A 71626-nucleotide genomic window follows, 5' to 3' on the forward strand; every position below is an offset into this window, starting at 1 on the left:
GCCATTAGAGAAGAACAAAGACCCCGGGAGACGCGCACACAGCCCGGGCTGCCGGTAAGCTTGCAAGGAGAGCGGCGCGCTCGGGGAGCTTGAAAAGCAAGTGCAGACCTGGATCGCGGCTGCCCAGGTCCCCGCGCCTGCGACCTAGGCTTGCGGGGAGACGACCTAGGCTTGCGGGGAGACGCGCGGAGGTCCTCACTGAGGTGAAGGTCCCTCCCTGAGTGAGCAGGAACCAGGCACCCGGGCACGGGAGCGGTGCAAAAGGCGCCATTCCCGCGCCACTGAACTGGGCTACAGCCCGCGTCCTGGAACTGAGGGCTTTGAACTGAGACCCGGGGCACGAAAATTCGGGGCGTGGTTTCTCCACGACGGTGGGGCACAAGGCAGACACAGCACCCCAAAGCTGTTGAGGTGTACCCTACCATTCCCGCTCTGTTCTCTGTCCCACGGGGTGGGGGAGGCGAAAAACAGCCCCCAAGGACAATAGGAGAGATCTCTGGCGCCACCTAGCGACCAGGAAAAAAAAAAGTCACTAACACCCTATAAAACAGGACATTTCTTAAGACTGCTTGAAAAGGGCAGAAGGTTTCTGGAGGACCCAGTGGCCAGCCGGGAAGTTATTCCACGCCAGGCCCCTTCCGACCAGCAGTCTGAGCCCACAGAGGGAGCAGACACCCACGTCCGGGGCAGACCGGGGGCGCAGAAGAGTGTGCCTGAAACCGGAGGCGCAGGGACTGCATCCCGCTTCGCCATTTGAGAACAGGGACATTTCTTCAGTAAAAACTGCCTAAAACCAGCAGAAAGCTCCCCCAGAAGACAGAGATGGCTCCTGGAAGAGCCAGAGGGGAGCGGAGAAGTTCACCCAAGATGTCAGTCAGTCCGAGCAACACAGTGTCCCAACGCATACGACAAATTAGAAAACAGACAGTAGGGAGTAGAAGAACCACACGCAACCTAAAAACTCCTCAGGAAAGAAGCACACCACAAAAAGAAAACCACTCCCCAGATTGCAACGACAGCAACTTGGAAGAACTTCTGAGCCTTCCAGAAAGAGAATTTAAAATTGCCATGATTAAAAAAGTGATAGATCAGAAGAAGGAAATTGAGTCCCTAAAGAGGGAAGTAAGAGAAATGCAGGAGATCAAAGAATTAATGGAGGAACTAAAGAACTCTGGGAAAAGCAATGAAAGCAGAATAGATGAAATGGAAGAACGAATAAGTAATCTTGAAGACACAGAAATAAAAAGAACCAAAACAGAAAAGAAAAGAGAAGTACGAAGGAAAAAGAATGAAGAAAGACTTCGCGAACTATCTGACTCCATGAGGAAAGGAAATATAAGAGTTATAGGAATTCCAGAAGGAGAGGAGAGAGATGTAGGAACAGAGAAAATATTCATGGATATAATTGAAGAGAACTTCCCAAATGAGAAGAAGGAGCTGAAAATTGATATACAAGAAGCAAGAAGAACACCAAACTTCCACGACGAAAGGAAAAACACAGCAAGACACATAATAGTAAAGCTCCCAAGAATCCAGGACAAGGAAAAAATAATGAAGCTGACAAGAGGGAAGAAACAGATAACATTCAAAGGAAAACCAATCAGGCTGACATCAGACTTCTCTGAAGAAACACTACGGGTAAGGAGAGAGTGAGGGACATAGTCAACAGACTCCAAGAAAACAGATGCCAACCAAGAATACTCTATCCCGCAAAGCTCTCTTTCCTCCATGAAGAAAGAATATGGACCTTCCCAGACAAAGAGAAACTCCGGAATTTCATTGCGACTAAACCCCCACTCCAAAAAATACTACAAGGAATCCTAAAGCCAGAACCTCAGAGGGACGAATAACAACGAAAGAAGACCAAAAAAAAAAAAAAAGTTATTAAAAGAATAAATAAATAAAATCAAAGGAAAGACAAACATAATGGCAAATACAGATGCTAACATATCAATATTAACTCTAAATGTAAATGGACTAAACTCTTCAATAAAAGACACAGAGTTGCAGCCTGGATTAAGAAACAAAACCCAACCTTTTGCTGTCTCCAGGAAACACATTTAGCTACAAAAGATAAAAATAGGCTCAAAGTCAAAGGATGGAAAACAATCCTACAAGCAAATGGGCCAAAAAAGAAAGCAGGAACAGCTATACTTATATCAGATAAAACAGACTTCAAACTCAAAAAAATAAAAAGAGACCCCAATGGTCACTACATTATGATTAAGGGGACAATACTTCAAGAAGAAATAACACTCATTAACATATACTCACCAAACGAAAGAGCACCAAAATATATCAGACAACTGTTGTCCTCTCTGAAAACAGACATCAGAGAAAACACATATGTAGTGGGAGACTTCAACACACCACTATCAACAATGGATAGATCAACAAGACAAAAAATAAGTAAAGAAACTAAAGCTCTAAATAAGGACCTAGAGCATTTGGGCTTAACAGACATCTATAGAACATTAAACCCAAAAAAAACGGAGTACACATTTTTCTCAAGCGCACACGGATCATTCTCCAGGATCGATCACATACTGGGGCACAAGACAAACATCAACAGATACACCAAGATTGAAATCATACCAACCATCTTTTCTGACCACGAAGGCATCAAACTAGAAATAAATCATAAAAAGAAGGCAAGGAAAATGTTGGCGAGGATGTGGAGAAAAAGGAACTCTTCTGCACTGTTGGTGGGAGTGCAAACTGGTCCAACCACTATGGAGAGCTGTGTGGAGATTTCTGGACCTACTAAACATAGGGCTTCCATATGATCCAGCAATTCCACTCCTAGGTATTTACCCAAAGGACACAGAAACATCAATTCCAAAGAGCACCTGCACTCCTATGTTTATAGCAGCACTGTTTACAATAGCTAAGCTTTGGAAACAACCCAAATGCCCAAAAATAGATGACTGGATCAAGAAGATGTGGTACATATATACCATGGAATATTACTCAGCATTCAAAAAAGATAAACACATGCAATTTGCAGCAACATGGATGGCACTGGAAGGGATCATGCTCAGCGAAATAAGCCAAAAAGAAAAAGAAAAATGCCGGATGGTCTCACTCATAGCAGGAATCTAGAAAACTTAAATAAGGGACCAGGAAAATGAATATAAGAAAGTGAAAATCAAAATCAACAAAAAACTATGAACCAGAGACACTTTTTGGGGGTGGGGGGCGGGAGGGGAAGGATTGGGGTCAGAATGGGGCGTTTGCAATTGTATGGGGGAATATAAAAATAAAATTTAATATTTAAAAAAAAAAAAAAAAAAAAGAAGGCAAGGAACTATCCTACCTCATGGAGACTAAAAGCCACACTACTGGAAGACCACTGGACTAACGAGGAGATCAAAGAAGAAATTAAAAAATTCTTTGAATTGAATGACAAGGAGGACACCAATATCCTAAATGTATGGGATGCAGCAAAAGCAGTAATAAGAGGAAAATATATAGCAATAGAAGCTCACATCAAAAAACAAGAAAGAACTCAAAGAAACAACCTAATCTCGAAGCTCAAAGATCTAGAAAAACAACAAAAAACCCCAGAACCAGTAGAAGAAAAGAAATAATAAAAACCAAAGCAGAAATAAATGAAATTGAAACTAAAAAAACAATCCAAAAGATCAATGAAACAAGAGCTGGTTCTTTGAAAAAAATAAATAAAATAGACAAACCCCTAGCCAGGCTCACAAAGGAAAAAAGGGAGAAAGCACAAATACACAGAATCATAAATGAAAGAGGAGAAATCACAACGGACACAGCAGAAATCAAAAGAATAATCAGTAACTACTATGAACAGTTATATGGAAACAAGTTCAACAATCTAGAGGAGATGGACAAATTCCTACAACTCTACAATCACCCAAAGCTAGATAAAGAAGAAATAGAACACCTAAACAGACCAATTACAAGCAGCGAAATTGAAATGGTAATTAAAAACCTCCCCAAAAACAAAAGCCCAGGACCTGATGGATTTACAAATGAATTCTACCAAACATTCAGAGACGAATTAGTGCCTATCCTTCACAAACTCTTCCAAAAACTGAGAAGGAAGGGACAATACCAAACACGTTCTATGAAGCCAATATTACACTAATACAAAACCGAATAAGGACAACACAAAAAAGGAAAACTATAGGCCAATCTCCCTAATGAACACTGATGCAAAAATCCTCAATAAAATTCTAGCTATCAGAATCCAACAATGTATCCATAAGATAATTCACCACGACCAAGTTGGATTCATTCCAGGGACACAAGGATGGTTTAACATCCGAAAATCAATCAACGTTATCCAACACATCAACAAAAAGAAATATAAAAACCATATGATAATATCAATAGATGCTGAGAAAGCTTTCGACAAAGTGCAACACCCATTCATGATAAAAGCCCTTGAAATTCTTGGGATACAAGGAACATACCTCAACATCATAAAGGCCATCTATGACAAGCCAACAGCCAGTATCATTCTCAATGGTGAAAAGCTGAAAGCAATTCCATTAAGATCTGGAACAAGACAAGGATGTCCACTCTCACCACTGCTTTTCAATATAATACTGGAAGTCCTAGCCAGAGCAATAAGACAAGAGAAAGACATCCAAGGAATCCAAATAGGAAAAGAAGAAGTCAAACAATCACTATTTGCAGACGATATGATAATATACATAGAGAACCCCAAAATCTCCACAGAAAAACTAATTCAACTCATCAATCAATTCAGTAAAGTGGCAGGATACAAAATCAACACGCAAAAGTCAGTAGCCTTCCTATACACAAACAATAAATCTGAAGAAGAAGAAATCAAAAAAACCACCCCTTTTATTATCGAAACAAAAAAAATCAAATATTTGGGAATAAATCTAACAAAAGAGGTAAAGGACCTATACAAAGAAAACTATAAAACACTGTTAAAAGAAGTAGAAGAAGACACAAAGAAATGGAAAGACATCCCCTGCTCATGGATTGGAAGAATAAACATTATTAAAATGGCCATCCTTCCAAAAGCAATATACAGATTCAATGCTATTCCAATCAAAATCTCAATGGCATTCTTCAAAGAAATAGAACAATTATTGATGAAATTCATATGGAATCACCAAAACCCCGAATAGCCAAAGCTCTACTGAAAAAAAAAGAAGGAAATGGAGGCATCACACTCCCAGACTTCAAACTATACTACAAAGCCATAATCATCAAAACTGCATGGTATTGGAACAAGAACAGACATACAGACCAATGGAATCGAATAGAAAATCCAGAAATAAACCCACAGATTTATGGTCAACTAATCTTTGACAAAGGAGCGAAGACTATGCATTGGAGCAAAGAAAGTTTGTTCAATAAATGGTGCTGGGAAAACTGGGTCGCTACATGCAAAAGAATGAAGCTTGACCACTACCTCACACCATACACAAAAATCAACTCAAAATGGATTAAAGAACTAGACATAAGACCTGAAACCATAAAATACATAGAAGGAAATATAGGCGAAACACTACGGGATTTGCACATCAAAGACATCTTTAAAGACACATCACCCAAAGCAGTGATAGTGAAGAGAAAGATAAACAGCTGGGACTACATCAAATTAAAGAGCTTCTGCACAGCAAAAGAGACAATAACAAAAACAAAGAGAAACCCCACCAACTGGGAGAACATTTTTGTGCCCAACACTAATGATAAAGGACTGATCACAAAAATCTGCAAAGAGCTGATGAGACTCAGCAACAACAAAGAAAATAATCCAGTCAAAAAATGGGCAGAAGAGCTAAAAAGAAACTTCTCTGAAGAGGAAATGCAAATGGCCAACAGACATATGAAAAAATGTTCAACATCACTTGTCATCAGGGAAATGCAAATCAAAACTACCATGAGATACCATCTCACACCAGTGAGAATGGCACATATTAAAAAAACTAGCAACAACAAATGTTGGCGAGGATGTGGAGAAAAAGGAACTCTTGTGCACTGTTGGTGGGAGTGCAAACTGGTCCAACCACTATGGAGAGCTGTGTGGAGATTTCTGGACCTACTAAACATAGGGCTTCCATATGATCCAGCAATTCCACTCCTAGGTATTTACCCAAAGGACACAGAAACATCAATTCCAAAGAGCACCTGCACTCCTATGTTTATAGCAGCACTGTTTACAATAGCTAAGCTTTGGAAACAACCCAAATGCCCAAAAATAGATGAATGGATCAAGAAGATGTGGTATATATATACCATGGAATATTACTCAGCATTCAAAAAAGATAAACACATGCAATTTGCAGCAACATGGATGGCACTGGAAGGGATCATGCTCAGCGAAATAAGCCAAAAAGAAAAGAAAAATGCCGGATGGTCTCACTCATAGCAGGAATCTAGAAAACTTAAATAAGGGACCAGGAAAATGAATATAAGAAAGTGAAAATCAAAATCAACAAAAAACTATGAACCAGAGACACTTTTTGGGGGGTGGGGGGCGGGAGGGGAAGGATTGGGGTCAGAATGGGGCGTTTGCAATTGTATGGGGGAATATAAAAATAAAATTTAATATTTAAAAAAAAAAAAAAGAAAACATAAGAAGATTTTTCTATCTAAAAAAAAAAAAATTAGGTGAAGTTTACCTGCTTCTAAATATTACCAGACTTATTTTTTCCTTTTTGTTTGGGTTGATTCTGGGCAAATTAAATGTATCAATATCTGAAAAAAAAAAACAAAACTAGACTCACACACAAAAAAAAAAAAGAATGACAAAGCAATATCCCTACTGAATACAGACACAATAATCCTCAAGAAAACATTAGCAAGCCAAACTCTACAGCACATTAAAAATCCCCAGCCAGGGAAAACTGGGTCGCTACATGCAAAAGAATGAAGCTTGACCACTACCTCACACCATACACAAAAATCAACTCAAAATGGATTAAAGAACTAGACATAAGACCTGAAACCATAAAATACATAGAAGGAAATATAGGCGAAACACTACGGGATTTGCACATCAAAGACATCTTTACAGACACATCACCCAAAGCAGTGATAGTGAAGGCAAAGATAAACAGCTGGGACTACATCAAATTAAAGAGCTTCTGCACAGCAAAAGAGACAATAACAAAAACAAAGAGAAACCCCACCAACTGGGAGAACATTTTTGTGCCCAACACTAATGATAAAGGACTGATCACAAAAATCTGCAAAGAGCTGATGAGACTCAGCAACAACAAAGAAAATAATCCAGTCAAAAAAATGGGCAAAAGAGCTAAAAAGAAACTTCTCTGAAGAGGAAATGCAAATGGCCAACAGACATATGAAAAAATGTTCAACATCACTTGTCATCAGGGAAATGCAAATCAAAACTACCATGAGATACCATCTCACACCAGTGAGAATGGCACATATTAAAAAAACTAGCAACAACAAATGTTGGCGAGGGTGTGGAGAAAAAGGAACTCTTCTGCACTGTTGGTGGGAGTGCAAACTGGTCCAACCACTATGGAGAGCTGTGTGGAGATTTCTGGACCTACTAAACATAGAGCTTCCATATGATCCAGCAATTCCACTCCTAGGTATTTACCCAAAGGACACAGAAACATCAATTCCAAAGAGCACCTGCACCCCTATGTTTATAGCAGCACTGTTTACAATAGCTAAGCTTTGGAAACAACCCAAATGCCCAAAAATAGATGACTGGATCAAGAAGATGTGGTACATATATACCATGGAATATTACTCAGCATTCAAAAAAGATAAACACATGCAATTTGCAGCAACATGGATGGCGCTGGAACGGATCATGCTCAGTGAAATAAGCCAAAAAGAAAAAGAAAAATACCGGATGGTCTCACTCATAGCAGGAATCTAGAAAACTTAAATAAGGGACCAGGAAAATGAATATAAGAAAGTGAAAATCAAAATCAACAAAAAACTATGAACCAGAGACACTTTTTGGGGGTGGGGGGGCGGGAGGGGAAGGATTGGGGTCAGAATGGGGCGTTTGCAATTGTATGGGGGAATATAAAAATAAAATTTATTATTTAAAAAATAAATAAATAAATAAAATAATTTAATATAAAAAAAAAATCCCCAGCCAGGGAGATAACCCACATGGCAAAGCAGACCTCTCCTGTCTTACCCACTGCTCCCCTCAGCAGTACATTTCAGTAGATCCACCTGTTCTGCTCCCCACTCTGTCTCCGGTGAATCCTCTCACCCCATGCACCTCTAGACTACACCCTAGTTCTTGGTATGGTATGCATAAATAAATAATAATAAATCTTTTTTTAAAAAAATCATGTACCATGATAGGTGGGATTTATTCCTGGAAAGTAAGGATGGTTCAACATTTGCAAATCAATAGCTATATCACAAAAAATATGATCATCTCAATAGACAAGAAAAAACATTTCACAAAACGTTTTTGATTAAATATGTAACTTCTGATTAAAATTCTCAATAAACTGAGTATAGAAAAAATAACAAATAGCAAAGGGTATGTATGACAAAGCTATAGTAACATCATACTCAGTAGGAAAACATTAAAAAAAAAATGTGTGAAATCAAGAAAAAAAGCAAGGAGTCTCCTCTCACTACTCTTATTCAAAATGGTTCTGGAAATCCTAGTTAGTTTAATTTGGCAAGAAAGAAAAATTAAAGGTATCCACGTAGGAAAGAAAGTGGTAAAAGTGAATCTGTTTGTAGATGACATATTATTATATCTAGAAAACCCTAAAGACCAGCAAAATGCAGTATAATTAATAAACAAGTTCAGTAAAGTTGCAGGATACAAAATCAATGTACAAAGCAGTATATTTCAGTCCATCTGCCTGTTCTGTTCCCCACTCTGTCTCTGGTGAATTCTCTCACCTCCCACACCTCTGGCCTGTACTCCAGTTCTTGTATGCATAAATAAATAAATCTTTAAAAAAAATTAATTGCTTTCCTATACAAGTGAGCTCTCAGAATGCAAAATTAAGAAAATAATCCCATTTAAAGTAGTATCAAAAAGAATAAACTACTTAATAATAAATTTTACCAGGGAGATAAAAGATTAGTACCCTGAAAACTATAAAACACTGATGAAAGTTATTGAAGAAAACACAAATAAATGTAAATATGTGCCATATTAAAAGGTGGGAGAAACTAATATTTTTAAAATGTATATACTACCCAAGGTAACCTACATATTCAATGCAATCCCAATCAAAATTCCAAAGGCATTTTTTACAGAAATATATATTTAGAACTACAAAAGATTCCCAATAGCCAATAGCAATCTTGAAAAACAAGATTAAAACAGGCGGCATCACACTTCCTGGTTTAAAACTATATTACAAAGTAAAAGTAATCAAAACAGCATAAAAACAGACACAGATTAATGGAACAAAATAGAGATCATATAAATAACTTCATGCACGAATTGTCCATTAATCTGTGACAGAGGAGAATGTATAATGTGGAAAATGTAGTCTTTTCAATGAGCAATATTGGGAAAGCTGACTATTCCCATACACAAAAATCAATTTAAAACTCGGGCCTCCCCAGTGGCGCAGCATTGAGCGCTGGGTTGCGAAGCTGCCCGCAGCCTCTGCAGCGCTGGTTCGATCCCCGGCTGCTCCCCGGCCACAAGAGGAGGGTCCCACATGGCGCGCAGATCTCTCCTGCTGCCCGCTGCTCCTCTCAGCAGTGTACTTCGGTCCTTCTGCCTGCTCTGCTCCCCACTCTGGTTCTGGTGAATTCTCTCACCCTCCCACGCTTCTGACTGTACCTAGTGCTTGTATAAATAAATAAATAAACCTTTTAAAAATAAATAAATAAATAAATAAAACTTATTAAAAACTTGAACATACTACCTGAAACCATCAAACTCATAGAAGAAAACATAGTAGTTAATATCTATGACATTGAACTTGTCAATGATTCTTTGGACTTGACACCAAAAGCAAAATAAACAAGTAAGACTATATCAAGCTAAAAAGTTTCTGCACAGTAAAAGAGGGAAGAAGCCATCTGCAAAATGAAAAGCCATTCAATGATACACCAGCAATTATTTTCAAACCGTATACCTAGTAAGGGTTTAATATTCAAAATATGCAAAGAATGCCTATAACTCAAGAGCAAGAAAATAGATAACCCAACATAAAAATCATGGGCAAAGGACATTAATAAACATTTTTCTGAAGCAGATATACAAATGGCAACAGATACATGGAAAGATAAACAACATCACAAGTCACCAGGAAATACAATTCAAAATCACATTGATTTCATTCATGTGGACTATAAAGAAACAAAACAAAGGAACAGACAAAATAAATAAAAACAAATCCTAGAATTGAGGCTGCCAGATGGAAAAGGGGGTAGGTGGGCACAGAAAAAGTCAAATGTGTCCATAGAAAGCAATGCTAGGTGAATGCCCATAGTCAAAATTGACTCAGGGAAAAGCTGAAGCCAGAGCTAATTTGAAGTGGAGCACGCCGGACGGTGAGAAAGAACGCAGCTGGAGATTCAATGTGGTGAGAAATAGAGAATTCCAACCCAGGTCTCACTGACTCTGTGATTCATGTTCTTTCCACTGTCCAAATTCTTCCTTCTGAACTTGTTTAATTCAGCAGGTCAGTCCCAAGAGAAGAATGTGGGCATTCTGTGCCAGCTTAGGCTGGAACTTCAAGACCAGAGTCCTAATACCTGTCTCAGAATGAGAACTGAGGGTTTATTAGAGCTTTCAGAAGTTTGCTCCCTCTCTGCTTCCTCTAGGAAGTCTGTCCTGACTCCCTCAGGCTGGGTTAGGCCAACACTTCTAGATTCCCAGCACACTACTCCATATCCCACCCTTCTGCAGGATCCATCCCAGGACCTAGCAAGCGGAGTCTTCATGAACAAACTAAGATGTACTATTGAAGCTGACAGTCTCTAAATTTAACATTTAAAACTTGGTAGGATATTACAGGATCTATGACTCTGTCTCCCCTTTCTCTTTATTGTTTAGTTCCTCTAAATAGTTCCCTAAATTCCAAAGTAAGCCCCAACTTTCCCATTCCCCAGGCACCTGAGTGGCTCTGTTCCTCTGTGGCCTAAGCTGAGTCATCCCTAGAGATTGGCATTGTTGCCAAGGCCTCTCTGTGCAGTGAGATAAAACGCAGTCCCTCTGTCATAAAATACTCTGGGCTTCTGCAGGATGTGGGGCAACAGAACAACCTGGACCAACAGACAGAGTGAGTAACCTGGGGTTCCATACACCACTCTCCCCACTTCACAGATGGGTAGCTGCCAGCTCCTCAGCCCCAGATGGAGATATCAGTGGGAAACTTCTGGAAATAAGGGAGAAAAGTAATCATTCTTGTATAACAAGGGAGAGTAGTCACATCACCTGCTTGAAGAAGGTCAGGGGAGGGCCTCCCCGGTGGCGCAGCGGTTGAGCGCTGGGTTGCGAAGCTGCCTGCAGCCTCTGCAGCGCCGGTTCGATCCCCGGCTGCTCCCCGGCCACCGGCGGAGGGTCCCACATGGCGCGCAGACCTCTCCTGCCGCCCGCTGCTCCCCTCAGCAGTGTACCTCGGTCCTTCTGCCTGCTCTGCTCCCCGCTCTGGCTCTGGTGAATTCTCTCACCCTCCTGCGCTTCTGACTGTACCCAGTGCATGTATAAACGCAACAAACAAAACAAACAAATAAATACATAAATAAAAAGCATGCCTCTATAAAAAAAAAAAAAAAAAAAAAAAAAAAAAAAGAAGGTCAGGGGAGGTTGCCTTCTTGAGATTCAGGAAGTTTACATCTCAGAGATGAATTGGAATCTGAGACCCCAATTTCAGGGGGAAATGTCTCTAACACTCTTTCAAGAGATGAGCGGTGTGTCCAATTATCTTCCCACCTGCCATTCTGAGGTCATCTGAGCACTGAGCACAATCTGAGTTCTACAACTCAGCTGTCTTTGACGGGCATTTCTCCAGAAGGAATTCCTTGCCATGCTCATCTGAAATGCTCAACACACCAAGTTCCTCACAGTGGCCATCTTGAAGCATAGAACAAACCATATTGCTAGAACTCTGTGAGTAAAGTGGGGGAGAGAGCTGGACTTCCCTCCTCTCAATTCCCTTGTTTTAATACTATCCATCTTTCATTTCTTTCTGGCATTCTGAGTCCAGAAACTTGCTGGTAGGATTTTTCCAGAACTATCTTCTGCAATAGTGGAAGGTATGGGAGAAAGAATCTTATAGCTACTCCTTATAAAATCATCCTGTTTTCAATTCCAGTATCCACTCTTGCCCTTATCAGCGCTACCTAAATCCTTAGTCACGTTGAAATGGATTTGTGACGTAACTTCTCTACAAGCTTAATCTTCTGTTTCTGCCTGTTTCTTATAATTCTTCCTATTTTTATCCATCAATGATAATATCATTGACATCCTTTATATTTCAACCTGTTCTTCTGTCACTGAGAGGTAATATTTTTAATTATATTTAAAAGAGATTTTTGAGAAAGCAAGAAAAATGCTGTGTACAAGTCCTGTGTTTAACTGGAAAACATCCCATTAAATATTATCACATATTGATTATGAGGGAAAGCTATTGAATTACTCATCTTTAATCATGAAAAAAGTTCAAAAATACTCAAAACTAAAGATGGGACAAAGTTGATTTCTATATTTCCATATCTCACTGCCAGTATTCTCAGCTCAGAGCCATTCTCACTGCTAATATCCTCTCAATTCCTGCCACAAATATCCCCTATGCCCTGAATTATTTGGAAGTGAACTTAAGTTCTTAAAATAATTTCAGATCCTCTCTAGCTCCAACCGTGTTGCTGGAAAAAAAAAAACAATTTCAGATCCTAAAACAAAAATAATATTATAATCACATCAAAATATTATAATCACACCAGGGAGAATTCAACCAGTATTCATATTTTCCTAGTTATCTTGCAGCAGAATTTTTATTCACTAGTTTGTTTACCTTTACATTTGGTTTGCTGAAAACAAGGTTATAACAAAGTTCATCCATTGCACTTGATTGATATGAGTCAAACATCTTTAATCTATTTTTTCCACCTTTCTTCTTTTGTTTTCTTATTTATTTGTGGAAAAATAGGAATTTTGCTCTGTTAAGTTCTTTGTTTTAATTTGAATTTTACTCACTGTGTCCTTTGGTGTCTTTTAACGTATCTTTGTGTCTGTTAGTTCCAATATTTTCATAAATTGGTAGTCTGATAGGAGCCAGTTTTGTTACTTTGCTAAAATATCTAGTTTTTCCTCATTTGTGCAATTATCAGAACTTGTTGATTTTTTGCCTCTATTTCACTGAGTTTATTAAAAAATGATACTTTAATTCTGTATTATTAGCAAGAACACTTCTGTAAAGAAAAACTTTCTTTCAACATTTTTTTTCTTATTTATACCATGCAGCAATCTGTAGAAAAAAAGCAAGTTATTTGCTGGGTCTTAGAATACTGGATACCTACTTAGTCTTGCTGACCAGTGAGATCGCTCTCTCTTTCTCTCTCTCTCTCTCTCTCTCTCTCTCTCTCTCTCTCTCTCTCTCTCTCTCAATCTCTCTCTCTCACACAAAATATGTGCCAGTTCATGAAGTTACTATTCTTACTGATACACAGTTAATCCATATTTGGCTAGTGGGATCCTCTTTGAGTTGACTTCCTTGTTCTTCTCAAATAATTTCAGTTTTCTTTGGTCTCTGTTTTCTTACATCAAAAATTATCCAAGCTGGGGTCCTCCCTGGTGGCACAGGAGTTAAGTCTCCATGCTATCAAGCTATCACCAGCCACTGAGGCATGAGTTCTATCGCTGCCGGGGAGGTAACCCACATGGGCCCAACAGATCTCTCCTGTCTCACCTGCTGCTCCCCTCAGTGGAGCATCTCAGTGGAGGATCTCAGTGGATCCACCTGTTCTGCTCCCCACTTTGTCTCTGGTGAATCTTCTCATTCCCCACACCTCTGGCCTACACCCCAGTTCTTGAATGCATAAATAAATAAACCTCAAAAAAATTATCCAAGCTCATTTTATATGCCCAAAGTTAGAAATCAGCCATTTATCAAAAAGTACATGGTTACTTTCAAGGGACATTGGCATTTAGAGACTAAATCTAAGCATTCAAAGTGTTCTTTGTTGCTGAGTTATTCTTGCATAGTCATTCTCTGTGACCATTCATAAGCTGAGAAAGCTGCATTATGTAAGGAGAAATCTTTCTTGAGTTTATTTTGATATTCTTAACTCAGCTTTATAATTACAGCATTTTTATTCACTCATTTGATTTTAGCTACATCTCCTTTGGTCTTGGTTCCAAAAGTCATTAAAATAGTTAATAATTAAAATGATAACTATCCTATGATAATAGCCTACCATGAAGTAATTATTATTACTTATTAAATAATAGCTTACCAAAAAGTAATATGATTACCAATTTATGAGAATATTGGTGCTAACAGACACACAGACTGTTAAAAGACACCAAGGGATACAGTGAGCAAAATTCAAATTAAATCATAAGAACGAGACCACCTCATTGTGCTTTTTACTGGCATCTCTTATTAAAAATGGTGGTGAATATTTTTTCATGTACCTATTGACTTTCTATATATGCTCTTTGATGAATTTTATGTTTGGATCTGTGACCCATTTATGAATGGGGTTCTTTGTTTTTAATTGTTAAATGTATATATTTTAAAATATCTTGGATATTAACCTTCTGTCCATTGTGCAATGTGTAAATATTTTCTCTCATTCAGTAGAATGTCTTTATAATCTACTTATATTTTCTTTCACAGGATAAAACGTTTTAATATGAGGTGATCCTGATTGTTTGTTTTGCTTTTATTTCTCTTGTCATAAGGTATAGTCTCCAAAAACCTCTTTATGATTGAATAATGAATGAATCATCAGAGTTTTCTTCTCTTTGTTTTATTGTTGCAGTTCTTATATCCATGTCTTTGATCCACTTTGAGCCTATTTTTGTGGATGGAGTTAGGGAGTGAGTCAACTTAATTCTTTTAACTGTGACCATCCAATTTTCCCAAAACCATCTGTTATGTGTTCTTTCTATTGTACAGTCCTGGCTCGTTTATTATGAATTAAGTACTGATATATATGTGCATTTTTTCTGACCTTTTCATTCTGTTCCATTGATCCATGTGTCTATATTTTTGCCAATACTTCACTATTTTAAATACTATTGGTTTATAGTATACTTTAAAGGCAACTAACAAGACACCTCCTCTTTTCTCCCTTTTTCCTCAGTATTGCATTTTGCTATCCTTCAGAAAACATTGCTTTCTTCAATGTGTGAGGTTATCAGTGCTTCATATTACCAAGTGATATTTCTGCAGTCAATATGTTTAATTTTATGTATTCTACTTTACTTTCAGCTAGAATGTATTTTCAAATCTCATTCACATTTTACCTCTGCAATATTTTCTGAATAAAAGTCATATAACATCAGAGCTGATTTTTTTCTAAAAATTTTATTTTTCTTCTTAATTTTCTGCCCAGATTGAAGAGGTCACATCTTCCTGGACACCTCAACTGCTCTCTGAGGATGCTTCCCTCCCAGACCTATGTCAACATCTCCTTCTTCCAGCCACCTGCTTTCCTATTGATAGGCATCCCAGGACTGGAGGCAGTACATGGCTGGATCTCTATCCCCTTCTCCTCCATGTACACCGTGGCCCTCACTGGAAATTGCCTGATCATGCTGGCTGTAAAGAGAACTCCCAGCCTACACCAGCCCATGTACTACTTCCTGTCCATGCTGGCCCTCACCGATGTGGGCCTCACCTTGTCCACACTGCCCACCACTCTGGGTGTGCTCTGGTTCGACTATCGGCTCATTGGCTTCAATGCCTTCCTGGTTCAGATGTTCTTCCTCCACTCATTTTCTGTGGTCGAGTCCTCAGTACTATTAGCCATGTCATTTGACCGCTTTGTGGCCGTCTCCAACCCCCTGCGATATGCAACTATTCTCACAAATAGTGTCATCATCAGGATTGGATTGGCCATTGTGGCTCGAGCAACTGTGTCCCTCTTTCCAGGACCCTTCTTGCTGAAACGACTAAACTTTTGCCCTGGCAAGATCCTCCTGTCCCATTCATTCTGTTTCCATGCAGATATCATGAAGCGAGCCTGTGCTGACATTATTGTCAACATTCTTTATGGGCTCTATGTAGTCCTTTCCACAGTGGGTGTAGACTCTTTGCTTATTGTCTTGTCCTATACCCTTATTCTTCATACAGTGATGGGTCTGGCCTCTCCCAGGGAGCGTATCCGGGCCCTCAATACATGTGTGTCTCATATCTTAGCTGTTCTCGTTTTCTACATCCCAGTCATAGGTGTGTCCATGATCCACCGTTTTGGGAAGCACCTGCCCCCTATTGTGCATGCCCTAGTTGCCTATGTTTACCTGATGGTGCCCCCTGTGCTCAACCCCATCATCTACAGTGTGAAGTCCAAGCCCATCAGGGAGGCCATGTTCAGAGTACTGAGGGAGAAGAAACAAGAGTGATAAAGTGAAAATGTCTGTCATAGAACTTGAGGGCAAGTATGATCAAACTGTCATATCTTGTGTCCAGAAAGCCCAGATTCAGAACCCTGATGCAGACCATTAACAAGAGTATGACAATTAATTCGGTACCTTTAGACTGGATTCTTCTCTGCACTCATTAGCTTCCACTATTTTATTCAGTGTTTCCTTGTACCAGAATGTGTACCCATTACTGGAAATAGTAAAATGAACCATATGTGGTCTCTTAAATGTTCTGGAGTACATAGACCTCCAAAGACACAACTATAACAAAGTATAGTGGGGCTGTGATAGGTACAACAATTTACTATAGGAAGCTAGAAGAAGTTCGCTACCTTGACACTAGAAAAAGACAGAGGAGTCAGGTAAGAAGAAGACTGGAAGGAAAGTAGGAAAGTAAGACATTTCTTGCAATGGGCCTCCCTGGTGGCTCAGCGGTTGAGCGCTGGGTTGCAAAGCTGCCCGCAGCCTCTGCAGCGCCGGTTCCCCTGCTGCTCCCCGGCCACAAGAGGAGGGTCCCACATGGCGCTGGCGCGCAGACCTCTCCTGCCGCCCGCTGCTCCCCTCAGCAGTGTACTTCGGTCCTTCTGCCTGCTCTGCTCCCCGCTCTGGCTCTGATGAATTCTCTCACCCTCCGGCGCTTCTGACTGTACCCAGTGCTTGTATAAATAAATAAATAAATCTTTAAAAAAAAAAAAAAAAGACATTTATTGCAAAGGAAGAGCATAACATAACTTTTTTTTACAAGAATGTGAAAAAAACACACAAATATGAGGTTAGAATAAATCGCTGTCCCTCTGGAAAGGTGATTCATCAGATGGGACTTTGCATTCTGTGTGATGGTGTGAGAACTGCAGGACATTAGCAGGAACTGATGGGCAGTGGTGAGACTTCCTGGGCCCTTTCAGAAGAGATTAAAATATTTGATCTTCATCCTTTGTTTAAAACAAAATCAGCCATAGAAAGGCTACTCCACTGTAAGACTTGCCTAGAAATACACTCACACATATATGGCCAATTAAATTACAATAAATGAGACAAGAATATACAATGTGGAAAATCTCTTTAATACATAATATTGGGAAATCTGGACAGACACATGCAAAAAGAAGGAAATTGGACCACAATCTCACACCATTTGTAAAAGTTAACCAAAAATCATAAAAATTAGAATGTGAGAACTGAAACCACTAATTACACATGTATCAAAATGTTTTTGGGACACTCTACTCTGTTTCATTGAACTACATGTCTGTTTTTTAGCCAACACCGTAATGTTTGGACTACTATAGCCTTATAGGAATCATGAGCCCTCCAGCTTTTTCCTTTTTTCTCAGGAGTGTTTTGGCTATTCAGGATCTTATGTGGTTCCATACAAACTTATGGTTGTTTGTTCTATTTCTGTGAAAAATGACAGTAAAATTTTGATAGAGATTGCATTGAATTTATAGATTTCTTTAGGAAGTGTAGACATTTCCATTTTTACAACCAGTAATTTCACTTCTAGATATATATCTGAAGATCAAAAAAAAAACCTCAAAAAGATATATGCATCTCCAAATTCATTAAAACAATATTTACAACAAACAAGATACAGAAACCACCCAAATATCCATCAATGTATGGATGGATACTCATACAATGGAAAATAAGTGTTTAAAAAAATGAAAAGAAAATCCTTTAATTTGCTGAAGAAAACATTTGGCATTTAGGGATAAGTATATTACTTTGATTGTGATGATAGTTTCAATAGCATATTCATATGTCCAAGCTAAATATGTACGGTTATTTTGTATAGCAAATATAACTCAATATGTTGTTATTCATATTCATAGACACACAAACAAATATATATATATGCATCTGTGAGTCAATGCTCCCCTACATTTTCTAGTTTATTTTACTTTATCAAAAAGCAAAGAGCCCATGGCGAAGGAACAGAAAATCAAGGAAAATTTCCTAGGTCAAGGACATTCCCATCTCTCAGAATTTAAAAACAGAGATGGAGGAGTTGCTAGCCGACATGTCTCCCTCCTCTGCTCTCCCTGCTTTAGGGGACTTCATCCCCCATCTGTCACTTGATACATACTTGCTATGGAATAGAATGGTGTTTTCCAATGTCTTTTGAGGAAGTGGGGCTGAACAACTCCAGAGGCAAGAGGAAAAATATCAGTGAACCAGAGCCCATGAAAGGCTGGCGTGTAGTGGGGCCAGAAGTGGCAGATCTGATGACTGAAGTGCACTGCAAAGAAACAGCAGCGCCTGAGCAACCTCCTGCACATGTGGTAGAATAAACAAACCTGAAAGATGATGGTTCCAGCCTCTCCTCCCCAATTCAGTTGCTCAAATACCCCATTTTATTGTAACTCTGTTGGAACACATATGCCCTAGACACTTCCCATTGCCCAGGGAAAGCTCAGCAGAGACTCTTTTATGTAGACTGTGGTCTGTGACCTGCACATCCCCTGGGGAGCGCCAACTCAGTAAGCCATCCAGCCTGTGGTATAAAGACAGCAGTTTTCAGCTGCACAGCTTTCCTGGGTTCCCTCAGGATGTGCAGACATAGTGAAGACTATAACAGCAAGCCGGGTGAATAACGTGGGGCCCAGACACAATTCTAAGAAAAGCATTTAGAACAGAGGTGAAATTAAAAAAAAAAAAATGCTCACTTTAGCCTTTGGTTTACAAACAACTTGACTTTTTCTTTTTAAAAAAAAGTTGTTTAAAATATTTTGGCCCTTTATTGTCCTGGATATAATTACAGAAGACCAAACCTTGTCTTGTATCAGGCTTCAGTGATTTAAGCTACTGCTTTTGAACTGTGAAGGGGCCAGGAATCATGCCAAAAGAACTGGGCAACTAAGACATCTGAATGAAAGAACAGAAATACTGTCCTTTCCCCACAGAGATTCCCTTCCCAATGTCAGACCCTCTCAGACCTGAAATATTCACAAAACACAAAAAGGGATAGAAAGGCCATTGCCTGGGCTTCAAGATACACTTGAGAGTTGGTCCTTATTTTTGGCAATCGTCTTAAATGATACCAAATAATTTTACCCTTGTGAGTGCTAAGGTATGTTTAGCATACCTTGGCATTTGAATCCTTTTCCCAGAGACCAAAACAATACATCAGGAAACTGTCAGAGTTGTAAAGGACCTGTGTGTCAACTATGAGACAAAAGCAAATCTAAGGCAAGGATGGAAGGCTTATAAGTAACCCAATAATAGAGAAATCAATGCAGGATGAAAGAAATAAAGTGGTGACATTTATCCCAAGGAAAAGTAATCCTCAGGATTTCCAAGATAAATGGAGAGCGCAGAAATTTTCTTCATTTTTTTAAAATCATTTTTTGTCCTTTTTTTCTCCCATCAGCATCTCTCATCCCCCTTTTTGATCCTTTCTCCATCTCTCCAACCTTTTAAATTCACTTCCTTTCTTAGTGTCTGTTAATTTTTGTGGAGTTTTTTGTTTTTTGGTTTGTTTTTTTTTTTTTTTGCTATTGTTGAATTATCCACTATGTAAGTGTTCAATTTGTCTTAGTCAATCTGACTTGTTTTCTTGCATTCTGACACATAATTCTGTGGAACTACTTCTATTTTGCAGTAAATGGCAGCATTTCACCTTTCTGTTTGGCTGAATAATATTCTATTGTGTGGATATACTACGACTTCTTAAACCAGTCCTCTATCAGTAAGCACTTAAGTTGTTCCCACGTCTTGGCTATTGCAAATAATGCTGCAATAAACAATGAAGAGCATGTGTTTGAGTTGGTGGTTTCATGTATCTGGATAAATGCCCAAGAGTGAGAAGGCTGGGTCATACAGCATTTCCCTTTTTAGTTTTTTAAGGTAAATCTGATCACTTCCTGCTCAAGAATGACACTTCCTGCTCAAGAATGGCCTCCCTCTGGCCTTGTACCTGAGATAATAATATTAACTTCACTGTCTTCTGCCTCCCCTCTTAAAGGTCAGTGTCCCTAGGCCAGGGACATCTTCATTTCACAATCAGCCCAAAGAGACTACTCAGGCAGCTCCTTCCTCACTGGCAGGACAATGGTACATTCACTTAAGATGCTTCATCAGGGGCCTCTCTAGTGGCTCAAGGGGTTGAGCACTGCACTATGGGGCAATCCACAGCCTCTGCAGCACGAGTTTGATCCCCAGCCAGCCAGGGAGCAACCCACATGGTGCAGCAGACCTCTCCTGTCTCGCCCACTGCTCCCCTCAGCAGTGTATTTCAGTCAGTCTGCCTGTTCTGCTCCCCACTCTGTCTCTGATGAATCCTCTCACCCCCCGCATCTCTGGCCTGTACCCTAGCTCTTGTATGCATAAATAAATAAATCTTTAAAAATCAAATATCTCCTTGAGATCCTGATATCAATTCTTTGCTTACAATTTGGAAGAATTAATATTGTGAAAATGTCCACTTTATTCAAAGAAATCTACAGATTAAATGGGCTCTCTATCATGATTTCACTGTCTTTTTTCACAAAAAGAAAAGAAAATGTCCTAAAATTGATATGGATCTACAAAAGAGCCAGAATAGCTAAAGCAATCTTGAAAAGAAAAAGTTGAGGACATCAGGGCCTCTAATTTCAAACTATATTACAAATCTCTATGATCAAAGCAAATTTATTGGCAATAAAATCAGGTACATAGAGCAATGAAACAAAAGGGAAAGCCCAGTGATCGTATATTATTCTCCCCCTCTCTCTCTCTCTCTCTCTCTCTCTCTCTCTCTTTCTACCCCCCACCCCTAATGACAGGGCATTCCTGGGAAATGGGCTGATCTGCCACACAGTCCAAAGTGACCAAAAGCAGGACTGACTACTTTCTGCCCCTAGTTCTGCTGGCCTCCACTCACCCAGGCCTAGCAGACTTTGTACCTCTTGCAATTTTCATCTTCTGAATTCCAGTCAATATTAAATCTCAAAATTGATAAGAAAATTAAATAAGGAAAAGTATCAACAATGGCCTGTGAAAACTGTCAGAGCAGATCCCATTATCTTCCATTAATGTAGGTAAATGTAGAGTTTTCTTGGTTTTACTTCTAATCCTCCTTTTTCAAACTGGTGTTTCAGAAAAAAAGAGATGTTAAATTCTCTGTGGGAGTCATTCTGAAGAAGAAAATCCACATAGATCTCTTTTTCAGAGATCCAGTATGGATTCTGGAAAGTTTTAAGCCAAATTATTTGATTATATTGTAATCTTATGTTTGTTTTACTTATGCCATGTTTAAGCATTTGGTGAATGTTCTTTAGATGAACCCTCACAACACCCCCCACCCCATATCTCCAATTGCTGTGACTGTTAGTACAAGCAATTTAGAGATTTGGGGATGAAGAGTTAAATGGGAAGAATCCCTCCAACTCAGCCACCTCAGGGCTTTAATAATTATATATGGTGTGAAGAACTACAGAGAAAAATAATATTGAAAAATGGGAATTGAGAATAGGCCATTTCTGCTACCCCTACCCACATGAAGACTTTGCTCACAGTTTCATCTTTGAAGGATCAGTTGCGCATTTGTTAAAGATATTTTTCCTATTATTGTCTTCCAAAATGTTGATATTAAGGTCTGAATTGAAGCACTTTGAAGGAAAAGGGAGTTTAATCACTGACACCTATGGATCTGAAGTGTGGGTGGTCACGTGGAAAAGACGAAGGATGCGCTGCCGGATCTGCTTTGTCTTCACTCCATAGACAATAGGGTTGAGCACAGGAGGGACGAGCAGATAGACATTGGCCATGATGACGGGCAAGAGGGAATCGTGCCGTTTACCAAAGCGGTGCACCATAGACAACCCAATGAAAGGAACGTAGAATATGAAAACAGCACACACATGAGAGACACATGTGCCAAATGCCTTTGCCTGGGCTTCACGGGTCAAACCCAGCACAGTCTTGAGGATAAGCAGGTATGACACAGAGATGAGCAGTGAGTCCAGGCCGATGGCAGAGATGATGACAATGAGGCCATAGATGATATTGACACGGATGTCAGCACAAGCCAACTTCATGACATCTTGATGAAGGCAATAAGAATGGGAAAGGACATTGGAGCGGCAGAAAGGAAGTCGTTTGATGAATACAGGCAGGGGTGCCATAAGTGCAGCACCCCGGAGCACAGCAGCCATGCCAATCTTGGTAACACGAGGCAACGTTAGCACAGTGGCATGGTGTAGTGGGTGGCAGATGGCCACATAGCGGTCAAAGGCCATGGCCAGCAGTACCGTGGACTCCATGCCAGATAAGGAGTGGATGGCAAACATCTGCAGCAGACATGCATCAAACTGGATGGTAGTGGAGTTGAACCAGAAGATAGCCATCATTTTGGGCATGGATGAGGTGGAGATGAGGACATCAAGGCCAGAAAGCATGCAAAGGAAGATATACATGGGCTCATGTAGGCTGTGCTCAGTCCGCACAATGTAGATGATTGTCAAGTTACCAAGCACAGCAATAAGGTAGAGGGAGCACAGTGGGAATGCCAACCAGAACTGAGCCTCTTCCAAGCCTGGGAGGCCTATTAGAATGAAATATGTGGCACTGGATCCATTGTCATTGGGGCCCACCATGGTGAAGAAGCTGAGCACAACTAGTGACAGGCAGGTAGAGGCTGGAATGCAAACAAAAGCCATTGTCAGGTCCTCCAGAATCCCCATACCATGTTTTCCCCTTTACCCTGATGTCCTATTTTCTGACCCAAATTCTTTTTTCTATTATTTATTTATTTATTTATTTATTACATCTTTGTTCGTTTTTAAATAATATTTGCTTCCCCCGCCCCCTCCGATGTAGTACCCATAGAATTTCCTCCACCAATGCACCCATGCACCATCACTCAGTCCTGTGTACAACTCCCTCCCGCTGATCCTTCACCCTCCCCTTCCCCTGCAGGATGTCTCTAGTTTATAATTATTTGTTTGTTTTTGTTTTGTTTTGTTGTGTTGTGTTTTGTATTGTTATTATTTTTCCCCTGATACCTTATTTGGTTCCCCTATATTCCTCCTATAAGTGAAACCGTGTGATATTTTTCTTTTTCTTCTGACTTATTTCACTGAACATAGTTCCTTCTAGGTCCATCCATATTGCTGCGAATGGCATGAGTTTATCTTTTTGATTGACCCAAATTCTAATGTGAGTGCTTATCTAAACTCTGATTCTATTCTAAAGTCAGATTCTATTTTAAACTCGGATTCTATCCTAAATTCAAGCTAACCATTCTTCATAACTCAAATGAGCATTCACCCAGTTCTACTTATTAACCCAACCTCTAAAGAAAATCCTGAAAACAAGTAAAATACTAAAGTAAAAATTCTAATTGTATTTTAAATCATTAATTTCATCAAAGATAAGTTACTGAGTACACATTAGATTTAGATAATAAAAACTTCCGTCACTTCTATCCTGTCCTTCACCTCTACAGTCCACATATCTTCTAATTAAATAAACTCAGGTCACTCTCTATTATTTTTTAAAATGCCTTGAAAGCTCCAAATTAATTCTAGAATAAAGACTAAATTATTACAAAATGGCAAAATGTCTTTCTTTTTCTGCATCTGGCCCTCATTTCTCTCTGGCCTCTCCCCACCGTGACCTCTATGCTCTAGTCACATTGGAAATCCTGCCAAGGTTAAAGGCTTAAATTATTCTCAGACCCTAGCACACAAAAGAAAATAAAATTTAAAACTTACCTAAATTTCTTTTTGAGGCTTGCTTTTGTAGACAATAGAGCCTGGAAGGTCACAGCATACGACTTAGCCTGAGCAGGCACAGAATAAAATAACTTTGTTTTCAGCCAAAACAGAGGAAGGGAGCTACCCAGAGGCAGGAGACCCACCAACAGAAGTTTAAAGTTCCATTGATCTGGGGGGGAAAAAAAAAGCCTCTTCATAGTTCCCTGTGTATCGTCCACCCTATGATAGCCCATGAATTTCAGCCAAACCTACATTTCTACAAACCTACCTGCCACTCACCCACTCCTCAGTCAAAACTTAAGTCCACTGTTCTCAACCCCACTCCCCAAACCAAGATAAACCCCTTCCCCTACCCAGATGAGGAGGCAAACTTGAGTTTGCAACTTCCCACCGTGCAAAATCTTATCTTTCACGTCCTGATTCACTGTTTCGGCCCTGAACTATTTTCCTAGGCCTCTTTCCCCAGGGTATAATTAAATGTTTCCTGCTCTGAATTGTCAAAGAACTTTGCTTAGGTCTCTTTTATGCTTTTATAGTCATGAATTATAATTATTGCTATATTTATACCTGAATTATGAATTCCTTAATGGCAGGAAATGTAAAATATTTATTAATTAGTTTTGAGCAAATGTTTATTGAAAACGAAAATGAGTTTTGTGAAAAGAAGAATCTCTCAATAGGTCTCGAATGAAAATAGCACAGCAAGGAAGGACTGTCAGTTGTCTGAACTATAAAGACTTTTGAGAAGAATGAAAGAATGTTTTGAAAGGCCAGTGCAGGGTGGTCTTCATTTCAGAACAAGAATCTTTGAGTCAAACAGAAAAGGCCTTTCTTAGCCAGGTTGCCCGCAGGCACGCAAGGAGTGCCTGGCAGGTGGCTCTAAATGAATACAAAGCGAAACTGCAGCAGAGTTTATGCCCACAAGGGGGAAACACCTAGGATTCCTAACCAGCAAACATCACCAAGAAGGTGCTGATAATCCAGAGGATCAATGATAAAATTACCCAGAGATTTCATATCAGCAGGCATGGTAGAATACAACAATTCCCAGATTAAAATGTGCTCCCTTTGGAAACACCTTGGGAAAAATGATAAATCAACATATTCAACCCTATATCTCTGAGGGTATAGTGTGGTGGTCAGCTGAGATAGGAAGGCAAGCCCTGGAGTTAGGAAGGCAAGCCCTGGTTCTAAATAAAGTAGAGGATAATAACAAGAGCATAGTGCTGTTGTGAAAGTAAATGAGCTAAGGATTATCAAAAGACATTGTAAAAACTGCATCATAGCATTTTCTTCATGTTTCCATAAAAATGAGGAACAGTTTTCTGAAGGTGTCCGAAGTTTTCAAACACTTTTCACCACCAGCCCCCATTTGTCAGCTTAATTGTCACTTCGCTTCATGCACACACTCACACACCTACCGATTGGCAGTCAGTTTCAAATAATAGCACAGAGTAAGCACCGTATGGAGAAACTAGAAATCAAAGAGAGGAAGAGTCAACCAACTTGGAAGGGAAGTGGCTCAGCAGCAGAAAGGAATTTGAGTGGCCCAGCCGTTAGTAATTAGAACCTTAGGAACCCTAGAAGAAATTGGAGCTAAATTGCTCTTTTGAAAATAAAATACAGTTGAGGAAAAGTGAAAAAAGTTTGTTCTTTTTTGCTTTCTTAAAGAGCCCACTCTATTACTCAGAAAATAGCCCCATGCTTTCAATTTTCTCTGAAAAAATGTTACACTAACTTTGCAAGTCTCAGGGAAGTTTCTTAGGGAACAGGGAAGAACAACTTAGCTTTTCTTGAAGATGGGGGAGCATGATGCCCATGGGCACAGAATGGAAATCCATTCTGAGGCTCTCAAGGCTCATTCCATCCCCGGCCTCCTGGACTCTACATCCAGTGCCGCCTTATTCCCCCCACTAGCCCATCCTCACCCCTTTCATGGAACTCCCTGGTAAAGCAGAAATTCAACCTGGGCTGTCTAAGTCAAAATCTTGTACCATTGTCCCGATTTTATGGCACCTTTCATTATATTGCACCTTCTGAAGCTAGTAAGACCTGCTCATGAGGCAGGAGAGAAGAAGGGCTTGGTGAGCAGAATACCTGGCCCAGGTAGACCCTTGAAGAGGAAAACAAAGGGCAGTCAGAGGTCCTCCCTGGACTGGGCCTGTACATGCTCCTCTCAGCCCAAAATCCCCTGGCTATGACTTGGGCAGACCCCCAATGGAGATTTCAAAGCTTCATCCTCTACCGACTATTCATTTCTTACATGTTTAGAGACTCATCCAACTGTCAGGCAAGCATGATAGAAGGGTGTTGAGGATTTGAATTCTCAGTGTCAAATCTATGCACTTTCCAATATGCCAACCAACTGCCCTGTCCCTCTTCCCAAAGACTATTTCAAAGTTAATCTCTAAGGAATCCAAAATTTGAGGACCCAGGAATCCAGAGGGCCTCTCCAGGACACACCTGACCAGCTCTCCCTATTTAGGTTCTGTGGGGAAGGGAAACAAAAAGAGAATGAGTGGAAATGGGTAGCCACTGCCATTACCTGACATACAGACTACTATGGAACATACACATACGCTCTGCCTAGAGCTGTAGAGAGGGGCCTCTGGTGCTGGCGCCAGCCTCTGTGGGAACATCTGGAAGAGAATGTCCTTGGAGGGAAGCCCAGAAATACCTGGGAGTCTCTGGCTCTTACTCCCAGACACAGAGAGGGAAGGCAGGCCTTGGGGACAAGGCTGTGGTTGGCAAGGACAGTCGGAGCTCATCACTGATTCCTAGAGAGGGATTTCCCTAACACTCTATGGAGGAGGTACCCCCAGAATCACATTCACACCAACTCATCTACATCCTCTGTCCGCCTAACTTGCTTGGATTTCCTAAGGCACATAAAGCCTTACAGAGCTTTAATCTTATTTTTTAGAACATCTAAGATAAAAATTGAAAACTAGAAAAAGTAATTTCTAACTCAATAAAGCAAAATGATGCTCCAAGTCCCACTCTACTCACCTAAGTTAGCCCTCCAAAATCATTTCCATGCAGAATTCCAGAGGTTCGGGTCCCTTTCCCTCTACTTCCCAAGTGGGGCCAGAGCTACTCAAAGTCCTACAGAGGTCTAGGTCAAAGCTTGAACTAGTTACCCTCCAGATCCCAGGTCCCTTCAGAGCTGCTCTGCATGTAGCTGCAGCACGGAGATGTGCTGGGGTAGAGGCAGGATCTGGGGATTTGATCAACACACTGATTTTTTTAACAACTGACTGACTTCTGTGTGCTCAGCACTGGAGACACTGAGATACAGAGTCACAAGTCACCCTCAAATGGTGGGAAGAAATTGAGACAAATAGGCAGCAGTCACAGTGTCCTGTGAAAAATGCTAGGACTAGGGGCAGCGCAAGGACCTCAGAGAGCAAAACAGACAGTGGTTCAGCAAGTTGTCACACACAGTAGAGTTCCCTGAGGAGGTAACTAAGCAGACACAGCAGCATTCAACTAGACAACAAAAACATATTAAGTGCCTACTATGTGTCTAAATCTGGAGATTAAAAAGGAAAAGATCACTGCTCTCATAGAACCCATGAACCAGGAGAGTATTACCAAAAAGTAAAGAAATAAATGCACCCAAAAATTTTCAAAGAAAGATTAGGGCACTGAAGACAAGGTAGAGGGTAGGATAGAAAAGGGCAGGGGTAGGACACCCATAGTTGAGATAGGGGATCAGTGACAGCCACTCTAAGGAGGTGATATGTGAGATGAGAACTGTGTGATAGAAAATGCCAGCAGTTAATTCCAAGGTCTAGAGAAAGAACATCCCAGGCAGAGCATACAAGAGCTAAAAGTCTTGAGGTGTGATGTGTTTGAGGGTTCAGCATAGAAAGAAGGTGACTGTGCTGGAGTATTGAGAGAACAGGAGTGGCTTAGAGGAAAAGGTCAGAGGGGAGGGCAGGGACCAGACCATGCAGTGCCTTGCAGGACATTACAAGGAGCTTTGATCTAATTCCGAGTGACTTGGAGGAATTTAAACAATAGAACTGATCTAATTTTTGTAAGTGTAAACACAAGAAGAGAGACAGCACTTGAAAAGCTACAGGGGATTCAATGTGACTGGGATTAAGTGTGCAAGGCAAGGGAGCAGCCATGTGGACATGACTCAGCTTTTTAAGTGGGTTGAAACTGAGCCCTGAGCCTAGTCACAGATTGGATCAGGGTCAGAACCCCAGGAAGACTGCTGAGACCCATTCTCCACCAAGCCTCTCTCCCTTTGCAGAATATCAAATGAGCCGCACTGCCTTCAAAGCCTGCGCCCCAAAGAAAGCAATAGTCTAACCCCTTGATCACAGACTGAGCTTTGACCACACTAACACGCTAACCACATTCAGTAATTGGTCCTGAGAAGGACCAGGACCCTAGTCAAACAAGGCCCCCAGTTCCCAGTCCCAACTACATCGTCTGCCACAGTTCCCTTTCTTTTAGGCCAATTCCTGCCAGGTCCCCGATGGGCACGCCAGTACACTGATCACTGGAATATTGCTCGAAACCTACCCATAGGCAGCCACTAACACCTCCCATGCTTTCATTCACCGGACAAACAGAGAACTTGCAAAGGCTGTCTATCTTCTGAGGCCAGACCTTCCTTCATAGCCCCCGGCTCCACCCCTGCATGGCTGGCTCTTCACCACCTGGCTTCTCACTCCTTTTGCAGGTTCGAGAAGAGTCTCCTAGCTGCAAGAAACCCACACCTGGACACAGCTGTCTCCTGCACTCACCTCAGTTTCCCTGAAGGAACCGGTGCCTTTCCTTCCAGGAAGCTTCCTGAAGAGCTCCAGCAAACTGCACCAAAGTGCAGCCTGCTCTGTCTCCGCCTCCTGCCCTGGACCTCCCTGGTCAGTTATTTATTCTGTCTTCCTTCTTCCCTCCTACTTCTCCCGGCTGGGGGAGAGGACTGCCCGGGGGTCTATTCAGCAGGTACCCCTCAATAGCCAATGGTGGGTCTGGCCTCTGTGTCCTGGGAAGGTGTGTGGGGGCAGTGGGAGGAGGGAGTGGATAGAGGGGTCTCTAGAGTCTCCCACAGATGGGCCCTGTGCCAGCTGGGATCCTCTTACCAGCTCCTAGTGTGAAGTTCGCCAGGGAAACAAGTGGAGATAAGCTGGAAGAAACTCATTTCTGTGGCCCTGGTTCCTGTGAGGGGAATTTTCTAAGTTTTTTCACCAGAATTAACAATCTCAGCCAAAGGAAAAGTAAAAGAAGCTTTCAGGGAGACGCCATGATTAAGTTTATCTCCTTCCTGAAACTCTCTATTCTGTGCCTTCTTTCTATTGGTGGCCCTCTCTTAGGGCCTTGCTGAAACTGGTTCCCAATGGGCTCAGCTACCTTTCCCCATAGCTCTCGGGCTTCATCTTTGTCTCCCAGCCTCTGGGGCTGTGTCTAGCTAACAGGGGTCCCCAGGGCCTTTGCCTCTATCTTCCACTCCCTGGCCTTGGGTTTCTGAACATCTGGTTGAGGAAAAAGGATGTGGTTTCCTGATCCATCCCCTCCCCCCAACCCAGCCATATAAGACCAATGGCATCTGGTTTGTCTCTTAAAAGCAAAAATAGTGATAGAACATTTTGAAGGATTGTAGAGCAATTTGAATAATGTGAAACTAAATGTTTCACATATTTAACTAAAAGGAAGTCTATAAATAAAACAAAGAGAATATTAGTTGATTTTCCCTTATTTTTCACTCATCACTTTCATAACTGTGAGCTTTAAATTTACAACCCAGGGCATGTGAACTCAAGCTGGGAAAAATTAGACTTCAAATTATTTGGCTTATTTGAGGGGAATTTGAGGGGAATCAGGGCCAGTGATAAGAGCTTCAGGAGCCTGTCAACTGGCAGATTGACACTCACTGCCATCATCCTTGAGTCATTTCTGCTCCTGCCCTCAATGTCCCCACATGTAGACCATGTGAAATGCTAATATATATATATATATATATATATATATACACACATATATACACACACACACATATATATATATATACACACACATATATACACACACACATACACACACACATACCCCCAGGAACTTCTGATCATGATGGAGTAATAGGAAGTAGCATCCACCTGAAGAAACTAAGAAATAAACCAGACAAGAAAATAATACACACTGTATGATTTTCATTATATAAAAATTTAAAAACTGTAAACTAACATAGGGTCACTTAAAGCATTTCAGTGGTTCTTGGGGAGTAGAGCAAGGGGTGACCAGGAGGGATAGGAGTGAGGATTTCAAAAGGGTACAAGGAAATTTTTTGGGTGATGAATATGCTTCTTATCTTGATTGTAGTATGATTTTATGGGTGTGAACATGTCAAGGCTTATCAAATTATATACTTTAAAAGTATGCCATTTATTTTGCACCAATTATATGTCAGTAATGAATTAAAAATTAAATATATCCAAGGATTGGAGGCAAATAATACCTAAGTCTCCCCCCAAAAAAAATCTCATGGGCACCTAACCTCATCTCACCTTGGCAACTGCTTTTCAGAGAACCCAAGCCCACCCAGATGCCCATTGTCGAGGGGAACAGCAGAACTAGACTCACCTTCAGTTCTGCTGGGACTAAGGATCCTCATGACATTCTTTGTCCCAACAGGAGAGTTTTAGAATAAGAAGTGAGTGCAGGACGATAGTGACTGTTTTATGAACAAAAAGAGTTTATCTTTGGTATCAAAGAACCACCCAGTGAGTCTGCAACACCCAGCACCCTCTTGTTAAGTATTAGATGTATCCGTCCCCTTCCACAATTCCGTGTCATTCAGTAGTCACAGATGACTACTGAATGGGATGGCCGCAGAGCTGTGGAAGCCACGGTGGAGAAACAGCATCTCTCACTTGGTCTTTGAAACTTATCAGTGATTTTTCCCAAGGCTGAGAGCACCATGCACTCTGCTGAAAGATAGGGTTGGGAGGGGCAAACATGACAGGGAGGGAATATGGATCTCCTCCACTGAGGACGACAGAATATGTGGGTATTGCTCAAAGAATTGCCTACTTTAGAAATATGGCTGTGGTATATCCCTCAATCTATCTAATCACCTGGCTAAAAAAAATTTTTTTTAAAGCAAACATACTTAAGTAGCCTTTTCCTGGGCCAGACAAGGTAAGGGGTACTGAAGTGGGGGGCACCAATACAGGGATGCTCTGAGGTAGTTTGACTCATTCCAGCACTTAACGTTTTTCACAACTTCCACCACGTATTAACAGAATCTCATATCTGAGGCTTTCAAGTGGTGACACTGGGAAAAGAAACTTAGAATTGAGTCACTATCCTACTTTTAGCTGTATGACCTTGGGCTACTCACTTAACTTCTTAGAGCCTTGATTTTCAACTCTGTAAAATGGAACCAGAGATGTTATCTACAGTAAAATGCTGTTTTTCAATCATAATTAATCATTAGTAGCTCAGGAAAGTACTTTGTGGACTTTATAAAATAACATAGATCAAACTGATTTATAGAGAAAGAAATAAGATGAGAGTGGATGGAGGGAATAAGAATGAACTTGTGTATCTAAATTGAACCTGAACCCACTCAGATTCTCCCTCTGTCTGAAAGGTCATTATTCACATTATATGCAAGGTCCTGGAGGTAAATAAAACCTAACCCTTGCCCTCAAAGGAGACAGAATAGAAGAGAGATGGTGTGGGGGGTGGGGGTGAGGGGAATAAAAGAAGCCTTTAATATTGTCTGGCAATTAGCCAAGTTTTCAAACCAGCAATAATTACCCTAGTCACTACCAGTTCTCCAGATAAAGAGATTTAGGTGACTTGGAGTTATCCCACAATCTTCTGATAAAAAAAGACCATGAGTTAGTCTGAAAACAGTGACACTGCAAACTAAACAAGAGACTAGCTTCCGGCCTTGACCCAGGAGGGGGCTGTGGAAGGTGAACACTGCTGAACTTTGATCCCTGACCCCTATGATGGAATAACATAACTTATTTTATCAGTGTTGTTATTTAATACTATTGCCACCGACATTTATTTACCTCTTTCTGTTTTCCATGTGTTTTCATACCTATGACCCTATTTAATCCCAACCACCCATCAGGATCTATTATATTTCTGCTTTATATATTTTTTTAAGATTTATTTATTTATTTGTTTGTTTATACATACAAGCACTGGGTACAGTCAGAAGCACGGGAGGGTGAGAGAATTCACCAGAGCCAGAGCGGGGAGCAGAGCAGGCAGAAGGACCGAAGGACACTGCTGAGGGGAGCAGCGGGCGGCAGGAGAGGTCTGCGCGCCATGTGGGACCCTCCTCCGGTGGCCGGGGAGCAGCCGGGGATCAAACCCGCGCAGCAGAGGCTGCGGGCAGCTTCGCAACCCAGCGCTCAACCGCTGCGCCACCGGGGAGGCCCACTGCTTTATATTTCTATATTATATTTCTGTATTTACACTTTCCAAAATCACTGCGGTTCTATAGGCTAAGTACTTGGCCCACATATCAAAGCCAGAGATTCTAACCTATATCACATCTAATACCAACTCCACATTGTCTCTTTTCCTGACATGAATATAAGCCACATATAAAGGAAGCTCTTAGCAAGGTTGCCTTTTCCTCCACTTTTTTTTTAAAAGATTTATTTATTTGCATACATACAAGAACCAGGGTATAGGCCAGATGCTCCGGAGGGTGAGAGGATTCACCAGAGACAGAGCGGGGAACAGAACAGGCAGACTGACGAAACACACTGCTAAGGGGAGCAGTGGGCGAGACAGGAGAGGTCTGCCGCACCACGTGTGAATCTCCCTGGCTAGGATCGAAACCGCTCTGCAGAGGCTGCGGACAGCCTCACAGCGATGCACTCAACCACCTACGCCACCAGAGGAGGCTCTTATCCTCCACTTTTATTGGTAAATCTGAATTTCATTTGTAAATCAGACATTCAAAGAATTTCAATTTCCCTGAAACTTTGTGAAAACAATTCATTAAGAACTAAAGAGCTGTTTTTACTGACAAAAAGTAAGGGCAGCCATACATGCTCAAGCTGATAATTGACTGCACATTTCTGGAAGCACCTCCACATACACTATAACATGAGTATTGCTTCCTAAAATTGTACCATAAGACAAACATGAATATAATCATTTCTTGCATGTTTATAACACTTTGCAATTTACAAAGAACATCCATAGTATTTAAGCTTTGCAACATCACTGTTATTGTCATAGGATACAGAAGAGCGAGTGAGAGCCAGAGATGTTATATGATAAGCTGTTTATGACATTTCTGGGATTTCTTCTGTATTCATTCATCTGCCTCAAATGAACCTACAATTTTTCCTGCCTATAATTTTTCACTGTGTGTGTTTTTTACCTAACAGATTCCAAGAACTGAACTTAAGCCAGCATCCCTGGAGTGAGAGGCCTCTGGGAGATGCCAGAGCCCTTGAAATGTCATATTAGCCCCCCCATTCCACCCTTGCTCACAACTTCCCCAAAGGTATTAACAAAAATCCCTGCAACTGAGGATGTTTAAATATGTTTGGTTAATCTGAGGGTGATAGAAATCAGAACAGTGATTGCATCTGGCAGAAGACTGACTGGAAAGGGGCACAAGGGGTCTTCTAAAGCAGTGGAAACAGTCTGCTCCTCACTGGGTGTTGGTCACAGATGTGTAGAGATACTGAAATTCATGGAGCTAGGGCCTGTAGATTTACATGTTTTATTTTAGCTGTGAGATGTCAAAAAACAAAAGCACGCCAAATACAGGACAATTTTTTTTAAGAGACATGGTCCGTATACCAACAAGAAAGGGCAGGAAGAGGGAGTGAATTGCAACCTGCTCCTAAGGCTGAAAGCCAGCGATTTAAGAAGGTAAATAAATACCTCAGGACAGGACATGTGGGAGGGGAGGTGGGAAGTGACAGAAGCACTGAAATTCCTTTGAGAAGATGGAAAGAGAAAGTTTGTAGCTTCTATCACTGCCAGAGTCTAAGGCATAACCCATGTGAAGCCCAGGCCGAGAAACTGCCTCCTAAAGTCCCAGCTCTCATATTGGCAAATAACACCTGTAGCTCACAATCAAAACCTCTGTAATCTCCCACTTCCATCTCTGATGCAGACACCATTCATCCATCAGTGCCCAGATGCTTGACATCCATCCATCAGGACACAAATGCATTCTCGCTCTCGTACCATACAACCCAGAGCTGCTGCTACATGAAGGAAACACGCCCTAAAACACGCACCAGGTGTATGCCCAACCCCAATCATCACAGACAACGCACACACATCCTTCAGGTATGGCAAGCCACCTACCTGTGACTGAAAACATGAAATCACACAAAAATGACTTCGTCTCACAAACACTGTGCACAACAGACATGTGTAAAGATGGATGACACGCACACTGAAAGGCAGAGCCAGCCCCACCTACACATTTCACACACTCATGCACGTTGCATATTCTACTTGGCTACAAATACATAATGTTTTACATTTTGCACATTTTGCACATTACATTCTGCATATTACATTCTATATTTTCATCTTACAAATATAAAGAAAAGATGCAGGCAATATTTTCATCAGACATGCAAAGATGCATGTTACACACCTACTTGCAGAAAGTGCCTAGACACAAAAAATGTGCCATCACAGATATTATTCATGACACACACACACACACACACACACATCAGGGCACAGCTAACACCTTCACTGAGATATCACAGACACAAATTCTATGTGCTCACGCATACACACACACTGCCAATAACATAGACATACCCGCATACTTACAGTCACAACCAGAACACACAGTGCTCTTATGGTGTCCAGTGGTGCCACACAGATGCATGAGGACAGGTTCCACATGAATATACACAATGAATACAGAAACATAAATACTTGGTGTCAGCTTTCTCCTCTCCTACTGCCATCTACCTTCCCTGGCTCCAGTTATAATCACCCAAATACCTCCATTAACCCCTAAAAATAACCACATAACCACTTTGGGATCCAAGAAAGAAGCTTTATAAGCAACAAAGAGTCTTTAACATGAATGCAAGGGAGCAATAATAATTAAAATGATACATTAAGACTGAAAAGAATTATGAGTGTGGCTTTTACAGTCTTCTCATGTCTAAATTGTTTATGTGTTCTGATTAGAACAGCAGGCTAACCCAAGGACTATAGCAGAGACACCAGAATGAAGATTCTCCAGGATGGCCTGTCCAGACTGGATCATAAGTTCCTTCATAGTGACAAATTCCTGGAGATAAAAATCCAAGGTCCATTTAGATAGCAGGAAGCAGAAAAAGTCCACAGCCCAGTGGGTTGGATGTTGCAATCACCAAACCATTTGAAAGGATTCTACTGTTCCTATCTTTGGCAAGGACTGCAGACACCAGGGAGGTTATCCTGCTCAACTGTTATCCCGGGAGAACAAACGGAGGACACGTAAACGGATCTCTTTGGTCTTGGCACCATAGACAACAGGGTTGACCACAGGTGGTAGTAGGAGGTAGACATTAGCCATGATCACATGGAGCAGGGAAGTAGGGCCCCCCAGTCTGTGCACCACTGAGAGTCCAATGAGAGGCACATAAAAGACCAGGACTGCACAGAGATGGGAGATGCAGGTGTTGAAAGCCTTGAGTGCTGCCCCCCGAGAGGATAGCGCCAATACAGCCCTCAGGATGAGGATGTAGGAGAAGCCGATGAAGAGGGAGTCCACACCCATGACTGAGAGGATGATGAAGAGCCCATATACTACATTGACCGTCGTGTCAGTACAGGACAGCTTCATAATATCTTGGTGTAAACAGAAGGAGTGTGTGACGGTGTGTTTTTGGCAGTATGACAGCCGCTTCAGGATGAAGGGCAAAGGGAAGAAGAACACAAATCCCCTGGCCAGGGCTGCTAGTCCTATCTTGGCAACCGTAGGCCCTGTGAGCACAGAAGCATGCTGCAGTGGGTAGCAGATGGCCACAAAGCGGTCAAAAGCCATGGCCAACAGGACAGCTGATTCCATGGCTGACAAAGCATGAATAAGGAACATCTGGGCCAGACAAACGTTGAACTCAATCTCCTGGGTTCCTGTTAGAAAGAGGCTGGCCATCTTGGGCATGGTGACAGAAGAAAGGACCAGGTCAATGGTAGAAAGCATGGCCAGAAAGAGGTACATGGGTTCATGCAGGCGGCGTTCCACACGGATGATCAGGACAATGGCCAGGTTGCCCAGGGTGGCCAAGGCATACATAAAACACAGTGGGAGAGCCAGCCAGAAGTGTGTGCTAGGTCCCAGGCCAGGGATGCCCACCAGCAGAAAGTATGCTGGGTGGATCAGAGTTCCATTTGAAGTAGCTTTGACTGCAACCAAGAGCTTAGGATTCTGCATGCCAAGTACAGGGTCTCTGAAAAGGGAGAATAGAGGAGAGAGAGAATTTATAAGGAAGGGGCACTAGAGCAATGAAAGTAGCAAACTGAAAGATTACGTAACTCTAGTAATTCTGAACAGTCTCTCTTTCTGTTCTAATTCTCCTTCTTCTAATTCTCCCCCAGGGGTCCCATTAATCTCAGAAAATGTACATAACAGCTCTCATTTCCAGAGTGGCTGTTTCAAACTAGCAACACTGCTCTTCGTCACTGTGCAGAAAGATTTGCACAGAACCTTCCACACTGACCCCAGCTAGCTCTTCTAATGCCTACAGGGCTTAGGTTGGTTCAGGTCCAAAGTCTGAGGCTCAGTCTATGGTGCAAGGTTCAATCAAGAATTAGACTCCAAAAGACAGGTTTTTGTTAAGGTCTGAGTAGCACTTGGCAGGCTTCCCTGATAGAATCATCTCAAGCTGTTAGTGCAACATTATCCCCCCAGGTCCTACTCCTGGCCCAGAGAATCAAAATTTCCAGGGGACGAGTCCATAAATCTGATTTAAAAACAATAAATTCTTTCTCCTGGGTAATTTGGTTTTTTAATAACAGAAATTTGGGGAGATCTGTTCTGGTGTTTGGGGAAATGCAGGTAAGAAAGACAATCACTCCCAGTACTTTTAGTCCCAACAGAGAAAAGAACAGACTCTTTCATAAGAGCCTTTCAAGGTCCACCTGAGTCAGCCCCGGATTGTGCTTGGCTGGGGTGTGACATGGAAGCCCAGTGCAACTGAGACATGGACAGAAAATCCAGGACTAGCTGGTGTTCACAGGCTCATTATCTTTTTTCTACTCCTCTCCCTGCAGAGTGCAGGACACCCCAGGCTCAGACTCCTGTCTTAACACAGACTGCACTGTTCTAAGTCTCTGTCCTGAGATATAGACCCATATAACCTGCGCATCTTCATATTTTCACTTGGACAGCCTGTGCATTTCATACTCATCCTGCCCAAATATTAGACTCCTTCCAAATGTTACAACTTGACCCCCCAATCTATCCAGATCAGGGCAGCTAGCCCCATCTTCATTTCCCTGCCCTTTATCTCCAGGCATGATTTTGCTTTTCTAATGAAACTACTATAGTCATTCCTCTTACTTAACACACCCTCCCTGACTCCCTCCCAAACCTCATATCATATCATTACAACATATAATTATAGCATGATATTATACCCACTCTGTTTCAATTATGAAAAGAACTTCCTAACACACCTTCCTGCCAGCCAGTCCAGTTTATCTCAAGCCACCCCCCACATCATTTTCATGCACACAGTAAAACTGGACAGGCTCCTTTCTAGCAAGTTACCAGGAGCAAGTCACCCATAGCCTTCAAGATGAACTTGGAACCCCTTTGTCTGCATTCAAGATCTTTCATGGTGTTTTGAATTAACTTTCCAACCTAGCTTCTCAGTTTCCTTCTTCATTACCAATCACTACCACCACACGAGTCTTTTTCTCTGGGTAAATGGACTCCCTTCACCTTGTTTCTTCAGTGAAGGGTAGGAGTCTGGATTCAGGGGTCTTTCCTGGCATAAAGGATACACAAAGATTGGAATGGGCCTCACATGGTTTGAAGAAAGTCCTCGTTGGGTAGATCACTGAATAAGGTTTGGAACTTAGGCAGCTGGAATCTGGTAAGTATGCAGCTGACAGATGTCCCCAAACCACCAGGTTGTCTGCACAGAGGCCGGCTCCACAGCTCACTAGTCCTTCCTGTCTGGCCAATCCAGGCTGCTGGATATATATAACTTCTCTGAAGCCCTAGAGAATTGTGGGGGATGGTGAAGAGTGAGTTACCAGGGCTCCCTTGGAGAAAAGCTCTGCTCTGGGGCCCCAAGATAGCTAACTCCAACCAGCTCAGTCTAGAAGGTAGGGAAGTGCCCTGAAGTGGGAGACAACAGGAATGACAGGCGTTGGAAGAGAAGAGCTAGTGGAATAGTGGTGTGGGCTCGCACCAGAAAGCACACAGACACATTTATGCTCAGAATGCGCTATCCATGAGGATCCCGGGCAGGTTTCCCCTCAGCTTCTTGATGCTGCCCCCTTGTGGTCTCATATGGGAGTTGCAGTCTCCTGGCAATTGGGTGATGACTCAGGATAATTCAAGGACAGAGGATCTGTCAGTCTGAGTTCTTCCCACTGCCCCACGCAGCGCCTTAGCTCTCCCTCCCTCTCAAGCCAACCCTTTCTTCCTTTCTAATCACAACTCTCCTGTTTCTAATCATGACTCTCCTGTCCTCCCAGAAATAAAACTTTTGAGAGTGGTTGTTGAAATGTGGGGTTCTGTCAGGACTCAGACTTGAGTCCAAATCTGAGTCCAACTTCTTACTAATGGTATGACCAACACTAGCCTCAGTTGGATGTGAAAAACAAAATGAGTTACTAGCAATTCTCTCATGAATGTTGATGCTTACTATTAGTGCCGAAACAATTGGAAGAGCCAGTGAAGTAGGAGGAACTCTAGCTGAGATAGAGCTACACAGTCAGAGGAAGAAAATACATTGGGAAGGAAGAGTGGACAGCAGTAGAGAAGGCTGCTGAGAGATCAAGCAGTATACACACAAAATAAAATGTTAAAGGTTACCTGAGATGAACTGTTGCCACAGGTTAGTGGGAATAGAAGTTTGAACGCAGCAACATGAGGAGGGTGTTGGAAAGAAATGGAGAAAGTAGAAGTAGATTACCCTTTTAGGAAGTCTGTATGTGAAGAAAAGGAATAAAATGGACACTACATGAAGAATTGATAGCTGTAAGGAGAGTTTTTTTTAATGTATATTCTGGACCTAGAACAGGATCGAATGCTATTAAATATCAATAAGATGGAATGGTAGAGAGGTTCCCTGTCCTTTATTTGTCACATTCCCAGTGGTGTTCAAGACAATGACCCAAGTAGACCATTCACCATCACAAAGTCATGTCTAGAGGGTTAAATGTGTTACGTGGTCCCAGAGTTTCCTTCATTTAATTAGGCCAATATTCTGAACTACAAACATGGTGCTGTATTGTCTATTGAACATCACCATTTAGGTGTCTCTCAGCACCTCAAATACAGTGCCTCCAAATAAACTGATTGTCTCTGGTCCTCAGTCCATGCCCCCAATCTATGTTTTATATTCCCTATCACAGAAATTATTCCGTTACCCAAGCCAGAAATCTAGACGCCATCCTCTCTACCTTCACCCTCTCTCTCTCACCTGCCTCTCCAACCAGACCCAGCCAGTCACCAAGTCCTCTTTATTTTGCCTCCTGGATATCTTGTGAATCAGGTGATTTTTTCTGTATCTCCTTTGCCTTTACTCCAGTCCAAGCCAAGATTATCTCTTGACTTGATCATCATCAGTAAAACTTGTTTATTGGTCACCAAATAAAGATATTTCTTACCAATTTACTGTCCACACTATGGCCAGTATAGTCTTCCAAACACAAATCAGTTCGTAGCATCCTCCCAGTGGCCTTAGAATGACAGGTTGAAGTTCATGCTCACAGCAGTCCAGCTCATAATGCATGTCAACCATCTCAGTCCATCTCTCTATCCCCATCTCCAAGGAGTATACCTCTCTTCCTGCATGCTAAGTCCCAGATACACTGAAATTACCCTGCTACTTCAATGCTTTCTATCACAATTAAGCTTTCACCGTAGTGTATTTTATGTGTAAGAATCTCTCAAATGTCATTTTTTTAATAAATGTGTACTCAACGACCTGGCATCTCTTACAGGTGCTGGGTCTTCGTCAGGGTTCCTCCAGCCTACACTCCACACATATATACTGCTATATTCCCATTCATGGCATTTCACACAGAAGTTGTCCCACCACATTCTCGCTAGGTCTTTCTACTGTTCCTGCTCCATCCCTTTGCTTCCAGAGTGGCTCTCTTTTCTCTACTCCACACCACCCACTCCACCCCCTCCCACCTCCCTACCCACCCCCTCTTTGGACAGCTAAGCCTAAATATGTTTTCTTGGTGACTCTACTCTCCTCTTGCATCCAGTGGTTGGTCCCCAGTAACTCAGGAGCACTTCCAAAAAAGATTTCCACCTTTTCTAAACCGAATTTTAGGTGTTAGCTTCTAGGCCTCCTCCTTCATCCCTGATGCTCTTCCACTGCCTAAATGAAAGTATTACAAATGTAAAGGGGTGGTTCCCAGAGAAAGAGAAAGTTCCAGGTTCCCTGCCCCACCCAGGGACGGGTGAAGCTGAGCAGGGAGTAGAAGAAGAGACTGGAGGAAAGAAGGAAGACGAATAGAGCCAGAAAGAAACCTGAAGGAGGCACACGGAGCAGAGAGACATATGAAGAAGCTGCGCTTGTTTCTTGGTCTTGGACTGGTTGAAATAGATGTGGTGAGAGTGACCAGTGGGGAGGTTAACAATGGCGGGTTTTATCTCAATTTTCATTGTGCTCCTTCTATTCCCAGACATGCTGGTCCCTTCTGCTCCTTTCCTGTGGGTCCCAATACGCTTTTTTTCTTAAAAAAGATTTATTTATTTATTTGTGCATACAAGAGCTGAGGCACAGGCCAGAGGTGTGGTGGGGGGAGGGGAGTGAGAGGATTCACCAGAGACAGAGTGGGGAACAGAACAGGCAGACGGACCGAAAGCACTGCTGAGGGGAGCAGCAGGTGAGTCAGGAGAGGTCTGCCGCACCATGTGGGTAGCTCCCTGGCCGGGGATGGAACTCGTGCTGCAGTGGCTATGAACAGCTTCACAGGTTGCATCTTAATCCGTTGCACTTTTTTTTAAATACACACAAGAAGTGGGGGTGTAGGCCAGAGGTTGGGTGGGGGTGAGAGGACTCACCAGAGACAGAGTGGGGAGCAGTAACAGGTGCATCTACTGAATACACTGCTGAGGGGAGCCGCAGACCAGACAGGAGAGAACTACAGCGCCATGTGGGTATCTCCCTGCCCCGGGATGGAACTCATGCTGCAGTGGCTGTTCATAAGTTGATAGTGCTGACTTTAACCCCTGCGCCACCAGGGCGGCCCCTAAATGAACTGCTTTATCCAATGTTGTCACCGGAAGGAACAAGGTTCTCCGGAGAGTTATGAGCAGCCAAAGTGGAAGCGTGAGTCACAAGGTCAGCTGAGTCTCTGCTAATGTAAAGCCTGAATAGCAAGATCCTCAATCGGACTCGCCCCAGAGCTGACTCCAGGCCCCTTTTCAATTTAAGGGGTCCTGGGTGTGGAGGAAAACTGGGAAAATGCGAGGTACCCCCACATATATACCGCCAGCTCAGAGGTGCGCAGTCTACTTCCCCGCCTCCGATTGGCTAGCGTCGCCCGGATCCTTGTCTACAATTGGCTGCTCCTACAAAGCGCCTCCGGGTGGGCGGATCCCTGTACTCAGCCTCGGCCGGCCATTGGCTCCCGCGGTGGGGGCGGGACCCCGGAAACCCTCAGGGCCTCGCCTGGAGCGGAAGTAGCTGTAGCCCGGGTCGCCGGGAACCGTGCGTGCTGTACGGGCCGGACCCGCCGCCTCCGGAGCTGGGACGCCGGCCGTGGGAACCAGCGTCTCCGTTTTCGCGGTCCTCGTCCTCCAAGCGCTGGTCCGGGTTGAGGAGGAAGGTGGGTAACAGCCGACCCCCGTGCCACCTCCGAAGTTTGCGGTCCTGCTGGCTCACCCTCCTGCGAGGCTCACCCTCCTGCGAGGCTCACCCTTCTGAGAGGCTCACCCTCCTGGGCGGCTCACCCTCCTGCGAGGCTCACCCTCCTGGGCGGCTCACCCTCCTGCGAGGCTCACCCTCCTGCGAGGCTCACCCTCCTGGGCGGCTCACCCTCCTGCGAGGCTCACCCTTCTGCGAGGCTCACCCTCCTGCGAGGCTCACCCTCCTGGGCGGCTCACCCTCCTGCGAGGCTCACCCGCCCTACGAGGCTCACCCTCCTGCGAGGCTCACCCGCCTGCTGCCCCCGGCCCTGCCCGGCACTTGCGGCCTGAGGTCGGCCGCCCCCCTGCTCTCCAACCCCGCACGTTCTCCTCGCCCCTCTCCCCGCAGCGATCCTCCCTTTAGTCCTCCCTCTAGCCTTTTCCTACCCCCACGGAAGTCTTTCCCAGACTGGCCCCCAGCTGGGCACAGTGAAAGCAATTAAACGTTTAAAATAGGTCTTATATTGAAGAGCAATAGCTATCCGCTCCTACATCCTCCTTGCAAAGCAACCACTTTTAACTTATTCATGTTTAGAGCTTATTATTAATAAGCTTATTATTAATCTTTTTATGATCCTGTTCATCTACATAATATGCATAATATGCTTGTTGCACCATTCTTGGTTTATCGTTTGGTGTTTCTTTACCCCACTTTCCTATTGGCACCATCTTCTCGGTTTAAAACTGCTGCTTTCACTATGTGTTTTTGTAGCTTCCAGTGATAGGCATCAGCTTCTGTTGTGTCAACTTTAGGTGGAAAGTCTGCTGCCTTTTTGAATTAGATGAGGATATAGACACTTCCATTTCCAACATACTATCATCTGGACCTCATCGTTTACATTTAATTCTCATGTATTCAAAAATATTGGAGGCAATGTTCTTGGCATTGGAGAAGTAGTAGTGAACAAAATAGTGTCCCTGTCTTCATGAAACATACAGTGTGGGAAGTAAGGTGGAAAGCAGTACATGTCAGTTAAATGCAGAGTTGCATATAGGTCATTTGAAGCTAAGAAAGCAGCAGGAACCCTGTGGGCTGTAGTGAGTGGAATGGGGTCTGTTGGAAAGTGTGGCCGTTTCTCCCTTTGCTTGACTGGACACAGAATCAGTTTCAGGGTGGAGAGAGAGAATTTCCTATTGGGGTGCTGAGGAACCAGCATACCAGTATACTCTTCCCTAGGTTAGTGACTAAGTTTAGGATGCTAGACCTTATAAATTGGTCATTATAAAGGAAGGAAGAAAAGCAGGAAGCAGAGAGGCCAGAGCAAAGGCATGATCTGCACATCCCCTAGAAGAATCCTCAAAATTTGCTTACTGCCTCACTTTCAGGAAGCCTTATTGGACTACCCTAAACCACAGTGTTATCTTTCTCCTCTTGGATTTTTGTCATACTTTGAAGCTAAAAAGGTTGAGTAATTTATCCAAGAGAGAATGATGGAGCCCAGCACCAAGCATCTGTAAAATGAGAACAGTAAAATAAATGATTTCTACTTAGGATTGTGAAATTAACTGAATTAATCCATTTGAAATGCCCGGAATAGTGCCTGGCCAATAATATGCTCAAGAAGTGCCTTCTATTATGATGATGATGATGATATGCTCTCAATTACCCAACAGTATAAAAGCTTTCTGGGTTTAAGAAAGAAAAAGAAAAATACCGGATGGTCTCACTCATATCAGGAATTTAGAAAACTTAAATAAGGGACCAGGAAAATGAATAACTATAAGAAAGTGAAAATCAAAATCAACAAAAAAACTATGAACCAGAGACATTCTATAGGGGGTGGGGTGTGGGGAGGGGAGGGATTGGGGTCAAAATAAGGGGGTCGCAATTGTATAGGGAATATAAAAATAAAATTTATTTTAAAAAAAAGCTTTCTGGGTTTAGGAACTAAACATCCTACAATCACTTGCTTAGGCATCCCCAGATACCCCTCTGTGCCGTGAGTAACATAACCCAGTTGGGAAGTGCTTATTAAACAAGGTCAATAAAGGACCCATAGAAGAAAGTTGGTTTTTTTAGTCATTAATTATCCTTTTACTGATCCCTCTGCTTTTGTTTCTTTTTTCTCTTATTTTTTCTTTTCAGTCATCACTACTACTGTGTGGTTTTGTTTACGTTCTGAGGAGGGTATGAGAAGGAGCCATGGATCCTGCGGCATTGGTGGAAGCTGTTGTGGAAGAAGTGGACTGTCCCATCTGCATGACCTTTCTCAGGGAGCCTGTGAGCATTGACTGTGGCCACAGCTTCTGCCAGAGCTGTCTCTCTGGACTCTGGAAGGTGCCAGGGGAGTCTCAGAACTGGAGTTACACATGTCCACTCTGCCGGGCACCTGTTGAGCCAAGTAACCAGCGGCCTAATTGGCAACTGGCCAATGTGGTAGAAAAAGTCCGGCTACTAGGACTGCGTCCAGAAATGGGGCTGAAGGGCGACGTGTGTGAGGTCCATGGGCAACAGCTAAAGGTGTTCTGCAGAGAGGATGGCCTGATCATGTGCCAGGCCTGCAGCCATTCCCCCAAGCATGACGCCCACAGTGTCGTGCCCATGGAAGATGTTGCCTGGGAGTATAAGGTAGGAGGTAGAGGTTGGCACCTCAGTCTCTCCTCCACCCCTTACTTAACTATATCTAAGTCAGAGAGTTGATCAGGGTACGCTGATTCCTTTGGCTTCTGACACCCACAAATCCCTGGCACCTGATACAGTCCCCCCCTCACCTTGCATTCACTCCCACATCCACACCAGATTGCAATGTGGCTTAATGCCTAATCCAGAGATGCATTCCTTGCTAAGAATTTCAAGACCCAGTTTGTTTGAGCTGGGGTTCTGGGTGCCTCAGATGAGTTTGGGCCTGAGTAGTAGTCAAGACTGCACCTATCAGAACCTACAACCCTCTTTGTAACAGTTCTACAGTCACTTGACATTGACTGAGACACTTTAACTCCCTCATAGACAGAAGTGACCCTTAGAAATTTGAGATCCTGACAGTTGGCTTTCAAACTGGTAAGGACCATCAGGGAGTGCTGTAGTGAGATTGTTTAACGTGCTAAGGTTCCTTCTCACTTTGTTAGTCAAATGGAGAATAAAAGCTACAACTCGGGGCCTCCCCTGTAGCGTAGCGGTTGAGCACTGGATGCAAAGCTGCCCGCAACCTCTGCAGTGCTGGTTCGATCCCAGGCTGCTCCCCGGCCACTGGAGGAGGGTCCCACATGGCGCGCAGACCTCTCCCACCTCCCGCTGCTCCCCTCAGCAGTGTACTTCAGTCCTTCTGCCTGCTCTGCTCCCCGCTCTGGCTCTAGTGAATTCTCTCACCCTCCCGCGCTTCTGACTGTACCCAGTGCTTGTATAAATAAATAAATCTTGAAAAAATAAATAAATAATTAAAAAAAAAGCTACAACTCAGCTCTTCTTGCTCATTGACCAGCATTCTTTCTCCTTTCCCTTTCTCCTTTGAAAAGCCACCTCTAACACTGCTTTTTTGTAGCTACCCTCATCTACTTCAAGCTTCTAAATCTCTCTTCAGTTGCCCATGCTGACATCTTTCTCAGAATCTCAATATCCCCATAATTCTGTGATCCACCAATCCAGTACTAGTCTTAATTCTCTGTCTTGAAGTTGAAATTAGAAGGTAGCTGTTTTTCTATTCAAGAAGCATTGTAAAAAATTAAAAGTACTTATTAAGTTTGTTCTGAGAGATTTATAATAGGGAGGCAGTATAATATGGCAGTTAAGAAGCTGGGTTGAACCTCTGCCCAACCATTTACCTACTGAATGACTTTGAGTAAGTCTCTTAGTCTGCTTTTGTATCTGTACAATGGGAAGAATACAAATCTCAAGAGGTTTGGAGTATTAATGGTGTATTTAGTGCTTAAGCCATATGTGACACCTGGTAAATCTTTACTAAAGTGGTTAATGTTATTATCAGAATACTTTGTGCTTTCCAATAGTAATCTCTTATATTAATATTCTAGGCTAGTACTTCTTTTAATATGCAAGTGAGTCACCCAAGGATCTTCCTAAAATTCAGGTTCTAATTCAGTAGGTCTGGGGTGAGGCCCAACAGCCTGCACGTCTAACAAGTTCCCAGGTTATGCTGATCTGTTTTGAATAGCAAGGTTTTGTGAGGTAATAGGCTAACACAGCATATAAGGATAAAAATAGGCATGGGAAGGAAAATCAAAGGTACTTTTCTGGCAAGCTTGGAAATAGACCTACTTTAAGGAAACTGACAGAATGTAGGAGTTTAAATGATTCTCAGATTGAGAGCTACACTGAATGTCATTGTGCAGGAATCCCATCTTTATGTCCTTGCCTTCTCTCCCAGGATTCTACTGGCCCATCACCTGAGGGACACTTGTTTCTCATTACCCAACAGTGCGAGGAAGTCTTATCAAACTGGGCTGCCTGAGAGGGCCTCATGAGTGTTTCATCTCTTCCAGTGGAAACTCCATGAGGCTCTGGAACATCTGAGGAAAGAGCAAGAAGATGCCTGGAAGCTGGAAGTTGGTGAGAAGAAACGAACTGCCAACTGGAAGGCAGGTTGCTACCAGGGGGACAGAGTTTGTATGAACCTTGTGTGATCTTGGAGCTGGCCTTTGGCAGCTTCCTCATCTCTCAGGCAGGAAGTGGGGTTTGAAATCGGAGAGCCTGTGGTTCACATACCAGCTTTCTTTACCAGGTGTGTGGCCTTCATAGGCCATGTACCCCCTCAATTCCAGTTTCCTGATTGTGATGTAGGGATAACCCCTGGGCCTAAGCCCTTATATGTGAGAAAGGAAAAGCATGTGCCTCACTTAGGCATTAGATCACAGTGGTATAACTTGTGCAATACTTACTAAAGCATAGTTTCTGTTTCATTTTCCCCAGTTAGAACATATTTACCAAGAGTTATTAAATATTAGAAAATCATCTCTGAAATTTGAGGTCCATAACTACCAAACCATCAAAAATTTTGATCAGTAGAAGGTAATGTTGAACCAGCCTAAAACAGTGTGTTGAATTGATACAGTACCAGTAAGAAGCAAAAACATCTAATAGTGTAAACTACACTGTCTTAGATTCTTAAGTGTAGCTATCATCATTATTCTGAAAATAGAAAAGTCTGGAGTATATAGTACCAAGAAATGTTTTGGACCCTCCCAGGATCAATAGGAGTAGGAATCAGGGCTCAACAGCAGGTGCTGAAGCTATGGGAACAGAAAGGCAGGAAAACTCATGTCCTTGATCTCTGCAATGCATAGCACACGGTTGATACCAAAACATTCTAGACCATGTGAGCATGTATATGCCAGTGTGCTCAATCCTGGGAGACCTTTATGCAAACAATATCAGTCTGATTCCAGTCATGGCTCTGCAGATGCAGGTGGAAACCCGGAAGCAGAGTGTCATGTGGGAGTTTGAGAAGTATCGGAGATTACTAGAGAACAAGCAGCCCCCAGGTCGGCAGCTAGAGGCAGAGGCATCCGCAGCTTTGGCCAGCCTGGAGCAGGAGGAAAGGGAGACCATGCAGAAGCTGCAACTAAGTCATGAGAAGCTGACCGAGCAGAGCCAGGTCCTGTGGAGGATGATTGAGGAGCTGAAAGAGAGGTCCCAGTGGCCTGTCCGCTGGATGCTGAAGGTGAGTAGCAGGGCTTCTTGGGAACCCTGAGTGGGAGCTGAAGAGAGCCTGGGACTCCGGAAGAGAGGATTAGCTAGTCTTCAGTGGGCCCTGACAGCACTGCACCTGCAGGCTTGGATCCTGTGTACCGCCGAGATTACTACCCCCTATGGATGCCTGTCCTGGTGCCTCATAGATGGGGCAACTTCACGTAGCTCTGGCAACATGCCAACCAGAGCTCAGCACGCTCTGCTTCCCTCCTGTGGGCGTGTCTCTGGTGCCTTCTCTCCCACCTTACTCTCTGTGTCACATTCCCTTGGTAACCCACCCAGCCCTGTGGCTCAGTGTCTGTCTAATCCCGTTGAGGAATAGCACATACTCATGTCCTGATTATTTTTCTCTTTCTAGGATATTCATGAAGTCTTAAATAGGTATGTGCCCATCCTTGGATCCCCTCACAGTCTGGTAAGGGAAAGTGAGGTCTGGCCAGAGCCAGAAGTGGGGAAGGAACAGGGACCCCCGCACTTACAGAAAACACGTGCTGGCCCATAACCTTCTCTCTCATGGTCTTGGCTAAAGCTTTGCTCACCTTTTTTCATCTTTGTACATGGTCAATTTTATTTCCAGTTGTCCCAATTAGAATTTCGGGTAAATTTGCAAAACACATGGTTTCCAGTAGATTCCCCCAAGATTGGGGAGAAGACTGCAGTGTGTCCTTCGGCGATGCTCTAAATCCCAAGCACCAGCCTCTCCCCTGCATTACACCTCTTCCCCTCCTGCTGTCAGGTGGACCTCTCACCCCTCCCACAGCATAGGAATGTGATGGTTCTCTCACTTCTACATGCCCTTAAAGCCAGTCAGAAAACCATCACAGCTCTGCTTTGCCTGGTCCCTCACTGACTAGATCCCTGGCCAAACTCCCTCCCCATGCTAAGGGAAGGCCCAGGTGCAGAGCCAGGACTTCCGGCCCCAAGGCTTATTCCTCCTCTACCAGGAGCAAGTCGTGGAGCCTGCAGCGGCCAGAGCCAGTCTCCCTGGAGCTGAAGACAGATTGCCGTGTGTTGGGACTAAAAAAGATTCTGCGGTCATATGCAGGTAATGGTGCTGGCGGAGGTTGTGATGAGCAGTGGGAGGGACCCTCCTGGGGAATAAAACAGTTCAGTGTCTTCTGGATGCCCCATCCAACCCCCATCTCATCGCTGAGGAACCTGTGGTTGTACTAATCGGGAGACCACACCCAGGCGTGCTGGCTCTCTGTCAGCTCACAAGCGGATCTTTTTCCCTAGCTGATGTGCGCCTGGATCCAGACACTGCTTATTCCCACCTCATCGTGTCAGAGGACAGAAAATGCGTGCACTATGGAGACACCAAGCAGAACCTGCCAGACAACCCTGAGCGGTTCTACCGCTACAATATCGTCCTGGGCAGTCAGTGCATCTCCTCAGGCCGGCACTACTGGGAGGTGGAGGTGGGAGACAGGTCTGAATGGGGCCTGGGAGTGTGTAAGGAGAATGTGGATCGGAAGGAGGAGGTCTACTTATCCCCACACTGTGGATTCTGGGTGATAAGGCTGAGGAAGGGAAATGAGTACCGGGCAGGCACCAATGAGTACCCGCTCCTGTCCCTGTCAGTGCCTCCCTGCCGGGTGGGAGTCTTCCTGGATTACGAAGCCCATGAGATCTCCTTCTACAATGTGACAGACAATGACTCCCACATTTTCACATTCCCCCACGACCCCTTCCCCGGGCGCCTCCTGCCCTATTTTAGCCCTTGCTATAGCATTGACACTAACAACACCGTGCCTCTGGCCATCTGCACCCTGGATGGGGAGGACTAGGAGAGCCACCCTCCCAGCAAGAGGCCTTAGAGTTGCTCCTGCCCGTAGGGGACTTGGTGGACCTGCCACTGACAAGCGTCCCCTTGAACTGAGCTGAGCAAGAACCCAGGGGTAGCTTTGTCTGACCCAGTGGTCTGGTGCTACTGGGCCAAATTCTCTCACTAAGCCTCAGACACAGTCAAATGAGCACCACGCCTTGGTGAGGGAAAGATGACAGGGCTGATGGTAAGGGTCAGAGCAGTTCTAAGGATCAGGATGCTGACCTCTCTGTAGTTCACACCCCATTTCCCCCCTCCCTGCCGTTGTCAGAATTAAGTCAGTGAGGATGAGGATGTGGGTCCATCCTCCAGGGAACCCTTTGGGTGGGGTTAGCCAACAAGCCAAACAGTCCATTTCCAGAGTGGTGGCTATGCTGGTACCAGTTGGTACCAGAAGCACCTGAGGTTTGCTGCTACTGAGCAAACTGCTTTGACTCCAGCTCCCTGACCTCTACTGAGCAAACTGCTTTGACTCCAGCTCCCTGACCTCTTGACTAGAGAAATGCATTGCAGCAAAGGGTATGGGGCTTGCCCAGACCACCCCAGTGGCCATGCTCTCGCTAGCCATGAGCTGGGCAAGTTACTCAAATCACTTGGTCTCAAACTCTATAAAAAGTCGGATCCCAGCCCTGCCCTTTTCTCTTACATGACAAAATCAGAAAACCCCTGAGCCGTATTTTTGTTTTCGCTTTATGGATGAAGAAACTGAAATGGCCTCAATGCAGAAGTTATTCCTCACAGAGCTATTAAAAGAAGATTGTAAAGATTATAATGTGTTTCTCATGCTGAAATGAAACAGGATTGACAAACTCGCTTCTCAGGTCGCATGTCTGTATGTATCACTCATTACTCAAGGGTCCGGATCAGCCCCCATGTTTGGAAGGTGCTCAGTGTCTTCAGTGGGAAATGTGCATAGTCAGTGTGTGCTCTCCTGACTCCCAGGATCGATGTGAATATCTTAGATCTATCTCATACTTTTGCTCCTGTCTCAAGAGCCGAGGAAGGCAAGCCATGGGTTTGCATGTAGGGACCTTCCTCTCTCACCTTTGGACAGCCAGCATCTTCCATCTTTACAGCAGTGCCTTCACTCCCTAGAGTCTCTCTGCAAGCCACCTAGGGCCCTTTAGACAGAAATGCACCCATGCCAGTGGCGAACTCCAGCCCATAGGAATATATTCTGTCTGTTGTCTTTGAATTGGGATGGGGACGGGACCTCAGGGTAGAGAATAAAGATAGTAAAAAGAAAAAATAAAACAAATGACAGCAAGGACGCCTCTCCCACAAGCTGGCTGAGCTAAAGTTTGGATCTTTTCATGTCACCAAGAAAGTCTGTGGTTCTGGTAGCTGAAATAGTCTCCCTGCTTCTGTCTCCTCTAAATCTGTGATATAAAGAGGAATGGGGGAGGGGAGTCTGAGAAGAAATATGACTGTGCTCAAAATGCATACTATTCATCTGGGCCATTGATCTTAGACTGATTGTTATGTGTGGCAAAAACAGTTCACCCCAGGTCTTGTGATTGTGGCTGGAAACTAACAAACTGCAAGGCAAGCTCATGAGAATTACTGGCGTTGCTTATTGCAAGGGACTACAATAGTACAACATGCCATTGTCACCGTGATGCTGTGTAACACAATCTTCCATATGGTTTAAACTTGAAGGGAGTGATTTGGGGTTTAGGATTGGCAGCAGAGTAGATACTAGCCTTGTATTTTAGCAGTTCCAAATGGCTGTAATAAAGAATAGCAAAAATAGTCCCTACCTTAATTGTATTGGCTAGTCAGTCCCCTGTGAAGGAAGTGAAACAAGCCAAATTAAAAAAAAAAACTCATTCTACCCACATGCTTCTAAGTTGATCCTTTAGTATTGACAGTAGATGGGGAGAAGTCTCCGTCCATCTGCCATTTGGATGGGAATGAACTGCTCACCCACAAATCTGGTCTTGGCAGAGGTAGAGCTGACTTGTATTAGTGGGACATAAATCTTTGCATAGGGATGTGAAAAGTAGGTCCTTAGGGAGCTCTTCCAGTTATGTTCATGGACACTTAGCAGAAGAAGCTACTGGTCCAGTCGGTAGTATTCTTTTACTATGGTTTTATTAGGACACATCTTGGAAGGTTTCTAGAAAAGGTACATTATTTGGTGATAAATTCTTTGAAATCAAGATGAGTTAAGGGGCAGGATGACCTTGTTTATAATGTGCTATTGTTCTTTTTGTTGTTTTTGATATAAGCTAATTTACATGTTATCATTACTTGTTAGAATGATTACAAGGTTAAATGATGCTTCATTGTTTATTTCCAATTGTCTGATTTTTTAAGAGCAGGCAAGAAAATTGGAGTTCATAGATATGAAAACCCTTTTCTCGAGGGTAGTTGTTTATACTTCCCTTGTAAGAACCCCATGAAGACAGAGATCTGGGTCACCAGATCTAGTGAGTCTAGTGACAGGAGTCACTAGATCTAGTGAGTCTAGTGATGTGTTGATAAATATTTAAGTGAGGGAATTTTCTTTCATATGTCTAGAATCAAAACAGAAATTAACTCTTCTGCCTCATAGATGTTTGAAATACTGAATGCCGCTTAGTTATAATCTTGTTCAAAACTAATTTAAGGAATAATTACAAAAGTAGGCCAGAAGAGGAAGAAGCAGGCAGGTAGAGAACACAGTGCCAGCACCTTCCCTGGACTGCTTCGGATGGCCAGCACCTTGGTGTGATCATTCACTACAAGGTAGGGATGAGTTTTGCCCCTGCCTGTTTTACTCTCAGAGAAATCAAGGGACGCAGAGCCTGAGCAGTGAAGAAAAAGGCTGCTAAAAGGTTGAAGGGAAGAGACAGGGCAAATCCTTGGGTTTATAACTCCCCACAGGAGATCCAGTAGCACTTCTTTTGGAGCAAGATTGGTTGTAATGTCTTAATATTCAAGCATCGCATCTACTGTGGGTCCCAGGCACTAGTTAACTGAGTACGCACTGCTTCATGTGATAGAACAGGGGTCAGATCTGAATATATTTGGAGAAGTCCAGGATTGTATGTTTTGGGGTAGCCATGGGAGGGAGCCAGTCTACTTTAGAAATATGTAATGCAATAAATATTTGAGTACCAACAGTGGGTCCCAGGTAGTTTCAGGGAATACCAGTGATGGTAGAATACAGAGCCAGCAGGTCAGGCTTCCAGCGGAAATGCTGGGGAACAATTTCTGTTTAGGGCACAGGTTGGACCATACCTTTGTCACCTTACCTCAGTTTCTTTAGTGCATATCATAGTCGACTCTTGGGGTTGCTTATGGAGAAAGAATTATATGACTTTGCAAAATGAAATCTTATCAAAAATGCTTAACTGCTTCCTGATCTTAATTTGTTTTTAGGTTAGGGGTTGCACAGGGAGAAGAGTTCTTTACTATACTTTGGGAATTCAGTGCGTCATTATCAGATTTTTAGAGGCTAAATCCTAATACAGGTATAAAAGGATAGAGTACATTCTGGTAGGTAAACAAGCCCAGTGTTAGCACAAGGTATGAATGCTAGTTGTTGAATAACAAGTCTACAATTATCACAAGTACTGATCAGAACTGCAGTTTCAATAGTGCCTAAAACTACCTTTAAAATTACAGAATTTGAAATTTATTGCCTATACTTTTAAACTATATCAGTGTTACATTGTATGCTTTATATTTGTTGTTTTCAGTACTCTATGAATTAGCATTGTTTCCCCCAACTAGGAGGAGATACTAGAACTCAGAAAACTTATTATCAACACTTAGGAAATTATCTTTAATTAAGATTTCCAAGTGTACCAGAATTAAATATATGTATCTTATATATAAAATCTTTTAACATACACTGATTATTCCATTTAAGACTTTCTGAAAGGGGAAAATAAAAACAAAAGCCAAGTAAGTATCTGGAGTAGTGACATTTCAGCTTCATTATTGATATTATTTTCCATTAATGTATCCAAAAGAAGAAAGACGTGTGTTGTATCTGATCCCTTTTGGGTCTTAGAGTTAAGCAAGATTAGAAAGCAGAGACAAAATGCCCAAAACCAAACTCACATCCCGATAGCTTCTGCTCAGAAACAGAAGAGTGGTAATTATACACACTGATTTCAACTGCTTACCAATAGGGAATATAGGAAAAGAAGAGGAATCTTATGGAACTTAATAATAGGGATATACCTGGGTGTCCAAAATAAACTAACCAGAGACTCAGTTTATTCATCTCATTTTGTTAATTTGCCTCCCTTGAAGAGGAACAGGTTCTTCCCAAATTCATGTGTTGGAAAAAGGCCTCCATCAGTGGTCCCAAGTTCTCTCCTCAGATAAACTCAAATCCACTTTGACTGGAGAAGGACTCTGGTGCAAGTCTGCACACAAGAGCCAAATTTAATGGACTCATCATTGGACCACAAGGCAGGGTCATATGTTAACAGTTGCTTCCATATAACCTGAGAAAATCATCTAGGTGTACAGTGGTCAAACAGTTGATTTCTTCTGAAACTAGTAGGACACTAAATTAGAAATAATAGGTAATAAGATAAGAAAAGAAAAACCCTAAATATATCTTCTCTGCCCAAACTTATCTCTGATTCAGATACTAGTTGATTAAACCATTAAAAGTATTGTCAGGAAATTAGTTATTTCTTTCATGTTCTTGTTAAAAATTGAAAAATGATGCAAGGATATCCTTTACACAGGATATCCTGTGGCACCAGGTGAACCAAACCACCTCCACAGATCTCTGAGGCGTCTTCGATGTTGGATGGAATGCTCAAGGTCTGACCAGACTTTGGGTTCATGAACCAAGGTTGGGGTGGCCAAAGAGGCAGCTCATCAGCAAACTCAGTGTTTGCTGCCTTATTTGTTTGGTCCTCAGGCCATAAATGATGGGGTTTAAGGTGGGTGGGATGACCAGGTACAAGTCCGCTAACAGCACTTGTGTGTGTAAAGGCACTGTGCCCTTCCCTATCCAGGCCACGTAGATGGACGCCATCCCAGGCAGGTAGTACAGAGCCATAACACCCATGTGGGAGCCACATGTGCTTAATGCTTTCAACTGAGCGTTCTTTGAAGAGAGACCAAATACTGCCCGGAGAATCAGGTTATAGGACGCAGCAATGAAGACCACATCACAGCCCACAATAATAGAAGAACCAATCATACTGTAGAGACTACTGGGCATGGGGTTGGCACATGCCAACTTGGCCACAGCTATGTGCTCACAGTAAGAATGGAGAACCACTTTGGAGTCACAGAAAGGTAGGTGACTCACCATCCAACTGAGAGGAGTCATGAATATGACAGCTCTGATGGTGATGGCCACACACATTCCCAGCATCACTTGAGGGGTGAGAATCCTCTTGTAGTGTAGGGGCTTACAGATGGCTACATAGCGGTCAAAAGCCATGGCCAGCAGCAGCCCTGTCTCCACAGCTGTGGCTGCATGGACAAAATACATCTGAATGAAACAGCCATTAAAGCTGATGGAGTTGTCTCCTGAGAAGAAGATGACCACCATTTTGGGCACCACCGAGGAAGCCATAACTATGTCCACGGCAGCTAGAACACACAGAAAGCAGTACATGGGCTCTCGTAGAGTAGAATCCATGCATATTACTGTCATGATGAGGGTATTTCCCAACAGGACTATAGTATACATGGCAGTCAGCATAATAGCCAGCCAAAGATGGGAAGACTGCAGACCTGGGATACCCACAAGGAAGAAATTGTCAGGGGGTTCCATTGTGTGGTTGTCAGCTGGCCCCACCATCACATAGGAAACAGCTTTCCTGTTAATAAATAAAATGAGAAAAGATTATAATCCTATAAGACTTGCGCCCAGCTGAGTTGTTAGGAGAGCTATTCCCAGCTCTGGACCATGGGTTCAAAAAACTGACAGCTGATACGTTGTCCTGCCCCACCTTTCAGCCTCCTCACTATTCTTTGCCTTACTAATTTCTATTTGTTCAATGATCAGCTTTTAGGTTACGTCCTTTGGGAAATCTCCCTCATCCCATTTGAGGCTAACTCAGGTACCTTTCTTCTGAGCTTTCATTGAATGTTCCATGTTGACTTCTGAAGGGCCTAAATTGATGACAGTACCAATGATCTAATTGTGTATGTTTTGTTCATGGCATACCAAATGTATGACCCATGGTCATGGTGCAAAAGCCCATTAAGAGAAGATAGGTGTGCTCAATATAGCAAATACTTTCCATAGAATGAGAAATCAGAAGGAAAGGTTTTTTCTTTAAATGTTCAATTCCTAAGACTTAACCCTTTGCACTCCACTGTCCCCTCTCAGGGGACATCGGAATTCTAGCATATCACTCGGATGTCCCCTCTCAGGGGACATTGCAATTTATTAGTGATTACGGGGAATTGAGTTATTTCAACGCAACTTTTTGAGACATGCATGTTTCCCTGAAGTTTTATCTTGAAATGGCACAAGAAATTAAATCAAAATATCGTAAAATTACTAAGATATATACAAGAAATGTCAGCGGGTTTTGTGTCGGACGAGAACGTGAGATGTGTGCTCATGACGGTCTGAGCACTTCGCGACGCCACTTGAAAAGAGCGATAAGGGGAGTTTGTAGAAGAAAGGTCGGTTTTCGAACATAGCACGCACTGTATAGTGAGATATATAATTACAAATAAACAAGTCTACATCTGGAGGAAAAGATTTTCAAAGCTGAGCTCATTTTGGTTTGAAGCTTCAAGCAGTGCACATAGATCTAACGAGGAGAAAATTGGAAAAGTGATTCTTTTCTTAGTGAATAAATTGTTTGGTGAAAGCTATTTTGGTAAATATCATCTTGTCAGTTAGTAATAACAATTAGAAATTTTCAACCCATGCATTTATTCATATTTTTATTAGAACAATGGCAAAGCATCCAACCACGAATGAGCCTCATGACACAAGTAGTAGTGAAGATGAGCTCCAGATAGACCTCTATACAGACATGTCAAACATGCACTAATCAGCCTGCAATGCATATTGGGGAGTGTTACAAAACTTATCATACTGTACAAAATTATAAACAATAAAATATTGGTTTTTTTGCAAATATACATTCCTCGATGTCACCCAATTCATATAAGTCCAATATCATTATAATACGTTACTTGGTTCCAAAATTATACTAAATAATACGAGGGTCTGTAAATGCACGTTTCTGCCGCAAAGTAGCGTCGAGTAGCTGGTAGCCAATGTCCAGAATGGTTCGGAGTGCAAAGGGTTAATAATTATGGAATCAAACAATGAGCTTTGTGAGACACTACATGTCACATTTTGTTCCCTTAGTATAGTGCCTTGACTGAAGATGCATAAAGCATTCTTCTTGTTGAAGAATTAATGTGTTCATGAAAATAAGGTCACAAGAGAGCAACATGGTCACTTTCCATAGGAGATAATAAACAGCCTGAAGATGTGTATAATCCCTGCTTTCTCTAAATTTCAGCCTGTTTTCCTGCAGAGCAAAGTTCAATAGTAGATTAAAGAGTTACAAGTAAAACAGGGCTCCTTTCTAGATGACCCAGCAATTTTAAATGAAGGGTTGCTTACCTGTCAAGTGTCAAGACTAACCTGCCCTCAACTATCATTTTCTGTCCTCAATAACCGGCTTCTAGGCTATGAAGTTTCCATGTCCCTACCCTTGGATGCTTTTTCTACTTACCCCTTTTCTATTTCTCAGTGGAGGAATGGCCCCTCCCTGAGAATAACTGAGGATATCAGATTGATGGAGTTGTGGCCGCCAAGCCCCATCAGATGAGGCAGACATATTCTCTGTTAAACCAAACCCTTGATAAGCATTCACCTGGGTCTCAGTCCTAACCAAGTGACACATTTGTCCCTTCCGAATACCCCCTTAAGCAACTAGCTTTTCCTGACTCCATACATACCTGAGTGCCAGAGACTAGGTAGGAGTCTCTGAAGTTTTCTAAAAGTTTAAATTTCTGGAATATGACTATAAACAGTTATCTTTATTGAAACACACAAACCACCTACCACCACCAACAAAAAAACCTAGATATAAGAAATGCCTTATAGTGGAAAACATTGATGAAAATAGTGAGCTCTGCTTCATGGTCATATTAAAAGAAACTTGCTATATATAGCTACGGTGAGACATCTTCTGCAGTATTGATGAGAGAACCGAGAGAGTTTTTGAAGTAGAATACTAATGGAGAGTGAGTAGCAAAAATAATTCACAAGTGGTGTGGTTTTTCTGGATGCCACAAACCCAGTTGAGCTTCACTGCTTAATCAGATGAATAAGAAAGAGCCTGAGGTGCCAGAAAGCCAGCTTCCTCCCACTCACCTCTGATCCAGGACCTTCCTATCATGGCTCAGGGCCCTCCATAAATCCACCTTTTCCCTACCCACCCCTCCTCTCTTCAGCCCAGCAACTTCTACCTGTTCACACCTTTCATTCCCTGGAGAGTGTTTAATTTTCCTCATTTCTTTTTCTTCTTGATTCACACTATTAGAGGTTTACATATATTAGTCTTCACAGACAACAGGATGTTTTAGTGTGACTGATGATCTTTTGACATTTTTATCTCACTTTTCAATCTATTGCTGCTGAAAAATGTCTTGCTAAGATCAACAATGATGTTCATCGACCACCTGTTGCCAAATCAGTGATGTATTTTCATTCATAATTTTACTATCCAAAACATTTAGTGCCAGTCACTACCTGCTCCCTCATTTTTATGGTTAGCCATAAAATTATATATCATACTATATACATACATTTGTAACTATAACATATACATCTTAAAATGCACAAATCTCAGATATACAGCTTGATAAACTGTTACGAAGTGAACCTATAAACACACTCATGGCTACTACCCAGACCAAGATGCAGACACAATTACTTTCTGGTTGTTGAGGTGCACTGTTGAAAAAGCTCAGGCCAACTCTCCCTTACACAAACTGCCATTGCCTTCAACCCTGCAGAGACATTTACAGGAAGACCTAGAGGTTCAATCACTAAAGAAAAGCTTAGGGCCTCCCTGCTGGCCTAGGGGTTAGGTCTCAGAGCTACCATGACAACCTGAGTTCCATCCCCAGCCAGGGAGCTAACCCACAAATGATGCAACAGACCTCTCTTGTCTCACCCCCTGCTCCCTTTTAGCAGTGTATTTCAGTAAATCCACCTGCTCTGCTCCCCACTCTGGCTCTGGTGAATCCTCTCACCCACCTCTCCACACACACACAGAGCTCTGGTCTACACCCCAGTTATTCTTCTACACACAAACCTTAAAAAAAAAAAAAGTAAAGCTTACACAAGTAATTTAATAACTTAAATCATAGGACATGTAAGGATTTTTAATCCTTGTTTAAATGATGGGAGAAACACAATTCAAATTAAAATTGTCTTAACGGCAAAAGCAGTAATGTTAAACTCATTTGAATGGAGCCTTTGTGTTTATGGTAACCCTCTACTACCCCTCTCCAACCAAACAAACATGTACCCAACCAGCCCTGCTGCTCAATTTCTTTCCTCATGACTACTCCTAGTCCCTGAAAGCTGTCCCTTCTTTGTTCCAAGGTTGGACTTACCACTTCCTCTCACAACTTTGATCCAAAATAATCTTGTGTTCCCTGTTCTCTGCCTCTCACCCATCTCCTATCATTTCCAGAAGGTGATCTTGGTTTCAGCCGTACTCACCAAACCTGGCCAGCCTTTATAATAGGCTTGGGGCCGACATCCTCATTTCTAGGGTGACCCCAGCCTTGAGACTCCATCAGCCCAACACCCAGTCCCCAGGTCAGTTACCCACATCCCTGAAGTTTTCTCTGTTCAACATCCTCTGATGTGTCTATGCCTGGTCATCCACATTTCTTTCATTCGAAAGGATTTATACAGATCATTGAGGAGGAGCAGGGAAAGTGACACGAGATCAAAGATGAACAACATAGAGTCATGTGAGGCATGTTGTCACTTTCAAAGACTCCCATTGGGAATCCTCTTTCTCCTTTAGATGCTTTATCTCCTGCTCTTTCCCTGGACACCCCAGCTTCCCTTGGCCTCTGCCCGGCAGCCAACACTAACTCCTCCAGAGACGCTTTTCTTTGTGCTGTGATCCCTAGTGCTTTCCAGATCACAGGAGGAGACAGATGTATCACAGATAAAGAGTCTTTGTTTCTCCAAGTCCTCAGAGGATATCTGAAAGTTCGAATATAGATTATATCCTGAAAGGAAAACAAAAAGCCCAAGATTAATTAGATTTGGAAAAGCCTGCTACATGACGAGCATACTTCTAATTACTGTTCAACAGTGATTATTCTATTTTTACAACCCTCTGAAGTAGCTGCCATTATCACATCCACACTTTAAAGATGAATCTGAGGTATGTAGGAGGTCACAAAGCTAGTAAGAGACAGTATTCAAAGCCTAGGAATCATTCACTCCTTTTTATTGTAGAATTATTCACACAAATAGTATACATAATGTCTCAAAGTCCTCGTCACTGTTCAGTTCCCCAGTTCTGCCTGGGAACTCATGGTGGGCTTCAATGATTAAACATTTGTTATGACACTGTATTTCTTTTTTAATTTTTGAGAGATTTATTATTTTCTGTTGAAGTGATTTAGTTTTCAACACTATATGATTTAGAGGTATAAGATTCAGACATCCCCAAGTGTATGTCACAACACAATCAAAGCACCCATAATATTCCACATAGTCCACTGAGCCTCAGGCACCCTGTGCTCCCTACCCTCTCTACCATCTCCCTCTGGTAGCCTCCATTCTTCAGTCAAATTTCTAGGGCTTGGGGGGTTTTGTTTTGATTATTCCTTTGTTTTATTTCTCTGTAGTCCACATGAGTAAAATCATCTGATGATTTGTCTTCTGACTTATTTTTCTTATCATATTTACCTCCAGTTCCCTCTATAGCCTCACAAATATTAATATTTCATCATTTTTAAAACTCAGTAGTATTCCATTGTGTTTGTTTACCAGAACTTTTTAATCCACTCATCTGTTGTTGGCCACTAGGTTGTTTTCATAAGTTGGCTATCATAAAAAGTGTCGCAATGAACACAGGAGTGCATATATCCCTTTGAATTAGTGTTTTTGCATTCTAGGAGTGGAATTGCTAGATGATACATGGATCTATTTTTAATATATTGAGAAACATCCATACAGTTTTACATAGGGGCTTGACTAGTCTATCTCCACTCACAGTGTAGTGTTCCTTTTCCCCCTCACCCTTACCAACACTTGTTTCTGTTCTTTATTGATATGGGTCATTCTTACAGGCATGAGGTATCTCAATGTGGTTTTTATTTGCACATCCCTGAAGATAAGTGAAAATGTGCATTTTTTTTCATGTGACTTTTGGCAATTTCTATATATATTCTTTGGAGAAATCTTGTTTAGCTCTTCTGCCCAATTTTCGATTGTATTATTTCTTCTCTTTTTGTTGAAATATATGCATTCTTATAGACAAATATATTTGTAGACACATTGTCACTTGTAGACGCACATATTTCAGATGCAGGATGAGAAAATGTTTCCTCCCATTCTGTAGGTGTCTCTGTTTTAATGAGGAGCTTTTTAGTTAAATATATTCCCATTTGTTTATTTTTGCTTTTGTTTCCCTAGCTGTTAGAGTCAAGTCCCAAAAGACATCTCCTTAGCCAATGTTACTGAGTGTTTGCCTATGTTTTATTCTATATATTTTATGATTTCCTGATCTATGTCTAAGTCTTTAATCCACTTTGAGTTGATTTTTTTTTTAGCTTAGTGTGAGGCAGAGGTCTAGTTTCAGTCTTCTGCAATGGCTGTCCAGTTTTCTGACCCTGATTTGTTGAAGAATTTTCTTTTTCCAGAGAATACTCTTGATTCCTTTGTCATAGATAAACTGTCCATATAAATATAGGTTTACTTTGAGATTTCAATTCTATTCCATTTTATATCAATACAATACTGTTTTGGTTACTGTAGCTTTGTGGTATTGTTTGAAGTTGGAGTGTGATAGCACCATTCCTTTTTATCAGCTATTTGGAGTCTTTTGTGGCTCCACATAAATTTCAGTAATGTTTCCTCCATTTCTTTCAAGAATGTCACTGAAATTTTGATTGGGGTGCATTGTATATTGCTTTGGGTATAATAGACATTTTAATGTTGATTCTTCCAATCTATGAGCAGGAAATCTCTTCCCTGTCTTTATACTGTCTTTTACTGTTATTATAAACATTTACAGTTTGTCAATGACTTTACCAGTGGATTAATTGTTTGCTTTGTATAGCGTTCTAGTTTAAATTTTAAACATCATGAATATTATGCCCATGTTTTCCAAGAGTCTAGAAAATGGAAATGATTACAATGTCAGAAACTACCAGAAAAGAAGGTTAAGTAAATTTAATGAAAGAACACATATAACAAAATTAGGGAGGTTAATACCCAAGCAGAACAATCTTCACAATTTGCAGAAATTAATTTTGCATAGCTGAGAATGCCTATGAAAGCACTGACTGAATTTGATTGGTCCAGGATGAAAAAAACAAGTTCTTCTGTGTCACCCATATTTTCCCACTGCTTCAAGAGCAACTAATGTTCAGTTGAAAATAGTCGCCAGTGAATCAGCTTGAGCATATCATTCATACAAATCTGTATTATCATAGCATTCTCTTGATTGCTCTATAAACCCAGTAAACTTAGATTTCCTGATTCAAAGGTCAGTGAAATGTGCCATGACCAAACAACTGGGTAAATTTGATAGGAGGTGTCAGTCTTTTATAGCATAGAGCTAATTATGCCAAATTATACATATGATCATATTTTCTACACAATGCCAAGTGATGATCCAAGACAAATAACCCCTTAGCTCTTAATTAATTTTATTTGAAAAACAATGGAGTGTCATAGTTTATTTCATTTTTATGAAGATCATAATGAAAGCAAACATATAATGTATGTGTTAATAAATATTTATCATTGTGATAATCAAAATAATACTTATTACAAGTACAATACTCTATATTGTTGTTAAGATCTCAGCTATGCTTAGAAAATTATCAAGGTCTGTTAAACTCTTGCTACTCAAAGGATGCTACTCAGGCCAGTAGTATAAATCTCACCTGGGAGCTTGTTAAAATGCAAAATTTTGTGTTTCAACCCAGACTGTTAATGAAAGACTACATTTTAACAAGACCTCCCAAGTGATTTGTGTGCATATTAAGATTTCTGAAACACTAGCATAGACCACTCATTTTTAAAATCACAGATTTAAGCATAGTGGTATGGCAGTAAGCCCCAGCATATAGCCAAGAAGGAGAATTTAGAGGTTTATTCTCTAGCTGATAAGGTGTCATGTCATATAGGTCTATTAGAGTAATTAATGACTCCAATATTTTTAGATCACATTTATAGTCTTTTTGTAAATGAAAATCTATGACTTAAACTGGCCTAGGACATACATTAGGTAGCTCAGTGAAGGACAGCATGAAACGAGATGGTTTAGTCAACAGGTGGATGGATTTTAGGCAATAGCAGAACTTTTCAACTGCCTGCAGACACCAAAACCTTAGGAAATTATGTTAGTGGGAACTAATTATATCTATAATTCATTAATCCAAAAATGTATTTGGACATGCTACCTAAGCATGTATCAGGCTTATGTGTGACGTGTTTGTGCATATGTCTGAGCGTGCAAGTATTAGTACACATTCCCCTTTCAATCACATGGCCCTTTTTTGCTTGAGCTACTTTTCACTAGGACGTTGTCATATGTTTCAAGGAAAGAATTTCATTTTGTACCCAGTCATGATACCACCAAATTAAAAGTGTACAAGATTTCAATTGCTTCTCCATAAAAGTTTCTCTTTATTATAGAGTATAAAGCAGAGTTTTCCAAACAGCAGAATTATTCTCCTCAGAGTTATATCAGTTTAACAAGTCTCTTGAGATCAGGGCTCAGATAGAGACGCATCAATTATTTTAGGAATCTTTCTGCCATGAGAATCTATTACTTCCAACCACCTATATGCATCCTTTCCTATGTTTTCTATTGCTAGAAAGCTAACCAATAAATACAAACAAATTCAGGTGAGGATTTAAATTAATTTTCTAAATTTATCTGTTTCTCACATTTTAGTTCTAATAATTTTATCTTTTCATTCATTGAACATTTGAATGAAAAATGACAATTAAATTGAGAAAGTGAATGTATTTTTGTTACAATGACCATTTGCATTGTATCTCATTGATTTTATTTCTGATCATTTCTTTGGTCTCTATTATATTTTAAAATTATGTTGACTTGTTTTATCTGTTTCATGATTTCTCAATCAAGAGGTAAGATAATAAGCATGGGAACAACAATGGGAGAGTCCATTGTCCAATCAGAAAAAGTCTGAGGCTTTATTTCCTTTATATTCACCCAACCATCTCATAATTCTAGTCAGTTATTAACTTTTTCTAGTAGTAAATTGTGCAGCACTATAGATTCCCCTTCAGAGTTGAAGCGCTCATTCACTCAGCAGCTGGGAGTATCACACTGAAGTATCACATCTTCATTCCTTTCCAGAAGTTACCTGCAGCCCATGCATGCTGCCTGGGTTATGCTCCTCCTAATGTACTTGCTGCATCTAGTGACTAGTTGATCTTGGGCATAAAGATTGCCCAGTTCAGGAAAAGGTTACTATCCCAACTGAGCTCAAGTCCTTGTGAGATTGACTAAGAATCTGCTGGAATATCATTGTCATTCATCTTCTCCCTCTGCACAGTGCTTCACACCTGCCTTTGATACCTGGTCACATGGTTGTTTCTGAAGATATTCCATGATAAAGTGAGACCCCTTAAAAGGGTCTGAGTCTGTTCCTGGAGAGCACAACTTAAGATAGTTGTTAGCAGGAGTAGATTGAGAAAGTAGGTTCCACTGTGACAAGTAAGCAGACTGGAAATGAGAGCCCAGAAGACCATTTTCTAAGCTGCCCTGGACAGAATTCAAACAAGAGAACATCACATTGGTCCATATTCTTCCCTTTTTTATTGTTTTATTACATTTAAAGGTACTTTTAACTAATATTGGTTAACTAATATTGATTGAGTGTCTTTATTCTGAGTTGGTTCTAGAGTTGATGATTGAATTTAGGTTTTAAGCAGGAGGGTAGAGTAGGCAGCCTCTCAGATGGTCCCAGTGATTCCCACTTCCTGTTATTCATACCCTTGAGTAATTGTAGTGGTATTTCTTTTTTTGAGACTGAATAATATTCCATTGAATGTATATGACACATTTATTTACCCATTCATCTGTTGATGGACATTTGGGTGGTTTTCACATTTGACTTGATTATTGTGAATAATGCTGCAATGACGAGAGAGGTGCAGATCTCTCTCTAAGATCCTGATTTCAAATCAGAAAGTGCTGGGCCTCCCCGGTGGCGCAGCTGTTGAGTGCTGGGCTGCGAAGCTGCCCGCAGCCTCTGCAGCACTGGTTCGATCCCCAGCTGCTCCCCGGCCACCAGAGGAGGGTCCCACATGGCACTCAGACCTCTCCTGCCGCCCGCTGCTCCCCTCAGCAGTGTACTTCAGTCCTTCTGCCTGCTCTGCTCCCCGCTCTGGCGAATTCTCTCACCCTCCCGCGCTTCTGACTGTAGCCAGTGCTTGTATAAATAAATAAATAAATAAATCTTTAAAAAAAAAAAGAAAAGAAAGTGCATGCCAATTTTCAACATAGCCTAGGCCTGAGTAATTTGTCCCCTTGAATATTTATCATTGTTCTTGTGAAGAAAATTAAATTGCCCTATAGCAGAGAAGAGAATCCTGAAGTGTGGACTAATGGAGGAGCCAAGGGGAAGGCTAAGATAAGAACTTCAGGGTAAGAGATAGGCTGTACGGAAGAGCTGTCCCACAGAGAAGCAACACAGACCCACTGAAGTGACGGTTTTAACAAGCAGGTTATACTTGCACAAACTTGAACTTTCACAAAAGTGGCCCTAAAGAGGGGACCAGGATAATGACTCCTGCTGGCATAACTCCATGACCTTCAGACATGGGAGGAAGTCAGAGAAGGGAGAGAAAGGAATGTCCAACAGTGTTGACTCAAAGGAGAAGTCATCCCTAAAGAAAAAGAACTAGGAGAGATCCAAGAGAGCCTTGTGCAGGGTCTGCTGTTTGCTGAAAAGAAGAAAGAGTTTCAAGAAACCATTCCCTTTCCATATTTAACTATTTCTCCTCACATATGTGGCTGGTGAAGAAGGACTCAGAGAGGCTAGACTAGATGGTGGAGAGGCCAAGAAAACAGATGTCCAAGATGTGTGTGGAGGATGGGGAGACATAAATGAAAATGGCTACTCAAAGCTTCACATCCCATACCCTGACCAAACAGTCCCTCGCTCAGACTGATGGTCTTTCAAGGTGTTTCTGGTGACTACCTGGCAGAAGGAAATATAACATTGGTGCTAGCTACAAGTGGACTGCTGCTGCATTACATTTTCAGTCATGGTGTCCCCAAATGCCACACTTCCCTGGCGGAGGTACATTTGGCAGTACATTCACTTTTTTTAAGATTTATTTATTTATGCATACAAGAACTGGGGTGCAAACCAGAGGTGCAGGGGGTGGGGATGTGTGAAAGGACTCACCAGAGACAGAGTGGGGAGCACAACAGGGCGATCCACTGAAATACACTGCTGAGGGGAGCAGTGAGCCATACAGGAGAGGTCTGCTGCGCCATTTGGGTTGCTCCTGGCCAGCAGCAGGGGATCGAACTCGTGCTGCAGTGGCTGGCGATAGATTGATAGCGCTGTCTTTAACAACTGTGCCACCAGGGAGGACCACTATATTCACTTTTACACCATTTTGGATCATCTCATCTTCATGTGTCTCCTTGATTTTCATCCACTCGTTTCATTCCAGCCACTGCTGTGACAGCTGCTCTGTGTGGAGCCAGATGAAGTTCCTGTGGGCACTACCATCAGCCCTTCACCTCGTGTCCAAATTGCTCTTCTCTCACTTCCCAACTCTAGACTTCTTGTTGCCACTGAGTCATAAGATCTTGTAGAACCCGCTTGGAGCCCAGGCATGGGCAACGCAGAGTGGACAACTTGTCCAACCAGTGTTATTCACTGGATATAGACATCGGCAGATATATTGTCCTCCCTCTCCTTACTCTCGTAAGGGTCTTCTAACATGACATTCATGTGTTCGTATGAAACAGTGCCATCCGTGCTGGTCAGTATTCCATCCCATTTGTTATAAATGGTAAAGAGTCTAGGAACTAACAAACCACCCTATTGACTTTCCTTTCTTCTCTATACCATTCGCCCCTTTCCTCGTTCTTGCTTCTCCAAAATAACAACCCTCAATAAAGTCATAGTAAATAAGCTTCAGGCGTTCCCCCCGAAGGGGCCCATACAGAACAATCTGTTTACCTTCCCTAAGCTTCTATGCTAGAATGCACCTCTCTTTAGGCAGGTTGCTGTGTCTTTCTGATTTCCCTCCTTTTCCCGCAGTGAAATTCCTGGCATGTAGAGGACCGTTTAATACAGGTTGAATTTATTCAAGAAATATTAATGTCTTAATTCTATAAATGTAACAGAAAGGAAATGGTCTTTCGAGAATGAAAGAAGCTGGAAATAGAAATATTAATTGAAGATCCACAGACACTAATTCTGCTTTTTTTTTTTTGGCCCAGAATGAAATGTCAAATGTTGGTGACATTGTGTTTGGCTCAAGAAGCCAAAAGACTGTATAAACATCCCCTGAAAGGATACACTTAAAATCAGTGTTTGTTGTTTTTAGATTTTTTTTTTTTTGAGTAGTGACCTAATTCCCCGATCTAAAAGGGCAGAGGTTCAACAAGTTTTGAGCATCCAGATGGAGGAATATTCTAAGTGCTGCTATAGTGTGTCTGACAGCTGTGACCCCCACCCCTGCCATATAAGTCCTCTAAAATTTACTATAGCCACTCCTCTCGGTGGGCACCTGACCTCTGATTCCTGGATGAATAATTCATGGATTTAAAATAACCTAATAAGGACAAATAAGACTCTACTAATCTGTGATCAGGAATGCTTTTTTAAAAAATGAATTTCATTAACAAGTTACCTAATGTTAATCTATTTTTGTATATTTGGATCGGAATCTTTTGGTTATTTGTATATTATCATTATAATGTACCTTTAGTTTTGATTTACTGATTTTTACTTTTTTTAGGATTTTTATCTTTTTTCATGATCCAATGGTATATGTAATTTTGTTTATTTCTTTTCTATACCATTATTATCCTAATTTGAGTTTAGGAAGACATTACTTCCATAAAATGAATTGTGACACACTTTCCATATTTATATTGTGCAATAGCCTCCTCAAATGGTGGATTGCCATCAGGGCTTTTCTATAGAAATTACTTTCTGCCCATAGACTTTTGTCTATATGTGGAAGAGCTTTTGACTCATAGGAGATATTTGACTACTAGCTGTTTGTTGATTTAATAACTCATTGAACCAGAAATTCCTCAATGCTGCTAAGTAGCTTTCCTCCTCTTTATAGTTCTAGGAAATTAGATGACCTTTTTAAAAAACACAAATATTTGGTAACCTTAGGACTAATACAATTTAAAACCTTTATTGTATAGCAGGGGAAATGAAGGCAGTATATTGAGAGAAAAGATTTTCTTGACACTTCAAAGAAAGGTCTCAACTTTATTCCCCCAAATCTAGAACTGTGTTAGTGTTCTTAAGACCCTTCTTTCAGGATTTTCTGTACTTTGTATGTATCCTAGCCCTTCTATAATTTCCAGAAGTCTCTCAATTATTCTAAATCTATTCTCTCCCTTGATCCTATCAGTTGTTTCCATTTATGAATGAGCTGGGCAGTAGCAAGGACAATAACAGCACAGTGGTCATCAAGAAAGTCATGTTCTTGAATCCAGACTTAACAGTTTATTAAATGTTTAGAGTTATTTAATATCTAGAACACTCGGTTTTTCAACTATAAAAGAGGTGTGACAATAGCTATCTCAGAGGAAACACACAAAGTAGTAAATGTGAAATACTTAGTACTTGGCCCCACGTGTGATTAGTTCTCTGCAAATCACTGGATATATTGACTTGAGGGTGACGAGGGTGGTCTGAATCAGAGATAAAGATTTGGTAAGCATCTGTAGTTTGCAGAGATGGTAACTCAATCCACAGATAATGAAGGCAGCAGTTAACAACCTCAGCTGAACATCGACAGAATCCAGAGAGCTTCACAATAGCAACACCTGATGGTTAGAAAAGCTACATGGTCCCTTGATTCTGTCTTAATTTGTATAGAGCACCATTTCTCCAACTTTAGCCTGCCTTGGAACCACCTGAAGGACTTGTTAATTCTTGAATGCTACCTCCAAAGTTTCTGATTCAAAAGATTGAAAAATTGCATTTTTACTATGTCTCAGGTGACTTTGCTGTAAAGCTGTTGGAGAGAAGATTCGTGAACTTCAATATTCTCCTGACAGCTACAAAGGTGGTTTTGTCAGGGTAAAAATAATAATAGCATGCCAGTTGTCTTCAGTAGACATTTTACCAATTCTCCTAAGCTCAAAGCTAAGGATGCAGATACTCTGCTGGAAAAAAACCTCTATGGCATAAAAAGTGAATTTTGACATCAAGTACAGGCATCTCGTGAAATATTTGAGCCCATGAAGTGACTAACTGGCCACTAGTTATAAAAAAAAAAAAATTAAAATGGAGGAAGTAGGCAGGGGTTTATGCTCGCATAGAAAGCAACATAATGTGCGTCCTCTGTGCTATTTAATGTTATCCTAGGTGTTTCATGTGTAATATCACATTTATTTTCTTTACTATCAAATTTTGAATTCTGGCATATTTTTAACATTAACTTTTTGTTTCCCTTGTGAAGCCAGATAGTAAATTTGGAGGGTGAATGATCATGCTGTAGTTACAGGCGAACACACTCAGGGGTATCTCAATTTTAAAAAATCTACACCAGCTGCCACTTTACTTCTGTCTTAATTGATTCTAAAAGCTCATTGGCTATTGAGCAGCCAATCTGACCTCAGCCCTGACCATTCACATTCTCTCGCCTTCTATTTAAGTGAGACTTATACAGGCAGCCAGGATTCTAGCTGCTGACTGAAGCTGAGGGCTGAGCCTGAGTAGGGTTGTGGGGGGAAGAAGCCAGAAGCTCTCAAAGTCTCTACTTTCTGTATGTTTCTCGCTGTTTTTCTCTTTCTGCCTCCTTTAAGAGTCAGGGGCTTTCCTGGTGTGTGACTGTGCAAAGAACAGGCAAAATGAGAAAGGCTCTTAGGCTGAGCTCTCTTTTCTTTCCTCTTACTCGTAATCACAAAATATGCCCAAGCAGTCAAGACTGGGGCAACAAACTCAACATTTTCTTTCAATATTGAAGTGTAACTTAGAACTGGCTCGAGGGAAATTCTTTGGGCTGATCAATTACTAAAAATTTCTTCTCTCGATGCACTCCTTCCTACTTCCCCTCTTTCCTTGACTTGGCTTGTTGTGGTCTTTTGGAAAACCTGCAACTGGAAGTTATTCTCAAAAATGAATGTAGCTAAGAAGCTGGGATTGGTGCATTAATCCTGCTGATATTGGGAAGGACATTTTTAATCCTTAAATTTAGCATCTCTTCAAACAGAAGGCTGTTAGAAAAACCTTATCTGGCTACCTTAACTTTAGTTCTAAGTTCAGTATATCTTCAAAGTAGTTTCACTACCCTTGCTTGGAGGTTAGCAGCTACTTTCTTATTCTGACTCAAAATACCCCACTTCAAAAGGAAACTAAGTGTATATATCCTATGATCTACCTAGAACCTCCACCAGGCTGGCCTTACTGCTACCTCCCACCTCAAACTCATTTCAAGAACTCTAAACATCTATATTTTCTAGAATATCTGCCTTGCCTAAGCTCCATTTAAAAAAAAAAAGCTTTTTTAGGACCCGAGGACTATTGGTCTAAATCAACTTTCCTGATTCTATTTTTCCTCTCAATCAACCTCTTCTGTGCCTCAAAATCTGGAAGACGCTTGGTATTCACTTAAGGTCTGACTAGACTTGTCTCACTGTTACTTAGGAGGCCCCAAGGCAAGAGAATGAAGTTTACCAGGGGATACAAACACTTCCCCTAACTTAAATTCCTACTGCTTGGCTCTCTCCCTTTGCCTTTCAAGCTCATACTTGGTGGTGGTTTTATCCTAGCAGAAGCATCTGGTCTCTTCTATCATACTTCGTTGGCCTCTGGCTGTTCCGGTACTGGAGGCTATTAACTCTTATTTCACATGGTCCATTTTTTAAATCTCTTACGGTCCTGGGACCGTAGAGTTCATTGTAACACTACTGAAATCCTATCTGCAGCTTTCTTGTGAGATCCTAGATCCAGAATCCATTTTGTGATGGGTTTTTCCACTCTACTGTTACTCAGTCTGCCACTGAGCCTCTACTTAACCTTATGTTAATTGTAACTTAGCAACAAGATCCCTGGAATGTATATGGGCTTGAGGGATAATGAATGGGATTGTGAACCAGATCCTAGAAATTTTCATCCCCTCCTCAAGCTCAAGCTACTTCTCTCCTTAGAGAATGAAAGAATCCTGATTAGCCAGAAGCCATGAGAGGCAGTTTAACTTTAGCATGATAACTTCAAACTAGTTTTATTACCCTTGACTAGAAGAGTTATTTGGCTGCTGGGTGAAAGCTAAGTGTGCTTCCTGTGGCATTTGCTTGTTAGCCCCTGGAAGTGGATTCAAAGGTTTTTTCCTTACAGTGCATGAATAGTGTTTATCAATTTTCTGAGGGCTAAGCATGTCCTTAATTCAGAAACTAACAGATGTTCTTCATCACCTAAAGACTACTGTGCCAGTAGGACGAGAGGGCCC

General features: G+C 41.9%; 5 protein-coding genes across 9 annotated transcripts; 2 read left to right on the plus strand and 3 right to left on the minus strand.

Moving 5' to 3' along the window:
• The first annotated feature begins 15550 nt into the window (after positions 1–15550).
• Positions 15551–16513, plus strand: LOC119255028 (olfactory receptor 51I2-like). The gene has a single exon (XM_037522048.1). The coding sequence runs from the start codon at positions 15551–15553 to the stop codon at positions 16511–16513; it is 963 nt and encodes a 320-aa protein (XP_037377945.1).
• Positions 16514–22069: 5556 nt separating this feature from the next.
• On the minus strand, positions 22070–29079 carry LOC119254681 (olfactory receptor 51E1). Of its 3 annotated transcripts, none has more exons than XM_037521783.1 (3): positions 28995–29079; positions 24229–24296; positions 22070–23150 (listed from the first exon to the last, which is right to left on the minus strand). In XM_037521783.1, the coding sequence occupies exon 3, from the start codon at positions 23107–23109 to the stop codon at positions 22156–22158; it is 954 nt and encodes a 317-aa protein (XP_037377680.1). In that variant the 5' UTR covers positions 23110–23150; positions 24229–24296; positions 28995–29079; the 3' UTR covers positions 22070–22155. The 3 variants fall into 3 exon arrangements, with proteins under 3 accessions (XP_037377680.1, XP_037377679.1, XP_054555466.1); XM_037521782.1 differs by having other exon boundaries at positions 24229–24400; XM_054699491.1 differs by lacking the exon at positions 28995–29079 and having other exon boundaries at positions 24229–24521.
• Positions 29080–35656: 6577 nt separating this feature from the next.
• LOC119255029 (olfactory receptor 51D1) lies at positions 35657–36631 on the minus strand. The gene has a single exon (XM_037522049.1). It carries the CDS (start codon positions 36629–36631, stop codon positions 35657–35659), a length of 975 nt encoding a protein of 324 aa, XP_037377946.1.
• A 5459-nt stretch (positions 36632–42090) lies between these two features.
• Positions 42091–55595, plus strand: TRIM68 (tripartite motif containing 68). Of its 3 annotated transcripts, none has more exons than XM_037522833.2 (7): positions 42091–42225; positions 44391–44525; positions 46739–46834; positions 47656–47916; positions 48304–48326; positions 48890–48990; positions 49182–55594. In XM_037522833.2, the coding sequence occupies exons 2-7, from the start codon at positions 44448–44450 to the stop codon at positions 49730–49732; spliced, it is 1110 nt and encodes a 369-aa protein (XP_037378730.1). In that variant the 5' UTR covers positions 42091–42225; positions 44391–44447; the 3' UTR covers positions 49733–55594. The 3 variants fall into 3 exon arrangements, with proteins under 3 accessions (XP_037378730.1, XP_037378729.1, XP_037378731.1); XM_037522832.2 differs by having other exon boundaries at positions 44391–44873; positions 49182–55593; XM_037522834.2 differs by lacking the exons at positions 42091–42225; positions 44391–44525 and having other exon boundaries at positions 46745–46805; positions 49182–55595.
• On the minus strand, positions 54563–55558 carry LOC119255577 (olfactory receptor 52I2-like). The gene has a single exon (XM_037522836.1). The coding sequence runs from the start codon at positions 55535–55537 to the stop codon at positions 54563–54565; it is 975 nt and encodes a 324-aa protein (XP_037378733.1). The 5' UTR covers positions 55538–55558.
• Positions 55596–71626: the final 16031 nt, after the last annotated feature.

Source organism: Talpa occidentalis, unplaced genomic scaffold (assembly GCF_014898055.3).
Source record: "Talpa occidentalis isolate TD23 unplaced genomic scaffold, MPIMG_talOcc4v2.1 talOcc4.3, whole genome shotgun sequence".
Lineage (NCBI taxonomy): Eukaryota > Metazoa > Chordata > Mammalia > Eulipotyphla > Talpidae > Talpa > Talpa occidentalis.

Coding starts and splice junctions, on each gene's coding strand:
- LOC119255577 (XM_037522836.1), bottom strand. CDS start 55,537: ATGGTGGGGCCAGCTGACAACCACACAATGGAACCCCCTGACAATTTC.
- LOC119254681 (XM_037521783.1), bottom strand. CDS start 23,109: ATGGTGGGCCCCAATGACAATGGATCCAGTGCCACATATTTCATTCTA.
- LOC119255028 (XM_037522048.1), top strand. CDS start 15,551: ATGCTTCCCTCCCAGACCTATGTCAACATCTCCTTCTTCCAGCCACCT.
- LOC119255029 (XM_037522049.1), bottom strand. CDS start 36,631: ATGCAGAATCCTAAGCTCTTGGTTGCAGTCAAAGCTACTTCAAATGGA.
- TRIM68 (XM_037522832.2), top strand. CDS start 44,448: ATGGATCCTGCGGCATTGGTGGAAGCTGTTGTGGAAGAAGTGGACTGT. Junction 46,835..47,655: donor AACGAACTGCCAACTGGAAG/GCAGGTTGCTAC, acceptor ATGGCTCTGCAG/ATGCAGGTGGAAACCCGGAA. Junction 48,327..48,889: donor ATTCATGAAGTCTTAAATAG/GTATGTGCCCAT, acceptor CTCCTCTACCAG/GAGCAAGTCGTGGAGCCTGC.